Source organism: Serinus canaria, chromosome 21 (assembly GCF_022539315.1).
Source record: "Serinus canaria isolate serCan28SL12 chromosome 21, serCan2020, whole genome shotgun sequence".
Taxonomy (NCBI): Eukaryota; Metazoa; Chordata; class Aves; order Passeriformes; family Fringillidae; genus Serinus; species Serinus canaria.
In genome coordinates this window covers 4417496-4487761 of record NC_066334.1, presented here as the reverse complement: position 1 = coordinate 4487761, position 70266 = coordinate 4417496, and the positions used below count along the sequence as shown (strand labels likewise).

At 52.5% G+C, this 70266-nt stretch overlaps 1 protein-coding gene across 1 annotated transcript; it reads left to right on the top strand.

Moving 5' to 3' along the window:
- Positions 1 to 33951: 33951 nt before the first annotated feature.
- AJAP1 (adherens junctions associated protein 1) lies at positions 33952 to 68051 on the top strand. The gene is made up of 6 exons (XM_050982633.1): positions 33952 to 34044; positions 50415 to 51088; positions 58171 to 58258; positions 60996 to 61238; positions 62799 to 62929; positions 67499 to 68051. Exons 1-5 carry the CDS (start codon positions 34016 to 34018, stop codon positions 62869 to 62871), a joined length of 1107 nt encoding a protein of 368 aa, XP_050838590.1. The 5' UTR covers positions 33952 to 34015; the 3' UTR covers positions 62872 to 62929; positions 67499 to 68051.
- The last annotated feature ends 2215 nt before the right edge of the window (positions 68052 to 70266 follow it).

Here is a 70266-nt window from a genome sequence, read left to right as displayed (position 1 = left end):
AATTCCATTACCACAAGAAGCTGGTAGGAAACCAGTGGCTTGGGTAAAGCATTTGATCACACATGAAAAATTATCAAGTCAATGTTGAAAAAGCATTGAGAAACACGTGCTGGCTGCTCAGAACCCGCATCAGTCACTGCTGGGCAGAGCCAGGTCCTGGAGAGCTCACACTGGGGTGGTTGAAATTATCCAGAGACAGCTGTCCCAATGTTTCCCAGATTCCTTGCATGTGACTTCTGTATCCACTTTTCCACATGAACAATAACGCTGAGGCGAACGTCACTCATCAGACAGGCATAATTGGATTTGGAAAATGTGATATTGTGAATTAAGTTGACTGATGGGGAACTGTCAGTTTTATTAACAATCTTCCTTCAGATGATAATTTTATATCTATAAGGATGAATTACAAGAGTACTTGAAAGCATCAGTCTCAAACGATGAAGTCATTTTAATAAAGGCTGACTTTCTCTTTCATACACTTGTTTTTAAATATTTTATCTCCTTATGGGAAACTGTGTCCAATTCAGAGCCAAAACCGATGTAAGAAGTGCCATTTTCATCTTCACACAGAGAAACACCTTCACCCTCAGGCGAGCTCCCAGCTGGGTGCAGCCTGGCCTGACACCCCTTCTTGGGGTTTCAATGCAAATATGAACATTGAACAAATCTTCTTCCTTTCATGGTATTTTTCCAGAAGAAAGAGGTGGGAAATGCAGTAAGAGAAGGAGTAAGACAGAAAATCTGACACTTGGAAACGTCCCCGCCTCCCTTCAGCTGAAGAAAACTTGTCATTGGCTTTATCCACACCTTCCACAGCAAGGGGCTGGCTTTCCCCTCATCCTTCCAGCCATGGTACTGCTGGAACTGAAGGATTTGGGGTTTTACATCAGTGTTGTGGGGCAGGTCAGATGCAGGTCACCATTTCCATTTTCTACATCAGCTTACTCTGACTGAGAGTGCCTCACTAAATGTTTGATGTGCCTCCAGCTGCAGTGGACACTGGAGCTGTGTCCCTCATGGCCATAGGGCTGTGCAGAGCCTGTGGTTCCCTCTGACCCAGCCTCTGTCAAGGCAAACTGGCCACTTCATTATGTCCCTATTGATCAATTAAACACTTTGTGCCTTATTTATCCCGCAGCCAGGAAGGAGCATTGCAGGAGCAAAGAGCAATCTGGTTGGACTAAAATCTAAGGAAGAAAAATGAGCTGATAAAAGCCCTGTTGCACTCGGCTTCCCCTTCAGAGGAGTCTTGAGAGAGTCAGAGTGAGTTTTTTCCTGATGAAAAAAATTTAATAAAAACCCTTTTTGGCCAAAGTTTCGGTGTTTGCACATGTGAAGGAAGGGATGTCTGTGCTTCCAGGGGAGGGGAGCCTGAAACACAGCAGAGCTTTGTGGAGCTTTTTGTGCTCAGCCAGCCAGTCAACCCCTTGCACCCAGGCCCTGGGGATGGACTGATGGGCAGATGCCAGCCCTGGGATGAGGCAGGGCGGGGAGGCAGCACAGGCAGCGAGCACGGTGCCAGCCCTGCCTCGGGGAGCCCCTTCCCTGACACAGAACCCTGCTCCCACCAACCTGATGAGACAGGTGACCTATTTACTAATAGTTGAGAGATGAATGGAGGGAAGCAGCTGCTGGATTGCCCAATGCTGAGATGAAAGATACCTGCAGAACACCCGGGGAGGCCCACTCCGACAGAGCTGCTGCTGCAACTGTAGGGTCACAAACCCCTGCAGTGGTTTATGTCCTGACCCACTGCTAGAGAGGAGAAGATGCCATGTCAGGGTGTGATACGCCCACCATTTCCCCCTTGCAAAAGGAATCCCCAGTTTCAAAGTCAAATTCGAATTCTGGCTGGTTTTTGGCGAAGGTCTGAATCTGCCGAAGCGGTTTTGTGCTGCGATAGTTTGAAGTCAGATGCTGTAGCAGCACAGAGAGCGCGAGGCTGGATTTGCATGTGAAATGAATCATGCCCAATGTGATTAAAAATGCCATAAAGGATGAATTTAAGATTTTTTTCTTACTTACTATTAAAGTTTTTCAGTAATTTTCCACCCCCTCAGCTGAAAACCGTTCAGATGAACTGGAGAGAAACTTTCTCTGCGATTCATTACTGAGAGGTCTGAGGGGAATTCTCTGTATTTCAGTGAAAAAGCAAAGCTAAAAATAAAGGTTTTTCCATCAGCAAAGTATTTGTGTAGAAGCTGAGACTGTGGGGAGCATGAGGGCAGCAATGTATCTTCAGAGTGGTTGGTGGGGACTGACCAGGAAAGGGAGACAGAGCAGGCAGGGTGTGGTGTGGGATGGGCACAGCGAGCACCCGCTGTCCTTCAGCATGTGGAAATGCCCCAGAGCCATGGCTGGGAGGCAGCTTGGCACTGGCATTAACACTGACACAGTCTGACCTGGAAAACCCAGTGCAGAGTGATGGAGGAAGGACAATCTCCCTGCCCCAGGATGGTTCCACAGGTAGCTCAGCACGGTTGTACTGTGGAGATGTGCTGGGGAGCTGGGACCTGCCTTCAGTTTCTGCTAAATTTGGGGGCTGAGGGAGAGCAGAGGGTGCTCTGGCTCACAGAGGCCTTGTAGGGTTCAGGCACAGCAGGTCCAGCTTCGTGAGAAAAGAGGAGGCTGGACTGGGATTCCATTGCTCCATGTGCCAGCAGCTGAGCACTGCCAGTGTGACCACTGGAAAAAGGCACCACTGGGCTCAGCCTGGGGGTGAGGAGTGCCTGGGCATGAGGAGTGCCATGCTCTCTCCTGCCCATCTCTGGCACCAGCAGCACGAGGCTGTTGCCAGCCCCGGAGCTGAATGCAAACACCTGAAGTTTGCAGAGCACCAGTGCAGCTCTGCATAACCATCTGGCACAGAAGTGCCTCGAGGCCCAGGAGCAGCTGCTGACTGTATCCCCATCCCACCCACATCCCCGTCCCATTCAAACCCCCATCCCCATCCCACCTGCATCTCCATCCCACACACATTCCCACCCCTCCTGCATCCCCATCCCACCCACATCTCCTTCCCACCCACATCCCAGTGCCCACGGACACAGCAGTTAGTCCCTGAGGAAAGATTATTTGCATGATTAGAAAAAAGGGGGAGGAACACTGCAGGCAGCAAACCACGCTGCTTCTCCATGCTCTTATGAAACAGATGCATGTCAGCAGACGACTTAATGCAAGCATCTCAACCAGTGAGAGCAGAATCAGACTGTGGCTGGGGGAAGAAAGGAGATCCCTCTCTACTTCCAAATGCTGGCTGTAATCATATTTGTATGTAAATGCAGTTTCTGTAAATGCACACTAACTCACCAGTAGCTCCAGGAGCCATTGCGTATTCATGACAGAAGAGCTTTTTACCCGAACAGGAGTTTTCGAGGGTACTTTGCATGAATTTCTCCTTTTTCTCTGCATGTTGGAGTTTGACTAACACGTTGAAAATTAAAAAATAATTGAAACGGATCATATGCAGCTCAGCAGGGGCCTTATTTTCCGGTGAGTGGCAAGGGAATGGAGGAGCGGTAACGCTCGGCTTTTGTAGCCTTGTCACTTTGATGAATTCTTTAGGAACATCAGCGGCAGCACGGGGAGACTCTGGCTCAGCCAGAGCTGCAGCACAGGCTGGGTTGGAGGAGTCTTATCCCAGAGAAGAGCCTGTGTGTTTTCCCTTAATCTGCAATCTCCCGTTTCCTTGTGAGGGCAAACTGGAGATGGAACGCACCGATGGAGGAGCGCTGGTTCACGGCCGAGCCTCTCCCCAGAAATGGCCCCATCAGTGCTGGCAGAGGACAGGTCCCTCCTGGGTGCCCAGAGCCAAGTTCAGCTCAGGTGTTACACTACCTGGTGCTGATCATGTTCAGCTCAATGACAGTCACGCCCCCGGTGGCATCGGTTCCTGACCGTGCGCTGACAGCTGCCAACCTCCTACCGTGTCTGGCCATGCCATGCCCCAAACCAAACCCCATCCCTCCAAAGGAACAGAGCAGACAAACCTGGGGTCACAAGGAGTGGTCCTGGAGCCCCCTTACAGACTCGCAGTTCAGCCAGGGAGGGTCTGCCAAGGACGGCTTCCCAGGGAAAATCAAACCCAGTCATGGCTCGGAATAGTGTCTGCCTGCAAACATTTCCATGCCACATCTGCTGCTTTGAATTAGGACCTGAATATTCATCTCCAAAATGTATAATTTATACTTACAGCAGACAATTCATAATTTAAGTGTTATTGCTCTAAATTAAGTATTACATTTAAGCTGGCTGTGGACCAGATAAGTAAAACCAAGACACCACGAAGAGGAAACCCTCACTCTGGTGGTTCATACCATAAGGTCCTGACTGGATGTCAGCAGCCAGGCACACCCAGAGGGAGGATGCCCCATCTAGAGCAGGGCAGGACTCAGCCACTCCTATGCTCCCACCTGCCCCTCTCCCTCCTCCAACAGCAGTTGCAAAAGAAGGAGACCAAAAAATGCAGGAATGAAAAAGGAAAATTAAACATGAAAATTTAATTAAATCACCCTTTGATCACTCTCTGTGGAATGGACTTCATTCGGAAGATTATTTGTTGGAGAGCAATAACAGCTTCTAATTACGAGAGGATTCAATGTGGAACGAGGGGGTTATTATATTTTTTAAATCAACCCGGTTTCCCCTACACCAATCAACAAGACTGCCTGCACATTACCAGTTAACATTATTAAAGTTGTATTTTACAGCCTGGTTACTCGCCAGTGTTTATGAGTGTGAAATATCAGGTTTAAAGCTGACACAGAAATATCATCAAAGTGGTCCATGGAGAAAGAACTTGTGCTTTAATTGGAAAATGTGGGTGCTGGGTGCTGCTGTCTCCCATGGAAGGCAGGGTGGGAGATGACTGGTTTTCCCCACAGAGCCATCCACCACGGGTGCTGCTCTGCTGGTGGGCACAGCCACAGCCCCACCATGCCCAGGACCAGCCTTCCCAGCTGGGACAAAGAGCTGGAGATGTGTGGCAGAGGCCTGGTGAGGAGTGGGGACTCTGGGCATCAGTCACCCAGGCTTTATCTCCCGTTGAGTAAATCCCTTGGAAGAGCGGCGTGGCTGCCTCGGCTTTGTGAATGAGGCCCTTAAAGATTTGCATATATCATAATCCATGTGAGTCATAACCAGCCAGTGCTTCAAATGCTCTCCAAAAGAAAGAACCAAATATCCCCATTAGAGCTTTTATCCCCTGCTATTTCATATCACAATAAAATGTCAAAAGGAAAAGAGAAGCAGATTTCTGATATTATTACTTTGAACTTTTCTTGGCTATACTCCCCTGAAGCATGACATTTACTGAGGAGAGGGAGAAAAGAAGAGGCTGGAATATCTCCTTAATCATCTTTATTTCAGCACTGTGGCATTGAGCAGCTGGACTGTGTCTCCTGCCTGGATGGGAAAGATGATGGGTGGCACCACAGCCCTGAACCCTTCCTGTTCCCTGGCACCACTGAGGATTTGTATCCTCCTTGATGCTCTGCCCAGGCACAGCTGGAGAGAGGCAATGGGCAACATCCCCATCATCATTATCATCATCATCATCATCACCATTGACATTAAGATAAATTTAGCAACGCTTGGTGCGGTTTGGTAATATCATAATAACAACATGTAGCACTTTTGAAGGTGTCTGGTGGTCCATCCTGAGCTCTTCTGGCAGGAACAGCCTGAAGAGCCAGTCCCTGGACATCCTGGCACAGAATCCCGAGGGACCTGTCCTAACTGTGTCTCTGAGGTCTGGCTTTGCCACAGCATTTACACTGCAGTGTAAAGGTGTCTGCAGGGAATTACAAATGAGTCGGTTTGTAAAAAAAGTCCTAAGCCATTAAAAGTTCATAGTGAAAGGAAAAGTGGGAATAGATGTCATAAAAAAGTTAGAAGGATAAAGTGGTTCTTCCATCAAAAGCTTTTACAAGCCCATTTAAGAAATCCATTTTAACTGTATTTTAATTTCTTTTATGGACCTAGTAAAGCTGAATGGTGTCAGGGAGATTGAGAAAGGTGGGGCATTAACATTGTGCACCACTCTCACTTCTGAAAAATCCCACTTTTTCCATGGACTGAGCTTTCAGGGGCTATTTTGATGTACGGAAGCGAATCCAATTTAGCAGCTTCATCTCTCATGTTCAACTTCCACATGAACATGGCAGAGTTATACCCTGGAACAGCAAAGATCCAGGAACAGGAGGGGGAATTTCCAAAAGGCAGTACCTGGAGAAGGAGGTTCATGGAGCCATGCTTTTCCTTTGGGGTCAGGTCAGTTTTTGGGGCAGGGGAAAAAAATAATTTAAGCCCCCAGCAATGAAGAGCCTCACACTGTGGAGACAGTGATTGGGGCAGGGCTGGCAGGTGAAGATGTGGACCCGCTCCTGCCAAGGACATGCTGCCTGTGGAGCTCTGTGCCAGCAATGCCAGGGGCAGCTCAAATCCTCCAAAACTCAGAGCCAGGTCATAAATGACCATGTGGAAGCCTGGAAAGCATGGAATCTCAGCAGTGCCAGGGGTCCTGCCTGCAGCAGGGCCAATGTGTTTTTCGGGGAGTGGAGTTGCCATGCTCAGGATGGAGAGTTGTTATGGTAACAAATGACTCGTATTCTCCGAAGGAAGCACGATTTCAGCTTAATAGGGGGGAAAAGCAGGGAAGAAGAAAAGGGTAATATTTCAAAAAGCTTTAATGAGACGTGAATTGTGCACGCTCATCCTCTGGAGTGTGTAATGGTTCCGCGGGGAGGACGAGCGGTGTTTACAACCGGCCCCACATGCCCAGTGCAGCTGTGTCCTCGGAGCATCCAAATTTCAGGGTGCCCTCTCAGCTCCTCTGACACCAGCCAGAACACCAGAGTGTCACCATCATATTTTCTGAAAAATCCCTCTGCCAGGATTTCTTCTCCTGGGAAGGTGAGAAGCCTCAGAGAAAAAGGAAAAGAATATTATCTCGTTTGCTTCTCCCTGTTTTGCTGCTTTGGAACGTGGTTTGGAGATTGTTTATCCAACAGGTGAATTGTTTTGACTTATTGGCCAATCAGGGGCCAAGCTGTGTTGGGACTCTGGAGAGTCACGAGTTTTTCATTAGTATCTTGTTAAGCCTTCAGTAAGTATCCTTTCTGTATTCTTTAGTGTAGTTTAGTATAGCATTCTATAATATCATATATAAAATAATAAATTAGCCTTCTAAGAACATGGAGTCAGATTCATCATTTCCTTCCTGCCATGGAGCACCCCAGAAAATACCACACCAGGGAGACTCTGTTGGCTCCAAAGCCTCATTCCCTTCCAAAAGGTGCTGCCCGTGCAGTGGCACCGTGAGGAAGCCAGAGCTGAGGTGTCCTACATCAGAAAGGTAAAGGGGAGACTCCAGCAATGCTATGGAAGGAGGATGATGCCCATGGGGGGGAGGCAGAGCTTCCCTCACCCTGCCTGCCCACTCCTACAGCCCCCTGGTCTGGGGACATCCCTCCAGCTGTGCCCTTGCCTGTGATGATGCAGCCAACACCAACCTGGGCTGCCTGGGCTTCCCTCACGGAGCTCCACACTGGCTCCTGCCTTCACGTCCTCTCCCCAGAAGCCAAGGAAAAGCAGTGTTTTGATAAGAAATGCAATCATTAGGAATGTGCCAGAAACCAGGTATTAATAGAAGCACTATTAGAGGATTTATGGATGATTTAAGATGCAGCCCATTCCGCTCGTGAATGCCTCGTCTGTTTAAGAGCAGTAATTGCCTATTATCCAGCAGCTTCTAATGTGCTTGGCTCGTGCTGGCGTGACACACGAAGATGCAGCACATCTTTAAAACAGCCAATGCCAATTCCAAGGACCTGCTTGTAATTTTAAACACAAGAATCCAGTGAAACTCAGATGGCAGCTGAGAAGTGAAAAAGCCAACGGCACACGGCAGGCACGGAAGCAATGACCAGGGAAATGCTCATAGCTCAGAGGTGGGCACAGCTCTCAGCAGGTGACAGCTCTGCTTATCCTCCACTTGTGTTCTACCCCTCCTCCCCATGTGCCACTTGTTTTGGGCCCTGCAGCAGAGACAGTTTCATGAATCAAACAGAGTCAGGTAACAGCCAAAGGGAGGTGAAAAATGCCATGGTACCAAGCACAGCCGTGAGCCTCCTGGGCGTTTATCTGCCTGTGTGTCCTTTGCATTACACTGATTTGAATTTCTTTCACAGTATTTTGGAACATTTTCACCCTTTGAAGTGCACTAATCTACCAGAGAAGCCTTAATTTCTGAATCAGGTGTGAGATTCCCCCTTCATCCGCTCCTCTCTGTGCAGGAGTCCCTGGGATGAAATGCTTGGGGGAACATCAACAATCTCTGGAGCTCCACAGCAGAGCTGACTTGTGCACACCTGTTTATTGCCAGGAGAATGGACTAAAACCAGCCAGTGATGACACAGGAAGGAGACCAGTGCCACACTCACCCCACACAGCCCACACTGGGCCTCCCTCAGCAGCAGAGGCTTTTCATATCTGCTGAAAGAGATTTTCTGGTGGCAAAAGGCCTTCCTGGTGGTGGAGGGAAGATCCTGCTGTTCATCTCACAGGCTCTCGCTTGCTCTGCAAGGAAGAAAAGCCTTTTGAACACCAGCCACAGCAGCCAGGCAGCGCCTTCCACTGCCTCCTTGGCAGCTTTTAATTTACAGTGCCCACAATTTGACGTGTTGATCTTCCTGATTGCACAAGGAATTGAATTGGATTCAGTTTTATTTGTTCTAATTTGTGCCTCCTGTTACTTATCACCGCAGCATCGCCGGCTGCGGACGGGCTTTGCTCAGCCATCCCAATTAAAGCCTGAGAAGTGCAAATACACACAAGAGCAGCTGGAAATGCAATGAGCAGAGAGCAAACAGGCAAACAAGCCAGAGCCCACGGTGATTACAAACCCTGTCCTTTTGGTGCGAGTTTCACCAAGAGGAATTGCATTTCCAGTTGTTTCCCTGGAGTCTCTCCTGCTGCTCCACCTGGAAGGAATTGCTGCCAGGCTGCCCTGGCCACAGTCCCACTCAGGTCATGATACCCTGCCTCCCCCATGTCCCTGCCAGCCAGGTGATTTAGAGCCTAATTTTTGGACAGCTGAGCGCTGGCTTCAACCTGCTGGTCTCCCAGAAAGGGGACAGCAAGAGGGACCTGTGTGATCCAGTCCTTGGGGATCTGCTGATCCACAGCTGCACCCAGTAGGTCATGCTGGCATGACACATCAGGGATTAGGAATGAGGAGCCTGAGTAAAGATTAAAGGGCTCTGGGCTTTTTGATGGCTGAGCCTTCCTGGCTATAAGCAGCACCCACAGCCTCTTGTTCTGACCAGCGTCTTCCTTGCTTTCTGGCTGAGCCCTCCCTCCCAGTTCTCCACTGTCAGGAGAGCTGAAAGAGTGCTCCTCAGGCTGGGACTGCCCATCATTCCTCTCAGCATCACTAATAGCCTGCTGGTGCTATTGGAAGGAAAGGCCTTGCTTTTGAATTGGAGAGTCACATCCTTTGGGTCTCTTCATGCTCCCGTGTCCCTGGCAGCCCTGCAGGGCTGTGACTTCCATGCCAGGGGGCCAATTGTCCCTCCTGCTCTTTCTAATAAGCTCAACAGCCTGAGGTCTTTAATTCCTTTGGGGGAGAGATTTTTCCAGTCCTCAGCTCACCTTTGCCTGCCTCCTTTCTGCAGAGCATTTGCTCTGTTTCTGCTGCCATCAGATGGGATTTTCTTCTCTCCTTATTTAACCCCCCTGTGTTCTCCTCACAGGTGGCACTACAGCAACCCACACATAAACAGCAATAAAAAAACAAATGCTTTTGGCCAGGCATGCCATCATTTCTGCGTCTCCAGAGCTCAGAATTTTTTGGGGTCTGCACTCCCTACGAGGCAGCTCAGAGTACCAGGGAGCATCACAGCTCTGCCTGATCCTCCCAGGAAACACCAGCTCCCCACCTTGCTGGTTCCTGCCACAATGTCATCTCGCTCCCTCGGCCTCCTGTTGTGCCCCGGGAGTGACAATGACATGGCAATCAATGGCAATGATCTCCCAAGTAGCCTGGCTGATAAACATGCTCTCGAAGCTGCTACAAGCGTGTCTGAGCTGCTCATTCTGAATAAATTGGGGTTGATGTACACACTGTGATTCGTCTGTACTTCAAATTTATCCGCTCAGGTCCTGGTGCTTCCAAACCCTGGCTGCTGTGGGGATAATGGGGACACTGATGAGCTCCCTAAAGAGTGGCTGGTGGGATGAGAGGGAGCCAGCCAAGCACCCACCTCTGCAGCCACTCACTGCTGTGGCAGCTGTGGTTGTGCCTCCTCTCCCTGCAGAGCAGGGTCAAAGACCCGTGTGCTCCTTAGCTGGGCTGCCAGGCTGCTTGCCCAGAGAGCAAAGCTCTGATCCCAGGTGATCCACAGGCTGGGACAGCAGCCACTGTCCCAGAGTGAGAGAGGAGCTTTTGAAGAGGAATTGGAGTCAGGCTGTGACCCAGTGGGTGATGCTCAGGGCCAGGCATTGCAACACTTGATATGGATGTTTTGCAGTTTTCTTTATGTGTGTGTGGTTGGTGTGAGGCCTCCTGGTCCCCTCTGTCCTCGTCCTGTGCCTACTGCTGGCAGCTTTACATAAAAACATGGTGTTTGCACAAGCAAAACCCAGACACCCTGCCCCCTGTCCCCCAGGGCCTCCCAAGCAGGTATCCATCATTGCCTTTGTTTGGTTGCCTTAATTGAGCTGGCTATTTATAGCTGATTATTGGAACCAGGTCGAACTCATCTCGGTGTGGTTTCCATAAGGAGACAGCAGTGAGGAACTCTGAGTCCCTCTGCCCGTCCTGGGCATTGTGTTTGTGCTTGGTGATGGAAAATGGGGGGATGCATCAGGGGGGATACACACAAGGGATTGGACAAGGGGGGATGCACAAGGAGGGATGCATGAGTAGGGATGAAAACAGGGGGATGCACACAGGGGGATGCATCACAAAATGGATGTGATGGAAAATGGGGGGATGCACAAGGGGGGATGCACACCTGCACACCTGCAGGACCCCATTACTCCTCTGCTCAGCACCACCACTGCCTTGCACCTGCCAATGCCTCACAAGCCCCAGGCCAGCCTGGGATGTGGGGCTTCATTCTGCAGGAAATACCCACTTTGAGCCCCAAAGTGGCTGCTGAGAGGGATTGCTGTGAAGTCCTCGAGATGCAAATCCCAAGCTGCAAAACTGTGCTCCCAGTGAGATAACAAATGGCCACAGACAGCAGCTCTGGCTGGGCCTCCATGTACTTCAGCTGCCGTTTAACACAATCGTTTTCTTTACTGGCTATAAATATGTTGGAATACTGTGACCTCGTGAGCCAGCATTATTCTTGGAGGCAGAATTATTTCTTGCTCTGTGGCTCATCAGTTAGTGTTGGCCTTGAAGCTGCCTGGCCCTGTCAAGCACGTGAAGTCTGATTTTACACAGCAAATGAGACACTCACAGCAGGCCTTGGGGGAGGCAGGGCAGCAGGGTGGAGCACCCTTCCCATGCCAGCCCTCACCACTGCTCTCCAGGTGATTATCCAGGTGCTCACAGTGCTGCAGCCACAGTGTCCAAGTCCCAAAACCCTTGGAGCTCATCCTCCCACGTGCAGCACCCCTGACACCACGTGGACATTGCACATCCCTGTGTCCCCATGGAGGCTGGAGCATCTCTGCCCATGGGTGCAGCTCATCCAGGGCAGGTGACAGCCTCACATCCTCTGCCTGCTCCTGCCCACATCAGCACTGTGCTCTCCCTCCATCTGCAGCAATTTGCTTGCATGAATAATTAAGGCTGTATTCTCCCATGACTTGCTCCTTGTGTTCACTGCTAATCCCAGCATTTTGTCAAAAACCTGTTTCTTATTAATAGTCAGTTTTACAGTCCCTCTCAACTGGTCACTAGTTGGCAAACCCATTCCTGGTCTGCTGTTCTGCTGGCAGTGACCTTGGCCCTTCACTCCTCTCTGCTACTCTTCTCCACGAAATCCCACTGCTGGAGCAGTGCTAGAGCAGAAGGAATTTACTGGTTAAATAATTTATCTAGATTCAGTACAGAAAGTCTTTTCAGGAGATTCGTCAGCTAATAAAGAAAATTTACTCTGGAAGCCAAAGTCAATATGGGGTTAGAGAAATGCTGCCACTTGCCATGGGCTCCCCTCCAGAAGCCTCTGCTGCCACATCTGGCTCACTCTCCACACACCTCCTCAGCACTGCCACCTCTCCCAGCTTGGATCAGATCTGCCTGCCCACCCACCAACCCTCAAGAAGCCTTTTTTGAAGCCCTGTGCAAGCTGGCAGGCAAACACAACAAAATTAAGGAATGGAAGCATCCAGAAAACGCTCAGATTAGACCACAGAAAGTGAGGTGGGAGTCAGTGCTGGGCCTGGGATGTGCAGGATGAGACCTAGCACTTTTGGAGCAGCCCATGGAAGATGAAAAATAACCAAAGGAAAGCATGGGAGAGGTGAACTTGGCAGCAGCGTGTGCCCATATGGCTGCTTTGTACTTCGTGTGTGCCTGTCCATATGTTGCACAAACGTGTGTTTGCTCGCCCCCGAGCACTTTGCACGCCAGCAGCAGCCTCAGCCCCAGCAAAATCCTCTTGTAACAGACTGAGGAGCTTTAGGAATGCTCTCCTTCCCTCGGCTGCTCCTCAAAGCCGTTTATCCAAATGCCTGTGACCGCCGGGGACAATTCCAGCCATCTTTTCCCTGCCGTGGCCTTTGCCCTCTGTGAGCTCTCCCTCTGAAGCCTGGGCTGTGCAGAGCAGGCAGCACGAGGGGGGCTTGGTCAGTGGATTTGCCACGAGCTGGGTGAGGATTGCTGGGAAGGAGCTGCTCTCACTGCCTGCAGTGCCTCGGCTGGAGCCGTGTTCCAATCAATAATTCAGGTGCCCTCGCAGTGGCCACCAGCAGATCCCTCCCTGTCTGCTAAATGGGAAATCATTTTCGGGTGCTGAGCAGGCAGCTGTAACCCAGGGACATTCCTGGCATCCTCCCACAGCTGGGAAAGCCTGTGCTGCTCTGCTCCTCCAGCTGGGTGGGCAGCCAGGGGGCTCAGGGTGTGCCACCCTCTGATATCAACGAGACCAGACCCAAGGGTGAAGCTGACTGTGGAACTGGGAATGTCCAGGGAAAACTCCCATGGCATTGCAATCAATACAGCCAAATGGGCCCCTCCAGGTTCCAAGCCCACCCTCCAAGCATGATTTGAGCTGAAAATTCAGGCCCATTTCCTGGTACACATCATTCAAGCAAGGTGGAACAATCAATGGGAGATATCTGTGGCTCGCCTCTGCAGCCAAAAACGTCTCTTCTGTGAACACAAAGTCATTAGGAGTGTGATTAATGGGGTCTGAAGGCAGGAGCTGGAGTAGGGAGGCTGTCTGTGAGCTCTGCCCAGAGTGAGGGGTGCCCAGAGGCACAGCCACCTCTCCCAAATCCCAGTATGGAGGGGCCAGTGGAGGACTAATGAATCTGCACCTCATCAGCTGCCTCACAGTGATGGAAGGCCTTGGTTTCCCAGCAGCTTTTCCTTTGCTTCAGAGAGGGAAGGAATTTCCAGTCTCTGAAGCTGAGGGGAATACCCAGATCCCTCCATCAGCAGGATAAGTGACTCCAGACTTGAGGATAGAAACAATGACCAAAACCAGTCTAGAGGAGCAGGAGCACTTGTGGGAGAACACAAAGAGAGGAGAGTTGACCACAGTGACCAGGTGGCAGATGCAGGGCTCTGCCCAAGGTCCGGGCAGGAGCCAGAGGTTTCCCAGAGGTACAGGGAGGTCCATCCTCCACCTGCTGCCCTGGGGCTTGGTGGGACACAGCAGTGCTGAGCCACAAGAGCAGCCAGCAAGAATGGGCAAGGTCAGGCAGGATTAGGGAAGCAAAAAGCCGTGAAGATTTTAGGAAGATGGTTCAAAGAGTGAGGGAATTAATTCTGGAGGTGCCATGGAATTGATGGCCCATAAAGTTAATGAGATATTGCCAAAGAAAGGGTAAACAATTAGGACTATTAGCTCCAAAGATAAACCAAGACCTATTGCCCTCAGAAACACTGAAACTAATTAAATTGAAAATTACAACATGGGAGTACAAAAACAAAAGCAAATAAATTGAGAGAAAGAATTAACTGGCTTAATATCATGATGATAATATTATTAGCAATAGGAAGTGGGAATTGTATGATTAAAGCTGTTTATTCTCAGGCTCTTTGCCTGGAAGCAGGCAGCGAGGGACACGGGGCAGGCAGGAGGGTCACACTGCTCTGGGGGTGCCTGGGGGTCCTAACCCAGCACTGTGGCCCCTTGTGGAGGGGATTTGCTCATCCTGGTGCCCTCCCCAGTGCCGTGCCCATGCTGCTCCTGCTGTGCCAGGCGGGAGGTCAGGCTCATCTGCCCACAGACCTTCCCGTGCCCTGGTAAGGAGAGCCCTCCAGGAGTGTCATTATCACTCCAATTACTGGTTCTGTTTAAAGGGATTAGAGCCAAATTAACTTTGCAGTTTGCCACCCAGAAATAATCCTGTTTTAAGTGGACAGATTCTCTTGTAATGTCCAAGGAGATGATGAATGGGCAAAGTGCTGCTCCAGTGGATTCCCAGCAGCAAAGGGGTTGCTGGCCCTTCCTCGAGGGCACCTCCAGAGTGAACAAAACTCATTTGGCACCTCCAGAGTGAATAAAACTCATTTCCTCAGAGCTGGTGAGGTGGGGGCTGATGCACTGGCCACAGTTACAGCAGCATCCCAGCAGGAGTGACAGGCTCAGGAAGAAAATTGCAGGCTGGGAAGAATAGGAAGAGGCTTTGGGCAGGATTCTGTGCACCTTGGAGAAAAATAGGAAAAGAGAAAGCCACAGCCAGCCCTATCCCTGTTCAGATTGCTACAAGATTCCAGCTGATAAAACAGCCTTTATATATCTTTAGTGCTTTTGCCCATTTTGGTAAAGTAATCTGTCCTGCTGCATGCAAAACTGAGGCTTGGGTCTGTGTGTCTCCTCTAGAAAAGGGTGTCTCCTCTAGAAAAGGGTGTCTCCTAGAAAAGGATTCCTCCTCCCTCCCCAGGTTTGGGAGACTCAGAGCAGGCTTTAAAGCCACCCACAGGGCTGCTGAGCCCCTCACATGCTTTCGAAGCATGGAAATAAAGCCAAGAAAAGGCAGCCAAGACACTGGAAATTGGGAGAAAGCTGATAAGCTTGTGAAGGCAGAAAGGGGCAAGTTTATGGTGTGGTTCCATCCCAACCCTGCACGGGTACCCTGGAGCCACAGCGGTGTTGGCTGAGTCACTCGTGCCCCGCTGGGCTGGGTGCAACATCTCTGATATTTGTGATCCAGGGAGTAATTTCTGCCTAATTTCTTCTGCTGAAGCAATTTCCTTCTCCAGGAGGAAAGCAGCACCCCTTTCAGGCTGTTATTGCCATCCCCCCAGCCCTGCCACTGGTGGAATAGCAATTGGGATGGGATGTGGGAGCCAGCAGCTCAGGCTGCACTGGGACAGATAAGAGACTTGCAAAGGGGAAGATAACCAAATATTTACCGGAGGGGGGTTGTGTATCACACCAGAAGGACAGTCTGGTCAACAACAAGGGTTGATCAAACACACAGTGACCTCCAGGAAAAAACAAAAGTGATAGCATGTACTTGGGCTGGCATTTTCATGGTCTGTTTTCATCACCAACTTCTCTTCTTGTTGAGGAAACTGCAGCATTCTGCACTGTTTGACATCTTTTTATTATTTCTTACACCATCTCCAATTAATGAAAGGAATTAGCAGCAATACAAGTAATTTTCTATTTTCATAGGCTAAAAATGTTACTTCTTCATCCAGTTAAATGAATATGGGAGGAATTCCAGGATTTTTTTCTAGCCAGGCCCAGTCTGCACAGGTGTTGGAGGGGTCTGACTCCAAACCATCTGGCCCAATTCATTGTGATACAGCCATCAGAAAGGAGTTTGTTGGGAAGATCACCTGACTTAACAACACTTCCCCTCTAATTAAAGTAGAGTATCAAGGGTTATGGAGCTGGGATAGAAACTGTGAAGGCAAAGGAAGAGATTGCCTGGTTCTATATCAAAATACCACATGGGAAGGAGCTGGAAAGGTGCCAAGCAGGACCAGGACCCTGCAGCATCCATGGGAACACAGCCCAGTGAGGGCTGTGGAGCTGGCTGTGGCACCACAGTGAGAGCACCTCAGGGGAGGGTGATACCTTGGGAAGGCTGCCCTAGAACAGAGAGTAGACAGAGCTTAAGAATAAAGTCAGGATTTATTAAGAGGCCTCATTAGATCCGCCTTGGGCAGCATAACCCAAAATGGCCACAAAAATGGGCAATGGTCATGGAGTCTCACACTTTTATAAGTTCTGCTCCATTTGTATATTGGGGTTAATTGTCCAATTCCAGCTTTAGTCCATGCAGTCCCACCCTTCTTGTTTTCTCTCTTCAGCCCACATTGTTTATGCTTTTGGGCCTGAGATTTGGATTATTTGTCCTTTGTCCCTAGGTAGAGAAGGAATTGTTTTGTCTCCCTGCTCTGTGAAGAGAGGGCTCACCATCCCAGACTACGAAGCCCAGAATTACACACTAAAGCAGCACAGAATCTGAAATAGAGAAAAGGTTTCCCTGGATAGGGAGTGCCATCCCCCTATCTATAGGTGAGGTCTATCCTCCACCTGCTGCCCTGAGGCTTGGTGGGTCACAGCAGTGCTGAGGCATCAAGGTGACAGAGAAGTGATGGCTACTGTGGGCATGGCATTGGGCAGGGATTGTCCTGGCACTGCCTGCTGAGGGATGAAGGGAATTAAGTGTGGCTGGGGCAGTGATGACTCCCCTGGGCACCAAGCAGGGCATGGGCTGGGCTCACAAACAGGTAGTGGGATGGCCTTAAAGCTGGCATGTCACAGCAGCTCTCTGGGGAGCTGTGACATTGGCAGAGCCCAGCGCCACCGTGGAGGAGAACTCTGAGGACAGGAGGTGTGATAGATGCTGCCCATCAAGAGGCAGCCAGAGCTGAGCCCCGCTTGCCATCCAGTTGTCTGCTTTTAATGGATATAAATGGTTACCTTTAGCACTGAAAAAGCTGAATAGATACAAATATTACTGATAGCATGTGGGTGCACTGGGCCTCATTATCCTTGGGTAATCGAGGTTATGTGGAGCTCTTCTCCTGTATCTGTCACTGTCTCTCTCAGCAATGTGCTGAAGCAGGGAAACCTTGAGGACAAATTGCCCAGGGAGCTGGGGAAGGGCTGGGACCCAGATCCTCACTGGCCCCCCATTGTCCTGCCACACAGCCCCAGCAGGCAGCCTCTGCTGGTACATGGCTTCAATTAAACCCCTGCAAGCAGTCACAAATTTGGTGAGATTTGTTTCTCTTGGTCTTCATGGGTCGCTGGTGAGAAGCCAGTGATGTTATCAGACGGACCCACAGTCATTCCCAAATTTCTGCAGGAAGCATTGTGAACCACTCTGCATGCTTAGGGTTGGTGGCACACAGGAGAGATCCTTTTCCTCCCCCAGAACCCATGAGCTGCCCTCTGCTCCATGCAAGTGCCCCTCTGCAGAGCTACAGCAACATCCCTTCTGCAAACAAACCCAGCTCTGAGGCTGCCCTTGGCAGGGAGTTTTGAGGGGTTTCTCAGCCTGGAGAAGCTGGGGAATCCCAGAAGCCACATGCAGCTCTTCCCACTCTTGATGGGAGTTATCTCCTAGCACACGTTGTGTGTTTTACAGCAGAATCTGTAATACAGAATTTGCAAGCGCTGAGCACTGAGTGCTCACGCTGAGAGGTGCCTTCCTGCAGGTACTGCTACTAATGAAGCTGAGGCCGTAAAACATTCCTGGAAAGTGCTTACAGAAGGCTTTCAGATATGTCAAATGATGTTTTTCATGTTATCTCAAATTTGCCTTCTGTTTCTAAGGAATACTCAGACTCTCAGCTCCTCCCTGCTTTTCCCCCTGGTTCGGAAGAGGAGGAGGGAGGTGTGCTGTGTGCAGAGCTCCTTACCCAAATCACAGAGCTCCTTACCCAAACCTCTCAGAAAATATTCACAGAATCACAAGAGAAGAGACCTTCAAGATCATCGAGTCCAACCCAGCCCCAACACCTCAACTCAACCCTGGCACCCAGGACCACATCCAGGCTTTGTTAAACACACCCAGGGATGGGGACTGCACCACCTCCCTGGGCAGCCAGTCCAGAACTTCATCACCTTTCTGTGAAAAACTTTTTCCTAATATCCAACCTATATTTCCCTTGACATAGCTTGAGGCTGTGTCCTCTGATTCTGTCAGTGCTGCCTGGAGAAAGAGACAGAAAGAGACCAACCCCACCTGAGCACAGGCACCTTTCAGGGAGCTGGAGAAAGTGATAAGGTCACCTCTGAGTCTCCTTTTCTCCAGGATGAGCACCCCCAGCTCTCTCAGTTGTTCCTCACAGGGTTTGTGTTCCCAGCCCCTCTCCATCCTCATTGCCCCCTCTAGATGTGTTTAAACACCTCAACATCCTTCCCAAACTGAGGGGCCACAATTGGCCATACTGAACTGCATCTTGACACTCAAACACTCAGACTCGTAAAGCTCTGACTGTTTACTTCTTGATTATAAGGGGGGGAAAAAGACAAGTGTCAAATACTTCTCCTCCCATTGGCTCCTTGGCAGAGCACAGGAGCAGCTCACAGAGGCCACACCATGCCCCCACCTGCTGTGCCATCCCTGGCAGGACCCACCCATGCTGTGTGTGCCCAGACCATCGTTGACTCTTCTCCCATCACTCCCAGTCTGTTGCAATGATCACCATTGCAAGAAAAGCAATGCCATTGTGGAGATGATCCAAACCCATCTCCTTGACTCCCTTTCTACCATAGGCAGGAAACCCATTAATATGATGAAAACAACCTCAAATTGATATTGCTGGTTTATTTAATCTGGCCGGGCTCCTTTCAATGCTCAGCCACCATCAGCAAAGACAAATTGCCTGTCTGCTGTTTAAAGGTTTTGGGATGTAGGACAGCATTGATTTTGTGTGTCTGAAAAGGTGATGTTCCCTGGGCTTGCAGGGAGCGAGGGTTTGGTGACAGAGATCTGCTGGTGCTGATCCTCCCACTTGTCCCGTGTGTGTCACTGCCACACAGAGCCAGTGGCCAGTGGGCACTGTGGAAAACTCAGGGAACAGAGTGGGAAGAGGAGGTGAAGTGATGGGGAGGAAGAAAAGCATCATGTCCCTGGGCTCTGTGCTGTTGCCCACCTCGCTGCCTGCCGCCACATTTCTCTTCACAGAGAAAAGCAAGGCACAATTCTTCCCAAGAATATTTCTGGGTTTCACACTCTCTGAACCTCAGAGAAAGGAAAAACAATTCTTATCTCATTTTCTGTGCCTGTGTTTGTGCCAAAGTAGAATGCAACATGGAGATTGTTTGCCCACAGTGATGGTGTTTTGGTTCCTTGGCCTGTTGGGGCCAGGTTTGTGTGTGTGTGTGTGTGTGTGTCAGGACTGTCACTGACAGTCACAAGATTCAGAGCAACTGGAGTGCAGTGGTGTGCTTGGCAGATTCAGTTTAGATGTAATGTAATATAATGTAATGTAATATGGAATAACATAGTATAATAAAGTAATTAATTAGCCTTCTGGTAAGATGGAATCAGATGCATCCTTCTCTCCCCTCACTGGGGGCAAAAATATCATCATAGCTGCCCACCCTGCAGCTTTGCCAGGGGGTGGCTGGGACCCAGCGTGGCACTGTGGGGCCTCTCTGTGCCTGCTGCTCCTCCAGGCAGCCAAAAAGTCACCACTAAAATGTCACCAGTGACTCCTCCGGGATGTGCTGAGCAGATGGAGCACTTTGCCTCTCGCTGGGAAGTGTTATTGCCGGTCCTGGACTCCCAGGGATAAACATTCCCAGTTGCAGGCAGTCACTGAGCCTGGCATTCCTGTTCCAGGCAGTCATTGAGCCTGGCATTCCTGTTCCAGGCAGTCATTGAGCCTGGCATTCCTGGCTCCAGGCAGTCATTGAGCGTGGTATTCCTGGTTCCAGGCAGTCACTAAGCCTAGCATTCCTGGTTCCAGGCAGTCACTGAGCCTGGCATTCTTGATCTAGGCAGTCATTGAGCGTGGTATTCCTGTTCCAGGCAGTCACTGAGCCTGGCATTCCTGGTTCCAGGCAGTCACTGAGCCTGGAGGGCAGCTGGGTCCCCGGGCTGACACAGCATCCACCTCCTGCTCTCCCACTGCTGGGGCACTCCTGACTTGGATTCTTCCAGGTGGGAAAGTCTCCATCACTGCCAGGGAGTCACTGGGGCCACCAGCCCCCAGGAGAGCCAAAATTGCCCTCCAGGACTGCCTGTCCCCTCCAAGAGCCCCCAAGAATGGTCTTGTCACATTTACATTTTCTGAAAAATCCCTTTGCCCAGGATTTTTCTCCTGGGAAGCTGAGAAGCCTCAGAGAAAAAGGAAAACAAATTCTTACCTCATTTGCTTCTCCTGTGTTTTGCTGGTCTGGAATGTGTTTGGAGAGTGTTTACCCACAGGTGATGGTTTCATTTCATTCTGCTGTGAGTTGCTTTCACTCTTTGGCCAATTGGGGCCAACCTGTGTCAGGACTCTGGAAAAAGTCACAAGTTTCCCATATCATCTTTTTAGCCTTCTGTCTGTATCCTTTCTGTATTCTTTAGTATAGTTTAATACAGCATTCTTTAATATAAAACAGTATCATAAAATAACAAATTAGCCTTCTGAGAACATGGAGTCAGATTCATCATTCCTCCCTGCCATGGGGCGCCCTGCAAATACAACAGGGGCTGAGCACCCCGGCTGCCCCTCTGCAATCACATGCCTGTAAACCAGAGCAGTTCCACACCTGATATAGCCTACATGCAAAATAAAACTGATTCCTTGCTCCTGCTTCCTCCCACAAATTCCCAGGAACAGCCCTCCAAGGGGAAGCTCCAAAGAAAGGAGCGATTAATTCTCGGTGGCACATTTAAACACCGTTTTTATTACAATTCAGCCTTTCACGCTCTTTGCCCTTTTCCGATTCATTCTTGCTCTTTTGAGGTGGAACGAGGCTGATGTTTTGCAGCTCCTGTTTTCAAGGGGAGTTTTTTAACTCCTGGTTTGCTGTTGTGGCTGTGCCAGGGATGAGAGCCTTTCCCAGAGGATACACCTGGGGTGCTCCTGAGGTGCTGTGGGTGCTCTGTTCTCCCAGCACGAGGATGATGTGGGTGCAGTGGGATTCAGTGGGCACACTGGGGTGCAGAGGGGCTCAGTGGGGTGCAGAGGGGATCAGTGGGGCACACTGGGGTGCAGAGGGGATCAGTGGGGTGCAGTGGGGCACAGCCCAGCCTCCAGTCCCCCGATTCCACCACACAGTGCTCCGTTCTGTGGTGTTTTACAACACACGGCAACAAAACCTGAAATGTACTGGAAATAATTCTACTATCAAATGCATTCAGCTCTGTTTGTTTGCTTTTAAATTAACATTGGGGATGAAATGATTCACTGAACTACAAAGAGATCCCTCAACTTGACAAGAGTCGCAGGCAGGATTCCTTCCACTTTCAGTTATCACAGGAAAAAACATTTCAACATCTTGTCTGCTCAGTGCAAGAAAAATAGTTCTGTGCTCTGTGCCTGGGAAACAAGGAGCTTATCAAAACAATCTCCAGCATCAGAGGGACGAGATGGCAGAGCCTCCAGTGAGGCACCTTTTCCCTCACTGTGCACAGCCCTGGAGCTGCTGAAAGGAAGGACAGGGCTCTGAGCAGCCTAGGGCCACTTTCATGGACTGCTGGTGACAAAGGGATGGATCCCACAGGAACCAGAGCAGGAGGAGCAGCCACTCTAAAAGGATGCTACAGCCTGGACCCCAAGAAATGGGGAAAAGGGAATGTTTCTCAGTGATTTTCCCACAGAGGGAAGGAGGAAAGTGTCCCAGAGATACAGGGAGAGGATAAGCAGCAGGTTCTGTGCCCCCATCACCCCAGATCCTTTGGAGGTCACTCATCCCTCTGCACTGTGTCCATCCTCTCAGCCAGAGCATGGATGGATTCAATGATCCTAAGAGGTCTTTTCCAACTTAAATGTTTCTCTGGTTCCAAGTAAAGCTTCTCCCTGCTCCCTGCCTCCTGCCTGGATGAGGATCTTGCCTGCAACCACAGCAGGGCATTCCAGGCTCCTCCAGGAGCCACTTGAGGTAGAGATTAGGAGCCATGGCAGAGCAAGCATGGATGGATAAGCCGGACTAGTCAAAGAGCACTTAAGCTTGGAGTCATAATCAGACAGGTCTGATGGGGCCAGGGGGACAGGAGCCAAGACCTTGAAGGTATCAGGGAAAAGAACTGACAACAAGGAGGCAAAAGGGCTGCTTCACCTGCTCTGAAAAGTGATTTAAACTGCCTTGAACAACTTCATTGCCAAGAAGCTTTGGAGGATGTGCTGGCAAACACCAACAGTGGGCTGGCATCAAGGCCAGGCTCTGCTGCACCCACCCCCAGCACCCACCCCCCTCCTCAGGCTGCTCCTGCCACCAGCCAGGGATGGACACTCGGATCCCAAACAGCTCCTGAGAAGTCCCCATCGGCCTGCCAAGGGGCAGGAGCATCCAACAGCTCCCTTTGCAGGGCTGGCATCTGTGCAGCAAACATTTCTGGGTGGTTTAGGGCTGGGGAAAGATGTGTAACTCCAGGAGGAGACTGGGAAGGTTCTGCTCCTGGGAAAAGTAGATGGAAAGATGGATGTCAAGGAAATGCTGCAGGAAAGCATCATGTAAAAAGTCATACATTTCCAAATCATTTTAGTGAGCAAATTCCTTTAATTTTGGTGCCTTGAGACCAAACACAAAACAAAGAAGCCTAATATTTCTTTCCTTGGGTTGCCCTTCATGAAGGAAATTCCAGTGTCCAGGTCTCCAGCTATGCAAGGACTTCTAAAAGGAAATTCCAGTGTCCAGGTCTCCAGCTATGCAAGGACTTCTTGGCCCTGGTTTGCCAAGGCCTTTTTCCCACAACACCAACACTTCTGTGGGTGGGCTTTGGGGGAAAGCCAGAGTTTGGACAGATGCTGAGGCATGCAGAAGTGTAGACTTAGGCTAGGTTTTATTTCTTTTTTTAAAAAAGAGTGTTTTATTTCTTTTCAAGCTGGTTTGCTAATTCCAGTTTGAAAGCTTCCGACTTTTCCAGAGCCAACAAGGTCACCTGACAATCAAACTCCCTGGTTCCATCAAGGCCCTTCCACCCAGCTAATGAAAACAAATGCTGCTGGGACAAGGGCCATCCTTCTTTCTGTCCTCTGGGGCCCTGAGAACGGGCTGGCTTGAGGCTTCTCTTTATAGATGTTGTGTTAACAAATGATCCAAGTGATATTCTGGCTGCTCCCAGGTACATCCAATTCTCAAACCATAATGGAGCTGGTCCTGCTCCTGGGTCTCTAATGCTGACAGTGTCAGCCTCTGTGTCTGCTCCCTGGCACACAAAATTCATGTTCCTCTAATGAGTTGCAAAGTAAAACCCATCAGAAGCTGTTTCCCCCACCAGGGGCAGGAGAGGGGCTCAGCAGCCAATTAATGATGGCTAATTGCCTCTTGCCTCCTTGCCCAGGTCCGTGCCCTCAGAAGGAGGGAGCTGACACTGCCTGGGGATGGCTGAGCTGCTGAGGGAGGGGGTGACTTAATCCCCTTTTATGAAGTTTGAGACCCCAGCTTTGTTGTAAACCCAGTGTTTCAGGTGGTGAAACACCCTTTAAAAGCAGCATTAAACCTCCCCAGACAGCTCCTGACTGGGGGAAAAGCCCAGGGAAGGCAGGCAGCAGGACAGGACAGGATGTCTGTGCCATAAGCCAGCCCTGAGGGAAGGCAAACACGACCTCATGGGGATCTGATGGTTTGCAGCAGGACCTTGGCTGCAGCAGCTTCTATTTCCAGCAGCACTGAGCTTCCCTCACTTCTAAGGGCCTCCAGCCTGTAGGATGTCTTTTTTTCCCCTCAGTATTCAAGAGCTGGCACAGTCTCTGGCTGCTGGCCCTGCGGGTACCAGGGGATGAATGAGGGCAGTTGGAGCACAAGGGAAATAACAGCTTACTTTTATTGGGAGATAAAGAAATGGAGACAAGGCAGGAGTGGAGAAGGGCTTAAATAAAACTGTGCAGCTCAGGCTGGAGGCTGTGGAAAGCAGCAGGGAAGAGGCAGGAGACGCCGTGGGCATCTCCAGGCTGGTGAGCAGATCCTGCCCATCTGTCTGCCTGTCTGCCTGTCTGTCTGTCTGTCTGCAGGCTCAGCCCATGCTGGTCAGCACCTCACAGCCTCTGGCACAGACTCCAGAGCAAGTGGACATCCCTTTGGAGGCAAACCCTTACCCTGCCCTGTCCTCCCCACTGCTTCCCTCCCCTCACTGCTGCTCACCTGGAAAAAAGCTGCAGCTGTGGCACAGGAAAAAAAAGAAAAAAAAAAACAAAACCAATGTAAAAAAAAAAAGTGTTAAGTGCTTTGTTTGTGGAATAGCTCTAATATTTAGGCTTTTCTCCCAAATTCATTTCATCTGTTATTCTCCTGGGAGTGTTTCCTTCCTCCCTGCACTGAAACCAGCAGCAGGACCTGGGTGGATGAGAGGCAGGAGGACATGCAGAGATTTTCCCTGGCAGTTCTGGGGACAGCGAGCCAGGCTCCCCAGAGCTGTCACCTCTCCATCCACCCTGTGGCTGGAGGGGAAAAGGAGCCCAGGAGCCCCTGGGATGGCCAGGGTGCTGCTGGAACACCTGGTGCCTTGGTGTTTTACACCTCTCTCTCTGGGGAGAGCAGTGGGGGACTGAGGAGAAGCCCTGTCCTTCTGCCAGAGGACAGTGACCTGCCAAGGGACACCCCCCACTCTGAGAGCCAGGCAGGGCCACCCTCACCTCTGCTGGGAGCTGCAGCACCAGGGTTTTACCCTTGAGCTCTTGTTTTGCTGTTGTTCTCTGGAGCAAGACACCTTCTCTTCCCACAAACAAAGCCATAAATCCTGGAGCAAGCAGGCTTCACAGGGAGAAAAAGTGAAGCTGGGATGACAGCGCCAGGGAGTTGTGTGAGGAGGTAAATTACTTGAAATATTGCTGAAAACTTCCATGCCGTAAATATAGTTCTGATCCCAGCTAATCAATCACCACAATTATTCTATAAATAAGGGAAAGGTTGGCTGTGTGGTACGGGACTTTTTTCCACAGGCCTCTGAAGCAAATTTTTTAGCATCTTAAAATAAACTATTTGCTCCAGGTAGTTTGTTTGTTCTCTCCAGGCTGCATCATCCTCTCATTCATTTTTCATCACCTTTGGATTGGTCAATGGGAATCTTTTAGTGCTTTTTTTCCCTGCCCGGCTCTCACAAAGGGAGGCTGCAGGGAGCAGGTTTAAAAACCAGCCAGACAAAACACGTCCAGGTGGGTGTCAGCCCAGAGCTCTCCCCGCCAGCTCCTCCCAGTGCTCATGCTTAGGAAGCCTCTGTTTAATGTCTTTTCCACAGGGCTATAAACTCACAACAGGCCATTTTTTCCCCTTTTATAGATCAGCATTACTAATTTATTGGCAGTTTACTATTTGGAAATGTTCTCATATAAATTAATGGGAAGGTGATATTCCACCTGAGTCCCTGGGGGAGGAGAAAGCCAAACAAACACACGGTCCCGGTGCTCAAGGAATGGCAGCATGTTAAATCACCCCTTTGCTCTGCAGAACCTCTTGTTCCAAGGGCAGAGCTTGGGCTCTGGCTGTCCCAGGGCTCCCATCCTGAGGAGCCAGCCCAGTTCCAGGGCACACAGGTTGGCATCCTGTGCTCTCCACATAATCTGCTTCCCCCCACCTCCCAGCACCACCTGATTTTCCTTCCTAGCTGTGCTTTCCACAGTGCTTTCCAGGTGTGCAGGCATTCCCAGCCTCTTCACCCGGGATTTAATTACACGCCAGAGGAAGAAGGACCCGGCTCAGCCAGCTCCAGTCACTGCTGTGAAACGGCAGCATCCAGTGCAATTGTGTCAGTGAAATGGGATAAAACCAGCTAAACCCAGACAAGTCAGTACTGGGGAGGGGATGGGGAGCCGCCATACGTGAGAGGGGGAGGAGGAGGTGTTTTTATTAAATGCTGATCCTCCATTTCATGTGCTTCAGGAGAAAAAATTGAACTTTTCTGCCCCAATAATACATCTCCTGCTTGAAAGAAGTTTTCCCAGTCCCAGGTGCATCCCACAGCAAGCCTAAAGCTGGAGAAGAGCTGAGTTCTGTGGCTCTGGGGTGTCCTGCAGTGTCCCACACAGAGGGCAGGACACAAAGCCACTCAGCTGGAGGGGAACACTGTGTTCATTGACACGCTCCTTTTATTTTATCAAACCATTGCTATTTATGAGGGAAGCTTATTGAGTTAAATCACTTCTCCTGCAGTAATATAAAAATGCTGTGGCTCGGGAATGCTGACAGGCAGGAGAGCCGGGCTCACTTTTCTTGCTGAGCGGATGAGGAACAGGAATGATTATTTTGTATCGCTTTACGAAAGAGACCTTCTTGTAATATACCTGCTGTGCATTGATAAATAGCACCAGCAGATAATAAGGGCCTTGGGCAAGGAGCAAGGAAGAAAAAAGGCTTTCCAGCATGTGAACACAAATGCTTTAAATGTGAACTAAATTGGCCTGATCATTCCTCAGATTTGCAGAATTAAACCGTGCCCAATTGTCAACATCAGTGAGATTGATGAGACAAATACAGCCAAAGCAAAGGGAATCTGTTACAGCCCTGCCAGAGAGGCTCACAAGGTTTGAGAGCCACACACTGTTCATGAAACCCAGTGGTATAATTTCATCCCCCTCCGAGCCACCCCCCAGCAGTGGGGAGCTGGGAAAGTTCGTCAAACAGGAACGCAGGATGAGGACACTGCCGCAGGAGGTGGAGACAAGCCAAGCTTAGTGTCAGACCTCTGCTCTTACAAAAACCTCTTTGCATTTTGCAGGGCTCAGCCAGTGAGTGCTCTGCACCCCATCGAGGTGAAACCCCAAAATTCAGCACAGACAAAGGTCCTAGGAAGCAGAATAAGTTTCTTTATTTCACCCTCCGTAGCACACCAGGATGGGATTAGCTTTCCTTCCCCGTGAGGAGCCTGTGAGGGCTCCTCTCCTTCACAGGGCAAGGAGACCTTTGCTTCAGCTTCACTTCTCTGGTTGTTAATGTCTCCCAGCTGACAGCCACCGTGAAGGAGAGAAACCTCACTTCAGCTTGCAGCAGCTCAGTGCAAAACCTGGGGAAACCATGGCAATGCTGAGGCCAGTGTCACCCTTTCAATGCTGCCAAGGATTTCTCAGCAGAGGTAACAAAGGCAGGTACCTCTCCTGCTGGTGAAAGCACTGTTCCCAGGCTCCTGCAAGTGCTGTTGCTTAGGCATCTGCTTTTGAACCCAGCCAATGCTCCTGGTCTCTCCAACCCCTGTCTCATCCTCCTGGGCTCTCCAGACTCTGCTTGGCCCCGCCTGGGCTCTCAGCTCCCTGCCTGACAACCCTGGCTCTGCAGCCCCCGTGCCAGAGATGAATCCAGCACTGCCTGTGCCTCCATCAAACCAAAAGGTACCTGAGGACAGTGCTCAGGGTGGGCAGCTGGATTCCTGCTGCCTGTGCTGGAGGTGATTAAGATGCTCACTCATCTGTCCTCAGGGTCCTGCTTCAGTCAGGGCTTTGCAGCCTGGCCAGGGAAGCCAGTGAGTGACAGATGATTGATTTGAGCTCATTCCTATCAGCCCTCACTCTATCAGCCCTCACTCCTATCATCCATGCTGGAAGAGTGGCAGAGCCAGAGCAGTTTCATCAACACAGTCCTGGACCTATGTTCAGAACTCTTGTACCTGCAGATATCTCACATGAGGATTGTGTCCCCATCCCACCCCACACACAGGCATGCTGAGCATTGTGGTGTCCCACACTACCCTCAGCTCGACCAGAGGCTCATGAATTTCTTAAGCCAGAGCTGGAAAGAAGAGGTGTAGGAGAACCTCAGGGCTGCTCCTGAATACCAAGAAGAAGAGGAAGCACTGAGCTCCCTGCTCAGCTCCAAGGACAAAGCATTTCCCAGCTCCATCCCCATCCAGTCCGCAGTGTCCTGTGGGTGGCTCCTAAGGGATCTCCAGGCACTTTAGAGTGAGGACCAGAACCTGGGCAAGCTGAAGGGCTGTCAGGAATGGGGATTTGGGGGCTTTGGCTCACTCTGGGGGTGGAGGAGGGGTATGGAGGGGGCAGGCATGTTCCCTGCTTTCATTTAGATCCAAGGCTTTAGCACAGTTCTGCTGCCGGGCTGCTAAGTCAGGGTTTCACGCTTTCTAATTTTTTCTTTTGTCTTGCATACACACACAAGACAGATTTTGCTTCCACAAGGGATATTTATAGGACATATGTTGGAGCTTGAAGAAGCTGATTAGCCATGTTTAGCTTGGAAAAGGAAGAAACTGCATGAGAGCAGCCTGGCCAGACAAATACTCCAGAAGATGTGAGCAGCTCTGCGAGAGACTGAGATGTGGAAGGTTATGGACTCAAACAATGCACCATTTCCAAAGCATCAGGTGCCAGGTTTGCAGCCCATAGCTGAAGGGAAGAAAGGAAGGTTTTAGGGTGTGGTAGCTAAACTTCTGATTTGTGATGTTTTTGGGGTCCCCTGTCGTGGGGAGGAAAGATGAATTTGACCCCATGTTCTTAGAAGGTTAATTTATTATTTTATGATATTATATTAAAGAATACTATACTAAAACTATACTAAAGAGTAGAGAAAGGATGCAGACAGAAGGCTTAACAAGATGTTAATTAAAAACTCTGACTCTTTGTTCAGAGTCTGACACATCCTGACTGTGATTGGGCATTAAGTCAAAACAATTCATCTGTTGGATAAACAATCTCCAAGCCACATTCCAAAGCAGCAAAACACAGGAGAAGTAAATGAGATAATATTGTTTTCCTTTTTCTCTGAATCTTCTCAGCTTTTAAGGAGAAGAAATCCTGGCAAAGGGGATTTTTCCAGAAAATCTGACAGTGACACTGATTTGCATCAGAGCAGCCCAGGTTCAGAGGGGGTGAGCACCCACCTCTGGACACTGACCACACCAAACCCATTTTGTTTGGTAACAAGCTGGGTTTGGAGCCAGGTAAAGGAAAAGGCTGTTAAGAAGCAGATACAATGAGGTGGGATAATGATTTTTTATCAGGGCAGTGTCCTCCCTTGCACAACCAGCTCAGGTGTAGAACTCTGCCTCCCTGGGGAAGGAATCAGGACATTCACACATAGGCCTGAGGGGTTTCATCCCGGCTGAGAGGGCTTGAGAAGAAGCTGTCATGTCTTAAAAAGGGAAATAAATCATCAAAGACCCATAAGGTCCCTGCAGAATTATTCCTGGAGGCTTCCACTGGAGGACCCACAGTGTTGCAACACTCGGTGTAAAACTTCCATCAGGGGAGGTACCTGGGCATTCCCACCTGAACCTAAGCCTATAGTAACACACTGAACTCTGGGATTTGTAGGCTTTCCCCACCCCCAACAGATCAAGACTGAGACAGTCACTTGGAACAACAGACATCTAAATTGCAACAATTCAGTCTTGTCTCTGGATCCCCAGGTGCTGAGATCTTCCTCTTATCAACTTTTATCCCTTCTTTCTCTCTCTTTTGTTTCCTTATGTATTTTCTTAAGTCATAACTTTATACTTTTATATTGCTATATTTTTATTAATAACAACCAAAACAGCTTCATATCCCCTTTCCATTGCAACCAAATTGTTTTAAAATAAACCTCTCATACATATATACACATAAAAACACTGGTCAATTAGTGTCATTTCACTGATTTGCCACAAAGGGCCTGTTAACAAGAACCTCAGCTCATTTTCAGCTCCCTCCCTCCCTCCCTGGGAGTGTCTGAGACCACTGGGCTCCTGGAGCTGGGATGTGAGGTGGGCTCTGCCTCCCCTCCTTGGGGAAGGACTGCAGGGACAGAGGCAGCACACCTCCCTGGAAAAGTGAGCTGTGGCTGCAAAGCTGGCTGACCCCTCCAGGCAGGCAGGCAATCCCCACAGCTGGGAGGCTCTGGGGGTTTGGATGACTCTTCTGGGCTTGCAGAATGGACCCACAAAATCACATCCAGCTTTTCCCCACCTCAGCCCTCCCACTCTCCTGCCTTGTGCCAGGCTGGAGCTGTGCCTTGCTAAACAATCTTGCTTAGACCATTAGAGGAGTTTGGGGCTGTGGGGGATGCTTTCTGAAGGGAATGCAAGTCTCAAGAGAGTTGCTCAGTGTATAAAATCCCCGGGGTGCTTTCCAGAATCCTATTCCCTGTCAGCACTGGTCTGAAAAACGAAAGGACGACACTACAAGGAGGCAGAAATTGCATTATACTCCTCTGTGCTTCACAAGCTCCAAGTAACACTTCTGCTTCTCCCGTATGAAAAGGAAAATGGGTAATGACAACCTACTTCTACTGAAGAGACAATTTTCACTCCTTCTTGGCAAGTGTAGCTGGGACAGTGTCTTTCTCTCCACTCAGAGGCAAATTAACAGATTTTGCCTCAGAACACGGTGGGTGAAGTGCAGCTGGCAGCATTTCCCTGCTGTGGTTCACAGCACCCTTGGGGTGCCCAGCTCACAGTGGGTGAACACACAGGGGCTGTAATGGACAATCTGGGAAGTGCAGACCCCATTGAAGGGGAAAAACCCTTTTTTCTCCCCAAACACAGGCTTGCATGAGCCTCTGTGCACTACAGCCCAGCAGCCAGCCCCAGCCAGCGCCTGCAGCTTTGCACCAGCATCAGGAACTTTACTCTCTCGGCGCGATGACTCTGAGAAGAACAAGTTAGACAAATGAATTCGCTAATGACTTCCTTCCCTCCTCCTTAAATGGGGGGATAATTCATGGTTCCTGCTCCCGCAGCGGGGCTGCTCCATCGCCTGCCCGCGGCAGGCTGAGAAGATGAGTGAGACAAAGGGGGCCAAGATTGCCGGGTGGCACCGCCCGCCTTTTCAACCACCACAAAAACGCTGTGCTGGCTGCTTTAGGGAGGCACGGAGTGAGTGCTGCACGTGTGGCTGGGCCGGTGACAGGCAGGGCTCTCCAGAGGGCAGCAAGGATGCACACACTCTGCCCAGGTATCTCCTTACCCGTGAGGTTTCTGCTCCAAGCATCCCAAACTAGCCCTGAACCCAAACAACTGCCTGCATAGAAAAGCTTTGCCTGCCCACCTGCTTTGGTATTGTCAAAAACCTCAGCTTTCCTTTGATCTCTTTTGTTTCTGGAAGCTTCTGGCTGGTGATGATGTAATGTGGAATTGAGGCCAGAAGCCTGAGAAGAGGTTCAGGGCCAGAGGAAGGCTGATGATGAGGGCATGGGGCCTTTCCATGCTTGCAGTCACTTGCCTGATCAAAGCGTATAGATTATGACAGATATTTATAGCAAAAAATTCAGAACCTCAACCCTGGCACTGCCAGGCCCCAGATCCCCAGCATGGTCCTCCCTGCAATTGCCCCTTAGCTCCACACACTCGGCACAAATGGGGAAATAATATTTTTTTAAGTGAGGCTCAGTTAAGAGGATTTGTTTGAGATACAAGATAGCTCCCATTAACGTTTGCTTGTTTGGGTTTATTTAAGCCTTAATTGAGTGTCTTTTACTTAACTGCGTTCCAGTATCTCTCTCAGCCTCTTAAAAAACAATCACATGCTCTTTCCTTCTTCCCTCTGAAGATTTTTCATGTTAGTGAGCTGGGTTTAAAGGCTGATAAAGTCCACGGGCTTGCAATAAAGCTGAGCTTTCTTTCAAGTCCCTGCACACGCAGCCCCAGGAACGTGTGCCCAGGTGAACCCTGGGTTTTGTTACCTCCCTGTGCCAAAGCTGCCTTAATCAGCAGCTGCGAGCATTGTGAGCATTGTGATCATGGGATTTTTTTGTCATGAACACCTTGGGGCTTGAGGCTCCTTCCCTCCCAGAGGCAGATTTGACAGAGCCACAGCCAGTTTGAAACTGACCTTGCCCCAGGAAGTGAGGAGGGGACAGTGGCACCACCAAGGGTGGGATCCACTGGTGGCTGTGAAGGAACCAAGCCCTAACCACCCCAACAGACAAGATTCGTGCTCAGTGAAAACCAAGCACAGCCTGGCCATTATTTAGGTACTTTTGCAGCATTGGTTCTGTCTGGGCTGGGATGGGAGATGTCTTTTCCCCAGGCAGCTGCCACCTCCCAGCATAAGCTGGTCCACAGGTCAGCCCATGACATTTCATCCTTCCCACATGAGGTTCCTTCTGACCTAGAGCCCAGCTCCAAGGAAGGAACGTGGGGGTTTGGATGCTGAACTACAGCAGCTCTAGCAGCAGCTGGAGCCCATCCAGTGGGAGCACACGTGAGCAGCAGGGGCTGGCAAGGTGTCCAAGGGACAGTGCTGACCTTCCATCCAGCTGCCCAGCTCACAGGAAGATTTTCTCTCTGAGGAATAAGTTTCTCTGGAGGCAAAAAAGAAACCCAATGAGTCAGAAAGGCAGCAGAGATTCATATTTACACAAGCCCTGCTTTCTGCTGTGACTGCTCAGAGCCGAGCAAGCCATGGTCACTGGTGTGCCCCTTCCTTGCAGGTGGTTTGTCCCTGAAGGGACACCCCGGCAGTGCTGGCTCTGTGCACCACAGTTCTGCTCCTCTCTCATAGCCAGGAGCAGCTTTGAAGAATCCATCCCCAAATGCATACAAAAACTCATTTTATTGCAGCAGCTGAACAGAAAAGCAGCTTTGCTTTTGAGAGACACACTTTTCTTACAGTACAGCAGGAATAATGTGGCTCCTTACTGGCAGCACCCCCGGAAAGAGAGAAAACGCATCAGGCTCTGATGAAACACCTCCCAAAATAACCAGCGCCTCTCCCCGCACGCTCCCCTTTGTGCTCGGCTGTCTTCGGGCGAGCACGGAGCACGAAAGGCACTTCCAACCGAAGGGAATTCGGTGGTGGTTGCGTACCTCTCGGTGCGGGGGCCCGAGGCGGCGGTGGCGGATCCGCGCTCCCGCTGGCCCGATATTGTACCTGCGGGCCAGCTGTGCAGATCGGGATGGAAACTCTCCCAGGGTTGGCTCGGGAGCGGGATGCCCGCTTCTGGAGCAGGATGCCCGCTCTGCCGGCTGGTGGAGCCCGCTACAGAAACAGCCGGGCCCGCTCCACCGGGCAGCGGGCCGGGGCTCCCCGGGGCTGCCGAACTGCGGGGGACCCCTAACCCTGCCCGCAAAGCACGGACTGAACCCGCACCCCCCTGCTGCCCGCGGGGCGGGGACGGGCTGTACGGGACAACGGGGCTCCGCGCGGCGACACCGCGGTCCCGGAGTGCGGAGCCGCTGGGCCACTGCCCACCGGCGGAGCGGGGGCTCCGCTCCTCGGGGCCGCCGGCGGGCGGCTGCGAGGGGGGTCCGGGGAAAGAAGCTCTCCAGCGGGGAAAACGGCTGCTGGAGCCGGCATCCCGGGGAGGGACGGGCCGATCTCCGGCGGGGTCCCGGCACTGCCCGGCGGTCCCCAACGGAGACAGAGTCGCAAGCGGGTCTGAGTGCGGGTGCCGAGCCGGGTCCACCCCCACTCGGCCGCGGCGCGGAGGGGCCGCGCTCCGCCCCCGCCTCCGCCCCGCGCAACTTCCCCGCGCCGCGGCCCCCCGCCCCCGCCCCGCGGGTGCGCGCAGAGACGCGCGCGCGCCCAGCCCCGCCGCGCCGAGCCGAGCCGAGCCGAGCCGAGCCGAGCCCCGGTGAACCGCACCGCGCCGCGCCGAGCTGCACCGAGACGCGCATGGGGCGCGCAGCCTCCGCGGGCGCGCAGCTGCCCCGCCGGCGCTGAGGGGCCGGAGCACCGGAGCACAGACCCCCGTCCTCGCCGCCGCCGCCGGGCATGCCCGCCCCGCCGGCCGCCGCCTGCCCCGCCGCTGAGCGCCGCCGCGGGCGCGGGGCGGCGCGCCCGGATGGAGCGCTGAGGCGCTGAGCCCCGCCGGGCCGGGCCGGGCCGGGCCGAGACGTGACGATGTGGATGCGACGGCTCCCGGGAAGCAGGTAGGACCGGGGAGCGATGGCCCCGCGGGCCAGCGCTTAGGGCATCCCGCCGCCGGGCGCGCTCGGGGAGCGGCGGAGTTAAACCATTAACTTGGAGTGGGGAGTGCGGAGAGGGCTGGGGAGCGGAGCGGGGTGCGGGATGGAGAGCGGTGTGTGAAGCGGAGTGGGAAGCGCACGGTGCAGCCGGCAGCAGCCGGCGCCCGGGGAGGCGGCCAGTCCGCGCTCCGCGCGGTGCCGGGCTCCCCCCACCCGGTTCCCCCGCCCCGCTCGCCCGCCGTGCCCAGGAGATGGATCCACGGTCAGCGTCCCCTCGCCGGCTGCTCGCTGCCCTCTGGCCGCTCCGGAGGGGGCCGCACGGGGGAAGGGGCTGGGGAGACGTCCGTGGTGCGGGCAGGTGGATGGATTGACGGATGGATGGATGGTTGGATAGACGGATAGATGGATGGATGTGTTTGGGAGATTAATCGAGAATTGCAAAGCAGAGGAGACGGAGGCAAAGTGTTACGTAACACATTTTCATTACCGCTGCGAAGTCATCTGAGCCGAAATCTTGTTATTTCCATGGTGCTGTGGCTGGAAAGCCCTGGCCCCGGCCCCTGTCTGTGTGCGGCCCCGGAGCCCCAGTAGTACCTGGGTTTTGGTGCTTTGAGCCCATCTCAGTGGCATCGAGTGAAAGCAGCATCGGGTTAAACAAGTGAGACCCTAAGGAAAAGTGAAATCCACGATCTGTGTTGTTCTCCCCAGCACGGTGTTTTATTTTGAAAGCCCTGGGTTTGAGCGACTGTGCTGGGCAGGGGTCAAACCCCAAACCTCCCTCCACCGAGCGGGTCGGTGGATCCGACACATCACCTGCTGCTGGGGAGAGGGGTCCCAAGGCGAGCAGTCCCGAGCGGCCACCCCACTCCCGCAGCTCGCACCGGGCCCTGTGGCTGCTCCCTGGGGAGCAGGACTGTGTGGGCAGGGGAGCTGCGGGGTGAGCGGATGGTGGTTGTAGCACCCACCCCTCGCAGCACCTCGGGGAGCCCATCAGCCCGCGCCGCCCCCCGCGCCCCTGCGCTCTGGCAGAACGTGGCTGTAGCTTGGGGGCACGGAGGGAGGCAGGCAGGGCCCCCCGAACGCACGGACTGCGAGTGGTGATGCGAGAAGCCTTTGTCCGCCACCCGTGGGAATCGCTGGGGGCTTTGTCCCTCTGTCCGGGCTGTGGATGGAGTCCTGGAGGGTGAAACCTGAACTGAGGTTTTGTCTGTGCTGAGTAGCTGGGGGAGGCCCTTGGCCTCTCTCTTACACTCCCGTGCCGCGCCGCATATTCCAGAGGCACGTGGCGAGCTGGCTGCCAATGCCCCCCTTCTTTATCCCGTGCCTCTGGCTGGTGCACCCCGACAGCCCGGGCACACGAGCACCTTCACGCTGCCGCTGGAGATGTCTGTCTGTCCGTCCGTCAGCCGAGGATGCGCTGCTGCGTGTGGGAAGGACAGAGTCTGTGGTGATGTAGTGACCTTAGGAATTCCTCCCGGCGAAAGCACCCGAGGGTTTTCTCAGGGTGCCACGCGTTTGGATTTATTTCGTGTCAGGTGAAAGCCCAGTGGAGCTGGAGGGCCGTTTCCCAAGGCTGGCGCGGCAGAAAGCTGTAATCCTGGGAACAGAGGACGCCCTCTGCTTTGTTATTTTTGAGGAGAGTTTAGCAATGGAAACAGGAGCCCTCTGCTTGCTTCCCTCCTCGATTCATTCGCCTTGCGAATTTCTGTGCTGTGCATCCTGGATCCCCAGCACCAGACTGTCCTTTCTGCCACCTCATCAGCTTCCAGTCCCTCCGTGTTTTATTTTTAATAAGAGATAACTTTACTGCTAACCTTGCCTGCTGCTCTCCCTTCTCTCTTACTCTAATTGCTTCTGGCTTTATTTCTGACATTTCCCATGTCATTTCTCCTCATTTTCTCGAAGACTACTAGAAAAATAGCTTCAGGAGAAACAGTGGAGCTTTGCAGCGCCCGTTTCACCCCGCGCAGCCGGTGCCTGGAGCGGCTGCCTGCGGCGGGGAGATGGTACCGTTCTGCTCCTTTCAAGTCGGATCCCTTTCGCCCGGGGCGGTGGCAGCGCCTGACCCCGCGGTGAGCTGCTCTCCTCTGCCGGGGAGGGCAGGACCTGTGCAACTGTATTCTCAGAATTATTCGGTGAAGGGGAGCTGCCGCTCCCCGGTTCAGAGCGGGGCTGAGCGAGCAGCGCTGCCCTGAAAGCCCCTGCGAGGTCCCAGCGATGCTCCAGCCCCGCTCCGCTCTTGGCAGGTGTGGGTGTTGCGGGGCAAAATCTGTTCTTTTTGGGAGGTGGCAGTGGCTCTGTCACTCCCTGAGTGTGCACAGACATACGTGTGCGTGCACATGCCTGCGTCAGTGCCTGCGCCCGCCTGCGAGGGCATGGCAGCTTTCTGCAGCGTGCCAGGCTTCCAGCACTGCCGAGGACTTCCCCTCCATCGCTATGAATATAATGTTTTAAACAATATGCCACGGTTTTTACAGCGTTGAGCTCTGGAGTGATTTGCAGTAGGAGTAAAACCACCGTTTGCAATTTCTCGGCAATTGTATAAAGCAACTCATTAAAAGCATACATCCCTGCACATTGGCTCCGTGGAAACTTTATGGGCCTTGTAGTTCCTGCCAAAGCAAACATTTTCCATGAATTTTACTCATCAGGTTCACACTGTCAAATGTAGATTCAGCCGCTTGTCAAAGATGCAAGCCTTGCAGTCTAGGAAGTAATGAGAGCAGTAAGCAGTGGGAGTTAATGGCCTCCACTGAGGAGTCCTTACTCATCCTGCATCCACACAGGGGCTGAGCTTGCTGCTCCCGGGTGGATTGATTGCCACAGAAATTCATCTGGTGTCACTGGCTATGATACTTAACAGGCACAATAATGCTTGAATAAACTGCACTTTTATGCAGCAGTTTGTACCTCCGTGCTGGCAGCAATTTCCCAGATGAGGCGAGGGGAGCGGCACAGGGCTCTGGCAGCCGCTCCCCAGGGCGTGAATAATTGTTCTAATAACACCAGAGCCACTGCCTTGTCGTTGTGGTGTCTCCAGTGGGGTGGTAGGTGAGAGTTGTCATGGTGCTGCTGCTTGCCCGGGGTGTTTGGGGGCTGCCCCATGTGGCAGCTGCTGTGCCAGCCTTGGGCAGACGGGACACAGGACAGGCAAGCTGCCGGCCCAGCTGCTCTGGGGCTGGAGCACCACGGCTTGGCTCTGCTGTACATAATGGTCATCTGCTGGAAAGAAGGAGTTGGTAGTGTTCCTTCAGAGCCCAGACTGAAACAGGAAAGGGCATCCAGGCAGAGGACACAGATATCCAACCACGTTCCCACCTTCCCTCACCCAATCTGATCCTCAGGCTGTCCCAGCATGCCTTATTTACCTCAGTGTCTGTAGGTATGGATGGATACAGGCTCCCAAGGGCAGCTCCATAGGGTGTGAATAAGCAACAGAACTTCCAGCAGGTCTGAGGTTTATTATGAAAATGTATGCATGCCTAAGCTTTTAAATATAGCTAATGGGAGAAGGACTGGGAGGAAAGATTACCAAGTTTACTGGAACCTCAGTGTGCTGAGCAGGAGGAGCAGGAGCTGCTCTGCTCTGGGTTGTGGTGACTGTTGTGCTCCTGGAGGGCTGGTGGTGACCAAGTGGGCAACAGCAGCTCAAGCCCAACAGAGTTTGGGCTTGATAGCAACAGTCTTCTAGCAGGATAATTCCTGGAAGCTGAGTGTGTTGCGTGGATCAGTGGATGGTGTGACATTGTTGGTGCTGTCACCCCCTCCTTTAAAACTAAGAGGTTTTACTTCTGTTCTTCCTTCTATCTTTCCTCCCTTCCATCTTCCTTCCCTCCCACATTGGGTGGTGCTGCTGGGAGGGGGTTCCTGGCCTGGGCCAGCATCCCAGCAGTCACTGGGGTTATTTGGGGCTGTTCCCAAATCTGCTGCTTGGCCCTTCCTTGCCTTGGCTCATTGTTTTCATCAAAGTGATTTTTTCACTAAAAGAATGTTAAACTCTGGACCTGAAGTGAGTCCTTAAAAATGGAATTTGAGTTGATATGAATATTTCCTGTGGCTCTTCTTTACTGGGACTTGCACCTACAGACTTTGATAGCTTATATAATTTCCTGTGATGGAGATGTACTTCATCTAATTTCACTTGGAGATGCATTGATTAAATCAGAACTGCTGAGAGATTTCAACTGAGTCTCAGTGGCCTGAACTTAACCGTGGGAGGTTTACCTGCCTTCATCCTTCAACATTAATTTGGTTTTATGAGGATTCCTTGTGAAATGAGGTTTTGTCTGCTGCTGAATCTCTTCTGCTTTCTGGATTTATCAGTTACTTTCTCTGGCCTCGGCAGCTCTGCAAGGCGAAGCTGCACTAAAACCTCTATTCAGTGCAGCACTGAGCTCCTTCACTGGGAACACAGGGGGGACCGGTGGGCATTTTGGCTCCAACACCCCCCAGTGCTCCCAAAATTCTGCCCAAGCTGGAGGCAGAGCACCCACACTGCCTGTAGTGTGGTGGCAGGGCTGGGTGCTGTGCAGTGGTTGCTCACATAGGGCTTGGGGTGCCTGGTGTGATGCTCTAGGAGCAGGGTGGAGACCTGCCCCAGGTGCAGCTGTGTGGGAGTGTCCTCCCATCAGTGCTGAGAGATTTGGCATTTACGGTCCCAAGCAACACCGAGAAAAGAAGGAACAACCCAGCTTGGTTGGAGGTGGATGAGGAGCTCCATGGAGATGAGCAGGGGTGGGGTCAGCAGGCACTGGGTGCCTGGGGCAGGGGGCCAAACACCCACTGGGACTCGCCTGAGGACTTAGAGAAATAAATAAAGACAGTCATTCACAAAGTGCTCATTTCCAACTCTGATCTGCAAAATGTCTCCTTGTGACTTGGAAATGATGTGTAGGCAGGAGATACGCTTTGACATGCGATGATTTTTGTTGAAGTTTGCTCTGAAGGTCTTTCTCAGCAGCTCCACTTTCCTGGCAGTGCTGGAGCATCCCAGGGGCACTGTGTCCCCGCTGCCAGTGACTACTGTGTCCCAAAGAGCCAGAGCCATTGGAAGCAGAAGCTGTTCCCTGGCTGAGCATCTCTGTGGGTATGGAAAGGACTCTTCAGCTCCTGCTGCAGAAGCTGGCAGGGAGGAAAAGCAGCGCCTTGGCTGCAGAGCTGCTATGGACCCTGGCTGAAGCATCCATGGGATGAGGCTTAGCTGTGGCGAGGCAGGAGCAGTGAAGCTTTTCTGGCCTGGCTGTGATGCCAGCACTTCCAGCTCCACTGACTTCCAAAAAAAGGCTGAGCAGAAGCTGCTTCAAAAACAACACATAGCCTGGAAGCGGCGAGGCGCTTCCTCCAAGAGGCAAGTCTGGATGATTGAGGTGGAAAAAACTGGAGCTCACCAGAGGGCACGTGCTCTAGCACAAGAGAAACATGGAGATGGGGACGTGCTGGCACAGGGGTGACCGTGTGCCGCAGGACAATGGCAGCATAGCACACACCACATGTGGGACCACGCTGTGCCACACAGGAGAGCAGATTTGTGACTTTCTCACCAAGCTACAACTTGGTGAGAATTGATGGCTCCTGTCCATGGGGGTTTTGACCATGCCTCTTCTGCAGCATCCTGGGATAGTCAGGAGAAACTCCAGCTATGTTTTAGAGCCCTTTAGATGGGGGATGTGGCTGCGAGATGCCAGCTGAGGAGCTGTGTAGAGCTGCTGTGCTCAGCATGGGAAGGCTGGGGACTCGCTGCTCAGCAGCAGCGTTTGAGGTGCTGGTGAGAGCAAATGCCGCTAATTGATGTTGCCACTTGACTGCACGCCATTCAGGTTGAAGATGTGACAAGGTCGAGGGCAGCCCAGGTTGTCCCCCCTGGGAATTGCCTGCCTAGCAAGCACAAGCACACGTGGCTTCCTCAGGGACTCATTCCGTAATTGCCTGAGTCCCGTGCGTGACCCAGCCCTGCTCCCGGCGCCTGCGATAGCATCTCTGCTCCCTTTGCAGGACTCCAGTAATGAAGCATCAGTTAATTGACATGGACGAGGACATCCACTTAAGGACCCACCGGAACGTGGGTGATGAATGCCAGGAGATGAAGCCACACATCCCGCCGGGAGCGTGGTTGGCTCTGCCTCTTCCTGGCCAGAGCCAAAGCTTGGCTGAGTCCGCAGCGGCGGGGCGTTTATGTAGGGAAAGTGTGACCGCTCCGGATGCTGGCAAGTGTTATTTTAGAAAGAACTCCCAAAATGAATCAACCTTTTTTCTACAAGTATCTGTCATTCATGGGTTTTCTTTTTCAAAGTTTTTCATGGAAAGGATAAGGATGAGTTATTCATCTTCTTGTTTCTTGTCTTTGTAAGAGGCTCTTCCTCAGCATCATCTGATGTGACACACTCAGGACTTACTCTGGGTTCCTGTCAAAGTGACATATTCTCTGGCAAAATCAATTTTGCTAATTTTGATGGATGAGGATGGAAGTAAAGCTGCTGGCACAGGTGTCTTTGAAGGAAGCTGAGATACTGAGGAATGCAGGAGGTCATCCCCTGCTGCCAGCCCATTGGAGATAATGCTGAAAAAGTTTAATCTCTCTCGCAAAGGGGATTATTGGTTTTTTTTAATGAGATGCAGAGCACAGTGATCCCTGACACACTGGCAGTTGGACTTCGAGGGGCTGTGCCCCCAACGGCACAGTGTTCTTGAGGTGCTGGAGGCAAATCCTCATTGCCACTTTGATCCATCAGGATTTTGCCATGGCTGCAGTGGGAGAGCCTGTGAGCTGCCTGGTTGCTGTATGCACAGTGAGATGGCCATGGCAGGGAGAATGGCTCTTCTCCATGGAAAAGAAATTGCTTGGTGCTAAAAGGGATTTAGAACTTTCTGTGACAGGATCAAGAGTCTTTGCCCCGGAGTTCATTCCCGCTGCCTTTGCTTTCTATTTTAGCTTAGCTTTTTCATCATCTTTTTGGGCTGTTCTTTCTCCATGCTGCGTGTCACTCTGACCCTTCTCTGGCAGCAGGATGTCCCTGTGGTGGTGCTGGGCAGAGCCAGTGCTGTCTCAGGAGCCCAGGGGGGCCAGGAGCTCCCCAGGACCACCAGCCAGAGCCTCAGCTGGGCAATGCAGTGCCCTGCACTGAGCTCCCAGCTTCTGAGCCTTGGCTTTCTCCAGGCTTCCCTACTGACGTTTCACACCTTCAAAGAGAGCTCTGCTGCTCCATTTTTTCCTATTGTATTTCTTGCTCCATAAAAGCCATCTGTTCCTCTTTCTGCTTTCAGAGTCTTCATTCCTCTCATCTTCTCCATTTCTGTTAGAGTTTATGGAGCTTTTGAAATTATTGACGTGTTCCCTGTGTTCATTCCTGAGGATGGCTGCTGAGGTTTCCGGGCTGGCTGTGCATCTCTGGGCTGCCAGGGACTTCCCAGGAGAAAGACAGGTTTAAATTTCAGTCACTGCAGGACGAATTGAGAGCAGCTCCATTCAGAGACCATGGTGCTGGAGTGAAGATCTGAATTACATGGACTTCTCTGTGTGGACATCCAGCCTCTGCCATGGGGAAGGGTTGGCTGGGCCCTGTGCTGGTCGTCCAGATGCTTCCAGGGGGTCAAGGCTTGCCATTGCTCCTGGGAAAGCGGAGCACTTTGTGAGGTCATCATTAAAAATCCCATGATGAGGTATTTTCTCCCTGGATGTGTTCCATGGTTAGAGGCATTTCCCATTGATACGGATACCACACTGGGCTCTGATGCGCAGCTCCTGCGAAGACACATTGTGTTAAAAGACACCACAGACCTCTTCTAATTGTTTTGCTTTAAAGCTTGTTAAGCTGCTACTTTAGCTGTATTGAGCCAACTTATTTTTTTTAGATCAAAGCGTTCCCTGCTTTCATTGTAATGACATGCTTGAGCACATTCATTTAGAAAATACGATCAGCGCTGGGTTATTTATCTGGAAAGCGCTGGGGTTGAAGGGCAGCATAAGCCATAGATTTGTGCCATGGTTTTCCTCACTGTAGGTCCTTCAGAGCTGAGGGCTGGGTTGACTCAGTTGCTATCTTTTGGAATCACTTTGTGGATATGTATTCAGAGGAACAAAACCCTTCATAAGGCTCCAGCTCCAATCTGGGATCTGGCAGGACTATTGCCATCCCGGTGGGAAGAGCCTAGCTTCTGCCCTCCCATCCCATCCCATCCCATCCCATCCCATCCCATCCCATCCCATCCCATCCCATCCCATCCCATCCCATCCCATCCCATCCCATCCCATCCCATCCCATCCCATCCCATCCAACAGCTCCAGGCTTGGACACACCAATGCAGTCCTTTCATCCAAGGGGGAGGCCTGGTCATCCTGCAGTTTATTGTACAGGAGGCAGATGTGTGGCAATGGAAGAAAATTCACGAGCAAAGCAGGGAAAGCAGAAATTCCTTGGATGGTGGCTGTGGGGATGCTCACTGTCCTGCCTGTGCCTGTGTCCACAGCAGGGAGCTACTCAGCTCAGCCTCTGGCCTTATTTACTGTGGGCAGCATTAACTTACACCGGGGATGATCTCTAAGCTCTGGTTTTAACGTGCTCCGACGTATGTTGCAGTCCTGTTCCCTCAGCAGATGATTTTGGTACATAGGGGAGTGTTTTCCTTTGCTGTGATGGGGATGGGAGAAGGCAGCCCTGTCTCGTGTGCCAGGTCACCAACAGCTTGTTATGTCTGGGCAGCAATTCTGTGGTGGCATGAGGAGCTGGAACACACAAGGAGGCTTAGGGAGAAGCTAAAATGAGGGGGAAAGCCCTGATTTCCTTAGGTTTGTGGACTGTTTTTAATATCAGCAAGAGAAGAGCTTGAGACTGCGGCTCTTTGAGGAGATTTTGGTGGGTCTGGAAATCTGAAACTTCCCAGCAAGTTGTGTCTGAGCTGGAGCTCGTGCTGCTGCCTGGTCCCCAGTGCTGCTGCAGAACTTGAGGGGGGGACGAGTGGGGTAAGTTGGCGACAGGTGCCAGTTTGGGCTGGAAAGCCAGTGCTCACAAACCCCCTTTATCCAGGAGGGACAAAAGCCGAGTGTTATCGCTGCTGGGTTGATGAAACACCCCACTGTCCAGCCCTGCCACACTAAATGCACGCAGTGTTTGCTGCCTGGGGCGGCCGGGCGGCAGTGGGGGGAGCGACAGCCGTGCTGAGGGGGATGCTCCAGCAGTGCCATCACTGTGTGTGCTGGGAGGGATGCTCCAGCAGTGCCATCACTGTGTGTGCTGGGAGGGATGCTCCAGCAGTGCCATCACTGTGTGTGCTGGGAGGGATACTCCAGCAGTGCCATCACTGTGTGTGCTGGGAGGGATGATCCAGCAGTGCCATGTGTGCTGGGAGGGATGCTTTGGTGGTCCCCACCCCATGTTTGCTGGGAGGGATGCTCCAGTGATACCCACATTGTGTGTGCTGAGGGAGATGCTCCAGTGGTGGTCACACTGTGTGTGCTGAGGGAGGTGCTCAGTGGGCTGTGCCCACTGAGGGGGATGCTCTGGTGGTACCCAGGCTGTGCTCAGTGAGGGGAATGCTCTGGTGGTACCCAGGCTGTGCCTATTACAGGGTATGCTCTGGTGGTATCCAATCTGTGCCCGCTGTGGGGGATGCTCTGGTGGTACCCAGGCTGTGCTGCTGGGGGTAGATATTTCAGTGGTACTTGCCCCATGCCCACTGTGGGGGAAGCTCCAGGAGCACCCACACTCTGCCTTGCCAGGAAGGATGCTCCAGCAGTACCCTGGGATGCAGGGGCTGAGCTTGCCACTGTGTTGACCCCCTTAGGGAGCACTTCAGGCAGTTTATCCCCTGGCTTGGCTGGGACCTGTCTCGCCACACTGGCAGATGAACCTGCAGCACTCTGAGTCTTCCCAGGGGAGCCAGACTAGGCTCAGAGCTGCAGCTGCCAGAGTGGTGGCAGGTAAATTACCAAGCACTGGTCTTGCACGGAAATTTTTGAGACATGTTTTTGTCTGAATATGCATGCAAACTTCTGGGCTTCCCACCCTGGCGCTTTTCAAATCCTGTCGGAAATAATCCCTGAAGACCAGAGAAAACTCTCTCAAGCAGATATCCTGCCCTCTCTAGAGCAAGCTAAGCCAGGCTGACCATAATGGATGGTGTTGGCCAGCTCACTGTGTTAGCTCTCACACTCCTCTTCAGGCTGGCTGGAGGCACTGGGCCTTTTGTCCTGTCAGTGTCTTTTAAAATATTTGAAAGTGGGAACTGAATTTTAAACTCAGGGTTAAAGGTCAGCTCAGCTTTGGCAGCAACTGGGCACAGCTCTCTGCCCACTCCTTTTTACTCTTCCCCACATTGCTCTGCCAGATCCTGCCTCTTCCCATGGTGTGGGTGTGGGATGCACCAGAGAGGTCCTGCACTGGCAGGCTCCAGCACCTGCCCCAGGTGGCTGCACCGGGGCTTTGCCCTTCCTCTGCCTCTGGCGAAGGATGGGCCTGGAGGCGAGAGCAGCCGGGGCCGGCGCGGCGGAGCCAAAGCTGCGCGCTGACGGCGCTGGCAGGGGCTGCACCTCCCGCATCAGCACATTGGCTGATGGTACCGCTGGGTATTAATTATGCCTTCCGCACTCGCGGCTATTCAAATGGTAAAATTGTTTATTTGCAGCTGGGTGAGCTCAAGGCAGAGGCAGAAGAGCGAGTGGCTCCCCCCGCCACGGCCGCCTGCTGCCCCCCTCTCACGACTACCCAAGCACAGCCAGGGATGGATCCAGCTGCCTCCATCCTGGCATTGCCATCCTGGGGGGACCCGTGGCTTCCCAGCCCCACCCAACCTCTTCCTGCCCCATTTTCCCAGGGAGGTGGGTGTTTGCTGTCTGCCTGGCCACAGCAGCGTGGCAGGGAGGATTCAACCTATTTCACCCTCTGTTGATTTCCCTCCATGATAAATCCCATCCCCTCCACTGCAGGGAGCGGCGTCAGTTTAATTACTTGTGGGGAGAAGGGGGCAGCGGAGGAACTTAGGACTTGTTTTAAATATCACTTTTATTAGTAGGTAATCCTGAAGCTCAGGACTGTAATATAGATAGGTAGTGATGTGGCACATTTAATTTACTTAGGTGCTACTGTGTGTCAGCCTTTGTGCCTTAAGTCCCAGTCCTGGCTTTAAGAAGCTTGGCAGCCATATTTTCACAAATTTGTAATTATCTGGGAAGAGATTGGGGCTACAGATGGCACAGTGTGTTGTATGTTCCCAGTTCCCATTGGGTCTGGGATCAGAAAAACTCATCCCGTAGCAGAACATGGCTCAGAAGAGAGGTCTCCGTGGTGCTGCTGATGCCTGGGACGTGGGGTGGGATATGGTGGATGCCATGTGGGAATGGTCCACAAGGTCACCTGCTGATCCTGTGTCATAACTTGCCACATGCCTTTTGGCACTCATCCATGGGATAGTGCATCTCCCCTCCTCCCAGCCCTGCAGAGAGTCCCGGCCCAGCCCAGAGTGCAGAGTGGCAATGCTCCATTTCCATGGTGATGGTTGGTAGTGTGACAACAAAGGACAGTCTCTGCACTGCAGGGATCATCACACAGGACAGCGGGATGGAGAGGAGAGCAGCTGCGGCGGTGGCTGCAGTCCCCACCTCAGCGAGGACACACAGTCACGGGCCAAGTATCTGCCACTGAAGTTTTCCCCTCTTCTTCCTGCTCCAGTGTGAAAGTCACCCACTGGGATGCAGCGGCCTCGTTCTATTCTGTATGGAGCCTCTGAGTTCCTGCATGTACTCTCATAACCTGCCCTGCTCCCAATGCCTTTGTAGGACACACAGCCGCGCTGCCAAGGATGCTTTTCCTAAAGCGTGGTGCCTGCTTTCCTGCCTTGTCTTGCCTGGGTCAAGGAAACATCACCCCAACTCTCTGACCACGGCTCCTGCTCCTGCTCCAGGCATTCACAGGAATATTTCTGTCCCTGCCTCGCTTGGTGTTTGGAGATATGAAATGCTCAGAGTTCGTAAATCACCCCAACAAGGACATAACCTTGATTCCCTGTGCAATACCGATAGATTACCTAACAGGAGGCATGAAATGGAAGAATGGCTCCATTTGTATAATTCTGCATTAAAAATCAGCCTATTCTACAGTTAATGCTCCTGTGAAGTGTCTCCACAGGCTTGGGAGAAAAGGGGCTGATGCTGGAGAGCAAAAAAGGACCTTATGAAAGGGACTGCACTCAAGTGAGCCTTTGAGGCTTTGGGGAAGTGGGTTAGTGCTGACGGGTGGCGTTTTGATGTTTGTCAGAGCCGTGATCCCAGCTAATTTTCAGACACATTACCAGAGCCGGGAGGGTTCTGGGAGAACAGCGGGTGCACTGGATTAATCCATGTCCTGTCTGCAGTATCAGGGTTGCCTGAGGTGCTGCCACCCCTGAGGGTTCTCAGGTTTGGGGCAGGGGTTGTTCTGTCCCACTCCATGCTGGATGCTCCTGCTTTCCCTCCCTGCATGTGGAGGTTGGTAGCAAGTGCACAGAAGTGACAAGTTCCACGACAGCCTCTTCCCCACTGCTGAGGACCACGGTGCGCTCACACCCTCCAGCATCCTTGAAATTAATCTCTTTCACATCAAGTGCCAACTGTCCTCCTCTTCAAAGCACACGCTGCACCTGGAAAGATTCAGGAAGGAGGTTCATACAGGGGAGGACTCTGAAAGGTGCATTGGGTGGGGAGGCTGTGGTGGCTCCAGTGGAACATTCACTGTTCCATCACCTTTCGATTGGCTCAGGAAATAGTCCTGGTATGACTGATCCGTGTCATTAGCCCAGCAGTTTCCTTCAAATCTGCTCTCATGCTTGTTGCAGGTAAATATTTGTAGGATTTCCATTTCCTGTGTGTGAGTGTGGCCACCTCACCATCCATGGAGCCAGGAAAGCGGATTTGTGGCTGGTGGGAGCCAAGGCCGCGGATGAGGAGATCAAGGACAGGATTTCATTTCCTCAAATATATCCGCTCTGTGTTTCTTTATCTAACCCAGTTTCAGAGTTTTATTGAGTTTTTCCTGGAGTTTGAACAGTATTTTGGGATAACATTCCCATTCACCTCCAAGATGGGAAAAGAAGTAATGTGAAAATTGCCCACGCTCCTCAAATTTCTTTGCAAAATGGGTTGTGTGTGCTTGTAGGGGAGTGAGGAAAGCCCTGATTCCTGCATGAGGAGCGTAACCACAGCCCTGCTCCATACATCCCTCTGGCCCACACATCCCTCCAGCCAGGGCTGGCTCCGTGCCCCCAAACCAACCCAGATGGATGCTATGTGTGGGTCTGGATGATGTGTTCCCTTCCCTATGCCAGAACCCCTCTCTGGGTGCAGTTAGGGAGCTATCCCGTGCACTGGGAGCAGCTCAGGGTCCTCTGCCTCTGCTCTGCTGTCCCTGAGGAGCAGCTCGTGCCATTGAAGAGGTGTTTGAGCTGTTTGATGTCTCGGCAAAGCAGGAACGCCCTCCCGGCCTCCGAGCAGCGGTGACTTTGTGCCGGCGCTCCCGAGAGGCGAGCGATGCTCTCCTGCCTGTTCGGGCGACAGAGAGGCGGAGGCGCGGGGACTCCCGGGGCGCTGTGCCGGGCCGGGCCGTGCTGTGCCAGCCGCAGCGGGCTCTCCTGGGACAGCCCAGGTTTTTCTGGGGCAAGGACAAGGTGGCAGGAGATCCGGGCGAGATGTATCCTCGCTCCGATGTGTGCTCCTCGTGGTGCGTATCCTCGCTCCGCGGTGTGACCGTGGGTGTCCTTCGGGACGTGTCGCTCCCGCTGCCGGCCTTGGCAGGGTGCTGGCGTGGGGCGGGGGTGGGGGAGGCAGGGGAGGGCCGGGTGGTCCTGCCTCTGGCCGCGGCACACGCTGCCGCATCCATCCCCGCCGCCGCCGCGCCGGGCACATCACGCTGCGTTGCCAGGACAACGGCAACTCCTACACGCTGCTATTTATTCTGAAGGACACTTGCTCTTATCTGTTGTTGCAAAGCCCTCAGAAGATCGCATGCCACGCAAAATTCTTCCGAGGTAACTGGACTGGCTGTTTCTGTCCCTGAAGCCATCTCCTGGGGACATGCCAGCTGGTGTGGTGCTAGGAGGACACTCCTGGGGTCACAGCCCCTTGGGTGGCATTGCTTGATGGGATGTTGTTGGGAGGGTGACCCAAGCTGTCCTCGGGACAGAGTGAGATCTGCCCCATCTGGGTGTCCCTTACTGTGTCCATCCCCATGCCAGAGCCTCTGACCTGGGCAGCAGTGGCAGCAGTGAGGGACACTGGTGTCCTGGGTGTCACCAGCGCTGCCTGGCCATGCTGGGACACAAATTTCCAGCATGGCCCAGGGCAAGACAAGGGTTGGATGTTGCCTCTGCCCGCACATCCTCCTGATGCTGCTATGAATGATGCAACTGTGCTGGGCAGGTTCTGCAGGAGCAAGCCCCTGCAAGTTCATGCTGCCATTGCTGCAGCCTGAAATGTCACAAGGAGATGGAAGCAGGGGGAATATCTGCTTTTCCTGTGAGCTGCCAATCCCAAGCACCAAGGACTGGCATTTTGTCTTTCAGAAGTTTCCAGGCAGTGGCAGCGAGCACCAAGTTTGGGCTGGGCACATCTTCCCTGGCTCTGTTGAGCAGCTGTTCATAAAAGTTCTGAGTGTGAGCAACACAGAGAGCTGGGAAGGGGATGAGATCTGGGGGTGGGCACAGATGGTGTGAGAGGTGGCACCTGAGGTGAGTGACACGTCAGGAGGTGCCCAGCACCTTTCCTTCCTTGCAAGGAAACATTTCAGGTGATGTCGGGGAATTGGGCAGAGGCTGAAATCAAGCCTGACATGCTACAGGAGTGATCCTGAGCATTGCAAAGGTGAGTCTGTGCTTGATGATCCTGCTGGAGCATGAGCTTTTGGCTCCTCACCAGTGGAAGCACGGCATTTGCTACAGCACGTGGGGGACACTCTTCGTGCTGCCACCACTCTGTCGGCCTCTAAAAAAACCCACCACCACCACCACGGTTTGGGTGGTTTGTGGTTTTTTTGAAGCCTTGAAATCCTTCCTCCCCCAGCCTGAACTATTTTGGTTTCTGTTGTCTGTTTCTGGCTCTTCCCTTTCTCCTTCTGCGCTCTTTCCTTGCGTTGCCTTCTCCCTCCCCAAAATAAATGTTGTTACGCTTTGAAAAAATACCCAATTAGGAAAAAAGCAGAGATCCTCTGAGCAGAAAAAGCCTGTGCCTGGGAGTATCCAGGTCAGCTCCTTTAGCTTCGCTTGCTCACGCACAGAGGGAGTGTACAAATGCTTCTGTCAACCAGATGCACATTCTGTCGTGCTCCCAAGGACTGTGCGGGCGCTGCTGCAGAGGATTAGCCCGTTTAGCCATGTAAAGCTCTCATTAACTCCTGCTGAGTTCGACAAAAGTCTTTCTCCTGTAAAAGCTAAGTAAAATGGAGTAAAGATTTTTGGGTTTTGGCCTAATGATTTTTTTTTTCCGGGGGGTAGGGAGGGAGAAGGCAACAGAAATTTGCCTAGTAGAGATTTTCTTGCTGCTTTACATGAGGGGAGCAGAGCCTTGGTGTGGTGTCACTTGGGAAGGGAGAGGCTGTGACATGACATGATGTGACGGTGACATGAAAGCAAGATTCTAGCTGCTGAAGCTGCCATCAGCTCGGGGGTGTTCCAGCTGCTCTGTGGCAGAAAGGGCAGCAAAAGGGGCTGCTCCTCCTGCCCTCCCTGTGCTGTAGGGTAATGTTCAGCTCGGGTGCTCCACGCTGTGGGAGGGGATGTGCCGTGCTCCGTGGGAGGATGTTCCTGCTGCGGTGTGGGTGACTGCCATGGTGGGAGATGGGCTACACGTGCAAGCGCCAGAGCCCACGGACTCGTCTGCTCCAGCCCTTTGAGGGATTCATCATGCTGCCTGTGGGCTTGGGAAGCAAGGGATGGGCTCTCTGGTACCTCTGCCTCTCAGTGTCCCTGGAGTGAAAGCTTGTGCTGCTGGAGCTCCGCTTGCCCATCTGCTTCGGATAATTCACCCAAAAAGGCTGAGTTTGGGCAAAGCAGGCACTGGCTGCTCCTCCAGGGTGTTTCCTGGTAGAACCCATCCTCAGGTCATTCCCATCATTCCCAGACCGACTGAAAAGTTACAGTTATGAATGGGGATCCTCAGCCTGCCATGTTGGTGGTGATAGTTTTCTGGGGAAGGGGGTGCAGCATCCCTATGATGCTGTTTTGGGGGACTCTGGCTGGAGAACCAGGGAGGACAACAATACCTGTGGACCTGGGAGATATTTTGGGTAGCTGGGCTCAGAGATCTAGGGTGTGCCATACTGAGGGGGAGAGCAGGGTTGCCCCGCTGTCCTTCTAACACAATCCCTATCTGTCCACAGGTCAGGTTGCCCGCTCGGAAGCCATGCTTGGATTTTAATAGCCATGTTCCACCTAGCCATGGACCTTGCCAGCTGCCAGCCCCCAGCCACCGGCACCGGGGGGAAGCTCTCACCACGGCCGGCGCTCCGGCACAGACTGTCCCGTGGCTCGCTGTGGGGCACGGCGAGCGGGGAGGAGCTGCAACGCCCCGGCCCCCCCTGGACCTGCGCCCCCGCGCCCCCTCTGCAGAGACCCCGCTCCCGCCGGCCGCCCCCCGCCGCCCCCCTGCCCGCCGGCCGCCCCCTGCGCCGGCCGCGCTCCCGGAGGGGCCGGCGGCACCTGCGCGGCCGCGGCTTCGCCCCACGGGACGGGAGACCCACGGCGCTGCCCGAGGTCATCGTCTGGGGCCCCACGGGCGAGGAGGACTCCCTGGAGAGCAGCACGCTGCCCAGCGCCTTCGCCACCACTACCACCACCACCGCCGCCACCACCTCCGCCACTACTGCCGCCGCCGCTGTCACTTCTGCCACGGCCGCCACGCCGCCCCGGGTGCCTCCCAGCACCGCGGCTCCCGCGCCCGGCGGGGACGGAACCCGCAGCAGCCCCGGCCGCACCAGCACCGCCGAGCCGGCCGCCGGGCACAGCAGCGGAGGCAAGGATGCTCGCCCGCCGCGTGGGCTGGGAGACAGCACAGGTAGGGTCTGCCGGGCGACAGCGAGGTGGCGGGGACATCAGGAGAGCTGGCGGGTCCGCCGCGGCACGAATGTCCCGGTGGCAGCCCTGCCTGGGATAGGAGTTACTGTGACATTAAACAGGCGCTCGGAGGACAACGGTGGCGCTGATTATCGCTTTTATCCGAGGCGTTTTCCAGCCACTTGCTGTGTTTTCCCATTACGGTCTCCATCCACAGCCCATCTCCCGTAATCGCGCTGAGTGAGCATCACGCTCGGCACAGCAATGCCTTCCCCCAGCGCCGGCTGCTGCGTGGACATGGATGGGAAAGCTGCTTCCCATTTATTGCAAATTATATTTGTTATTGCTGATATTAAACCGTGGGATACCGGTGGATAGTTTACAGAATTTACTCACTGTGCATCGACTGCTTTGAGCCCACTGCGATTTTCTAGTTGAAATGAAAAGGAATTTTACGGCCTAATCTTAATCCAAATTAATTTATCCAGCCTGCCCTGCTTGGCAAAAAGAGACGATGCAACCAGGATGTTGTTCCTGAATTAAAGGGGTTATTTATAGCCGAAAAATAACTCCCAGCCTACACACCTTTTACAAAATGCTGAAATGGGCTGGATAGATCAGCGAGGGAGTATTGATAAGGGCTGAGGCTTTTGCTGCTCGCTGCATGATGAGAGCATCAGCCTGGTCTCTCCCCACTGGGGTCAGTGCCTCTGGCCTCAGTGGCATCATCCAGTCCAGGAGGGTGGGGTCCAGTGCACTTGTTGCCATCACCCAGCTGCAGGAGCCCCTCTGCCTACACCAGCTGTGGGAGGATGGCTCCTGGCATGTGCTGGGGCTCTGGAACTTACTGGAGTGGGCTGCCTTCTTTAGGTGAAGTTGAGCTGACAGTGATGCCACCCACCTGCCAGTGCCACCACTGCTGTCCTGCGTGGCCACAGAACAACAGGAGCTGCAGCCCCAGCAGCTCCCAGGGGGCCAACTGCTTTAATCTGCAGGCTTTAGCTCTCATTAGGGGCTTTCTCCATGATCGGAGTTTTTTCTAATTAACTTCTCTTCAAGCAGTGAATGCGATGAACTTCTTCCCGGGTCTAAAGGCCCTGTTTGATCCCAGCTCATCCACACTCAGTTGAAAAGCTCCTGAGGTCCAGATCTGTTTTTCCTTCCAGTGCTGGGGCTGAGCACCCCAGCAAGTTCTCAGTATGCTCCCAGTGGGAGCTCCATGCCCCTGCCGTGCTTCGGGACAGCGTTTTGGGAGCGAGCAGCCGGCTCTGTCTCAAAGCAGGGTCCGTGCCAGTTTTGCTGGTGCGGCGCCTGTGCGAAGCCGTGCAGCTTCCCAGCCCTGCTCCACTCTGTTATATAAGCTGTAGCGGCTGGAAGTGTTTGTTCTCTGCTGGGAAAAACATATGGCTACAAATGAGGATGAGGTAACTCGCCTGTACGGTTTATTTGCCTCAGCGAGCATTGCCAGTCCCTGTCCGGTGAGGTGCCTTGACAGGAGCCCGCAGTGGGTGTGGTGCTCCTCTCGCTCCCTGTGGTCCCTCAGCTGTCCTCAGCACATGCCTGGGGGGTCAGGGTGGAACCACCTGTGTGTGGCACCCACAGGAGCTGGCAGAGCTGTCCCAGGCCCTCGATTCCATCAGAGCAGGTGGCTGCTGTTGTGCTGCTGCCCCCATATCCCTCCTGTGCTGTGTCCTTGTATCCCTCTGTGCTTTGCCTCTGGGTCTCTGGTGGTTGTGCAGGACCATGGGGCCCTTGGGGTGCACACAGGGTGGTAAAAAGACCCATTTCACTTCAGCAGAGGCAGCAGTGCTCGCTGAGATGAGCAATGGGAGCAGCTCTGTTCTGTCAGATCATCCTCTCGCCCCCCTTCCTCCTCGCTGAGGAGCGAGAGAAAAAAGCCAGAAACAATGCCTCCGTGAGTTGCTGACAGCAAAAACAAGCTTAAAAAAATTCCCCTGGAATAGGAATCACTCATCTCATAGGCAGGAGAGGCAGCAGAGGAGTGATGGCAAGTAATGCTCAGGATGAGAGCAGAGGCTGGCGCATGCACTGGCCCAGTGGGTGCTGCTGTGGGGGTTCAGGTGACCTGTGGCTCAGGTGTTCCTGTCCCCATGCCACCCCTGCTGCACCGCACAGCGCTGCTGGCATCAGCTGGGCGTTGCAAGATGTTCACCCAGGCGTAGTTTATGTTTGTGCTTTTCAAAAATGTGCTTCCTTCTTCAGGGCTGTCATAATCATTTTACTCTGGAGCAGGGAAAGAGAGGAATAATTAAAATTCCAGCAGGCTGCAAGTGGGAAGGGCTGTGAGGAGCGTTCACCGGGCACTCTCCACGTGGGCTGGGCTCCTCCAGCAAGGCAGAGCATCCCCAGGTCCCGCAGCCTCAGCCAAAGCAGAGAAGAGTGGAATGAATCAGAGCTGTCAGTGCGAGGCAGGAATTGCACTCGCTGGTTTGTCTGAGCCTCCTTTCAGGAGCTTTAGGATAAAGCCGTCTTTAATTAAACCTTTAAGTGCTTTATAAGGCAGAAAACTCCATGTGCTGTCTGCTGCTCTTAGTGGTATTTGATGACCGGTCGCGGCGCATTTGGCACCGCAGTCTGTGAGCTTGTGGCAGAGCTGGTGCTCAGGGACAACCCTTCACCAGGGCTGGGGTTCTCCTGGGGGAAAGTGGGGGCCATGTGGGCGTTGGCAGCTGGATCTGAGCTGGTGGTGGCCCCAGATCACCCCTCCCCACCTCCAGCCGGCAGTGTGTCAGGAATAAATAATAACAGAGGCGCTGCTTCCTGCTGGTGATGACCCTGCTTCCAAAAAGAGGGTGCAGTAGGGGGTTGCTGGAGGCGAGGAGATAGTAGATGCAAAAAGCTTCAAAGGAATTAATTAAAGATAAAATGTGTTTAAAAGAAAACTCTGGGCAGTGAGGATGGAGCTGCCTCTTTGATCCGCTGTGCCAAGGCGTGGGGTGGTGCTGCAGCTCAGGGACAGAGAGGAGGTGAAGGAGCTGGATGGTGTCTCCTGGGCTGGCACCACGGTTACCCTTCCTGGGAGCTTCCCAAAGGATCCCTTGTAGGGCTGAGCATCAGCTGCAGTTCTCCTGAAGGGTGGAGGATGTCGGTGGAAGCCAGAAAGGAGCGTGGCCATCAGCTGAGCTCCCTACGAGGGAGTCGGGACACTCCCCGGGATGCGCGGATGGCGAACGTGCCTGTGCACATCCTCCCACATGCCTCTCAGTGAGCCAGAAACTCTCCTCTGCTGCTCTCCAAGTATTTATTGCTCGGTGATATTTGCTGTAACACCTGAGAAGATAAGTCCCAGTGTCTTTAGCATAAACCTCCAGGATTTTCCTTCTTGGCAAAAACATTTTGCAGCAGCAGCGGGAAGATATTTTCTCTCTTTCATCAGTCCAGCTCAAAATTCCAGGAAGTTGCCAGCAGCCTTGGTGGGTTTTTTGCTGAAAAGCTGCGTTTTCACCTCAGGATGACTAACACTCCCTGGGCTGGGTTTCAGAGAGATCACTGATTTACCAGATGAAAAACCAAGCAGCTTTGCTGACCTCAGCTTTGCCAGCAAGAAGGTGTTGGGAAGAGCAGAGCCAAGGCTGTTTGTGGTGTGGTGAACTGGGCAGCAGAGGAACTGGCAGTGTAGTGTAAAAAGGCTTTTCAAGAAGATTTCTGCTGTGTCTCCTCCCCTGTATCAAACCCTTGTGGCTTTTGTAAATTATTTTCCTTACAAGCTATTAACCAGCAGTAGGTTCATGTCACGGCCAAATCTGGCTGATCCCTCCTGGGAAAGGCCGGCGGTGGCAGCAGGGAGGCCACACCACGCTCCTGATTGAATTGTTCTGTCCACAAGCAGCTTTATCAGGGGATGAGGTTTTTGGGGCTCAGATGTGATTTGTGATGTCTGGGGAAGCTGTAAAGCCTCTTGAGTCCAGCAGCTTTGTCCCAGCTTCTCCACAATGCTCGGGAGGAGGCATTGGCATCCTGGTGCTCAGGGCATGTGAGAACAGAGGAAGGGGACTTATGGCAGGACTGAGGATGGGATGCTGAGGAGAGGGAGATCCACACAGCATGTGTGTGGGAAGAGACTGGGGGTAGCAATATCTGGCCTGTAAGAGTAACTCCAGTTTTCTCCCTTCCAAATGAAATAGAGCTGTTTTCTCCTTTTTCTAATTTTATGCAGCTTCAAGGCCTTGACGAGGGTCTTCAAAGAGTTGCAGCTCGTAGCTGTTTTTATTGGGAAAATGAAAAATACAGGCTCCCTAACCAGAGCTGTTGAAATAAAGGCCTTGGGGGATAGAGGTTCTCTTTGTTTTTAATTAAGAGCTTATATCTCCTGTTCGCTGCCATGGCGCGCTCCTGCAGTAGCAAGACATTAGTCTCGAATGGATTTTCTCATGGAATTAATTCCATTGATGCAGAGCTGTCCGGGAGCCGTTTCAAAAGGTGGCCAGAAAGGCCAAACCTCAGCACTTTCATCTCAGCAGCAAATATATGGTCTTTAAAATAACAGATAAAAAAAAAAAAAAGCCCTGGCATTGGCTTGCTCTGAGAAGATTGAGGTTTTGCCCAGGATGTGGGGAATCGGGAGCTGGGTTGTGCTGCCCTGCTGGGATTCTGTGGCCCCTCTCCCCCCACCTTGGGGATCTAGAGGCCCCAGTGAGCGAGGAGTGCACACGGACGGCACGAGAGTGGAAAAACCCAGAGATATTTCAGCATTTCCGAGGGTTCAGAGAGCGCCTTTGAAGAGCTTTCCCTCCTGGCAGGCGGCATGCGGAATTCTGCTGCACTAGCAGAAGCGCAGAGGCTTGGACACACTTTCGGCTCCATTAAATACTTCTCCTGTAATTACCCTCCAGTTAAATGGTCACTGCGTCAAATTGCCTGGTAAAAGCCTTGGCAGGGGGAGCCCTCGCAGGGCTGAGGCTCTCGCAGGTGAGAGGGGCCAGGGCAGGGTGTCCCTCCCCGCGCTCCCGCCGCTGCCCTCCCTGCAGCTCCCTGCAGCTCCCTGTTTCCACGGTTAATAACGTGTAATTACATGGCCACCGGGTTCCATGACCCGCTGGGATCGGAGCTTTTGCCAAGGAGATGAGCAAATAAAACCCAGGCGCTGTAATCCCTGCTCCCAGGGTCTCTCTCTGGGGGCACAGGCTCTCATGGGGAGTTATGCCTGTGCCAAGCAGCTTCTTACACTGGAGGAGGAGGATTTTGCCCTATGAGCTATTGATTTTATCTTCCAAGTCCCCTTCCTCCATCCAGTTGGGCTTTGCGGGCTGTGTTTAAAATACTGCTTTGCCCTTGGCATCATCTCTGTCCACCTCACTTCACCCGCCAGGGTTCTTATGTCCCTTACAGGACATTCCCCTCTCAGAGGGTGCCCCACACCTTAACCCCCACCCCTCACAGACTGGATATTTGCTTGATCTTGCTCTATATGGCCCTACATTCTTTGAGGGCCTAATGGAAAGGATTTATTTGTAAATTTAGAATAAAGACCTGGTAGTGTTTATTGCAGCAGGTATTGCTATAGGGCTTCCCAGGGAGCCATCACAGGCAACCTGTTGGATCCTTTCCCTCTGTCCATCACCAGCATTGAGACAAAGGTCTTCTGTCCCCTTGAAATCCCCCTGGCTTCTGCAGAATTTATACATGATGCAAAGGAACTTTGCTGTGCCGGTACATATGGCAACTTATGTGTGTGATGGAGTCTAAAATTATCCAGCCTTTCTTAAAATCCATGTGTCCTGCTCCAAGGAGCTGCCATCCTTCCCAGTGCTCAGCCACCTGCAATCTGTTCTGCCTGTGCCTTTCCCATTACGTAAATGCAAGGATTAATTGCATCGTTAGGTTCTCCCGCGGCCCTGCCACCACTGCCTCAGCTCCCAGTGTTGCAGAAGGTCTCGTCCCCGACTCCGCTTCTGTTTTTCAAAGGAATCGGGCACTGGGCTGGTTTGATTTTATTTTTAGAGTCTTTCCTTTTATCTTTTTCAGCAGTGTCCCACTGGGAGCTGCTCCAAGGCTGCCGTGCAGGATGCGGCCGGGCTGGCTGCTGCCAGGGTGGGCGTCACTCCTGACCTGCCACACGTGGGCACGAGCTGCCACCACCCTCCTCGGGCCCGTGGGGACATGCTCCCATTGTCACCACCCTCTGGGAACTCAGGAGTCTTTCTCTGGGCCTCACCTTCAGGAGGTGGGGTGCCAGTGGGTGGTGGGGAGCCTCCCAGTGTGGCATTTTCCTTGTGAATTCCCCTGGGAGGTGAAACCCAGAGGTGGAGCAGCCAAGGAGTGAGCTGGAATTGGCTGTTGCCCACCCTGCCAACACGGGGGCCACTAGTGAATCCTTCTCCAGGAGCAGTGACTGCCCCAGTGCTGCCCAGTGGCCCCCAGGCACCCCCAGCTCCAGCTGAGCCAAGGCCCTGGCACTGACGCTGTCCTTGCCACAGACACATACGGATATATATATAAAACTGCTTATTTTCCTGTCATTCTAAGACTTATTTATTTATTAAAACTACCATCCATCAGGAGCTGCAACATCTGTTTGTGAAAAATAGCACATCCTTGGGCTGCAGCCAGGAAAAATCATTTCATTATGAAATTGCAACTGTAAGGCAGCACAAAATCACAAACATAGTGTACAGCGAGCTGCTTTTGTTTCCAAACTGCTCATTAGGAATGATCCACGAGCCAAAATGATACCCCGTGGAAGGTGAAGAGGGGGAAGTGAGCCCACCCGACCTGCAAGGCGAGCAGCCGCCAGTGCTGTAATTATTCTCCCTGGTGAATCCCGCACCCGGTGCAAGGCTGTGCTCGTCTCCCTTTCCGTCCCAGAGGGGAGACGTCTTCACTTCTCTTCCGTTCTTCGTGCCTAATTCGGGCTGACAAGGAACATACTTGAGAGGATAGGAAATGAGGAGCCTGGCTTACAGATTATTTTGTGTAAGGCAGGAGAGAGGATTGCGGCACCGCTGCCGGGGGCTGTGCGTGGCCTCGCGCTGGGAGGGGGTGGTGGGGGGCTGTGTGGGGAGGGGGTGCTCTGCCAGGGTCCCCTCAGTTCCCATCCCCACTGTTTTTTTCTTCTGTCTGCAGGTCTGGCTGTTCATCAGATAATCACTATTACCGTGTCCCTCATCATGGTTATAGCTGCGCTGATAACAACTCTTGTCTTAAAAAATTGGTAAGGCCCCTCCTGCTCTGCTTGGCTTGGGGGTGGCGTGGGATGGGGACAGGATGGGGATGGAGGTGCCCGTCCCGCTGCAGGTGCCAAAGCCTGTGGCACCTGCCAGGATTGCAGGAGAAAATGGGGGGTTTACAGCAAAACCTCCAAAGGAGGTTGGTGCATCCGGGTTTGGCTGGGCCTCCACAGCTTCCCCACCTCACACCACCTGGCCAGTGGCTTTGGGGACCAGCATGTGCCCAGGCTGGGTGGACAAGTCTCACAGGGCACGTGTGCATTGCTGTTCTGGGGCTGAGTGCCTCAGCACAGTGCCACCTGGAGAGGTCAGAGCCGTGTGTTGGGCCACAGCAGGTGCTCCCAGGATCTGCCCAGTGCCAGCAGCTCCTCCACTGCCTTCCCTAAGGAGGTTTGATGCTGCTGCTAAAATCCCCAGCCTGGCTTGACAAGAAGCAGCTGCACCTCCTGCCCTTCCCTGTGACCCCAGGGACAGAAGGGCACCTTCGACGCCCCTCAGGTGCCATGGTTTGAAGCATGCCCCAACCCCCAGGGCACTGCTGTGCTTCTCCAGCTTCATTTGCTCTGGTTTGTTCTCTCAGTGTGGCTTGGGCGTATGGCAAAATAGGTTAGCTTTCGCTCCAGGCACTCCTCACTTTACCTATTTTCCCAGGGAAACTGGCCTACTTTGAGGTCAGCGTTGCTGGCGTAGAGACACGGCTGCAGCACGGGGCTGGGGGGAGCGTGGCTGGTGGCTCTCCCCTCCAGCCTGGCCGAGCTCTGCGTGGGTGCTGCAGCAAATCAACTTCTGCAGCCAGGAGGCAATTACAACACCGGGTTGATGAGGAGCCTGCTGGCTCTCTGGGATGAGAGGAGAAGCCCTTTGCAGGGCTATGGAGGCATCTTCATCTTGGCAAAGCCCTAATGCTGAGCAGCTGCCGACTGAAAGCACCAAGGTTCTGTCCCCACAGCTGAACTTGCTTTGGGGAGTAGCCAGTGAGGCTCCCCCTCCTTTATCTCGAGTGGGATTTAATTCACAGCACTACCCTGGTTGCCGCAGTGTTTCAGTGAAGGAGCAGGGAGAATAGTTTATAAAACACTTGTGGGATTTGTCTCCAGTCGCAGCAGTGAGCGGTGCGAGTCATTGATCCGGCTGACCACAGCTTGGCAGAACAGCTCAGTAACTGCTGCTGAAGCCAAAAAGGGGGAAAAAATAAATCCAGTGATCAGTGTAGAATAGAAATGCTTTACAGTAAGTGAAATTGAGAAATCACCAGAGAAAATCCTCAGCAGGAGAGTGTGGGCAGCACCCAGGTGTGTCCAGGGTGAAGAAACAGTACCTGGGAGTTTGCTCAACTCTACCCACACTGCCTCGGTTCATTGGGTGACCCCAGGCCTCATTCAGGTGCTCCTTGGCAGGGCTGACCCACACCACACACGCTGGCCCTGTCCCCAGCAGGGACACGGTCGCTGTCCCCGTCCTTTGGCTGGCATTTGTCCCCCTCAAGCAGGACGGGTGAGCGATGGCTGCGTGCCAAGCCAGCGTCCTCCTTGTCACTGCTCCTCCTGCACATGTGCCATGGGGAGACAGCAGTTGGTTTAGGGCTGTCTCTTTCATTTGCATCAAGCAGAGCAGAGCCAGCAGCCAGATGCTGTCACCCTGGCCAGCACTGCTCCTGGCAGACCCCCACGCTCCTGTCCCCAGGGGTGCCCCTCCACAGACAGTGCAGGCATCCCCAGCTCCCACCGCCCTCGGAGCTGCCACCTCCCAAAGCTCCAGCATTCTGCAAGGCGCTGTCAATCCCATCTGGAAAAAGTGGCATCTTAATTAAATCAGTGTCTAGACCCTGAAATAGGACCAGGCTGATTGAGGGCGGCTCCTGCTAGCTGGGGTTCTCCTCGTCTCTGATGTACTGAGGCAGAAGTGTTGTGCAGCCACGAGATCCTTATGAAGCCTCCAGAGCTGGAGGAGCCTCTGGAGAGCAGGGCTGCCCTGCCAGCCATCCCTCTGCTGTGTCACACCAGGTCCTGAGCTCATTTATCCTGAGAAGTTCCAACCTGTTGGTGTCTCCCAAATGGAAAGGGTTTCACTTCATTGTTCTCACCTACATATTTTCACTTAAGAAAAGGCTTTTGCTTCCTGCAGGTACAAAAGTGTGACTCATTAAGTCATTCCTCTGATGGGAAAAAGCTTGTGTCTAAAATGTAAATTTGGTTCTTATAAAAAAGCACCGAGCCAAATGACTGCTTGTGGCTGATCTTTCCAATTCGGAATTGGAATTGCAATTTCTGAATTCTAATATAATATGGAACAATCTGTAATGACTGGTCAATCAGGTGAGTTCCCTTGCCAAGTTTCAGGGATACGGTGCCTGCCATCCCTTCTGCTTTGGCCTTTCAGGCCATAACAGACTCATAAAAATGTTGGAGGGAAACTTTTCACACAGACAGACAGTGGAATGAGACAAGGGGAGTGGTTTTCAACTAAAGGGAAGATTTAGATTAGATCTTAGGGGAAATTTCTTCCCTGTGAGGGTGGCGAGGCCATAGCACAGGCTGCCCAGAGAAGCTGTGACTGCCCCATCCCTGGAAGAGTCCAAGGCCAGTTGAACAGGGCTTGCAACAACCCAATCTAGTGGAAGGCATCTCTGCCCATGGCAGGGGGATGGAACTGAAGGGTTTTTAAGGTCCCTTCCAACCCAGCCCATCCCATGACTGTCTGATTCTCTCTCCCCCCGCCCAGCTGTGCGCAGAGCGGACGCCCCCGGCGCAACAGCCACCAACGCAAGCTGGACCAGCAGGAGGAGAGCTGCCAGAACCTGACTGACTTCGCCCCCGCCCGTGTGCCCAGCGCCCTCGACATCTTCACCGCCTACAACGAGACGCTGCAGTGCTCCCACGAGTGCGTGCGGACGCCCGTGCCCGTCTACGCCGAGGACACGTTGCACTCGCCCGGGGATTACAAAACCACCTTCAATGGAAACAGGTGAGGCTGACGCCGTGGTTTTCTGGCGTGGGGGCAGCACCATCCTGCTGGGGTGATGGGGCTCTGGTGCTCAGGGCTTGTCGCTGACATATTTTCTGAAAAATCCCTTTGCCAGGATTTTTTCTCCTGAGAAGCTGAGAGGCCTCAAAAACGAAATGTAAACAATAATTATCTGATTGCTTCCAATGTGGTTTGGAGGTTGCTTACCAACAGGTGCATCTTTGATTGGTCTCATGCAGATTGTTTTTACTTAATGACCAATCACAGGTCCAGCTGTGTCGATACTCTGGTCATTCACAAGATTTTATTATCATTCTTGTCTAGCCTTCTATCTGTACCCTTTCTCTATTTCTTTTAGTATAGCATTTTTCATATAATATGTATCATAAAATAACAAATCAGCCTCTGAAACATGGAGTCAAGATTCTCATCTCTTCCCTTGTCGAGGTTGCCTGCAAATTCCCCAAGGGGTGAAGTTCCAGGAACATTTGGCAGAGCCTCCTACCTCTTGGGTGCTCACCCGCTCATAGTTCAGTGTGGGATTGGCCCCCTGACCCCCAGTTCTGGCGGTGAGGCTGGGTGGGTGCCTCAGCAGGCCCTAGCCCTGCAGGGCTGAGCGAGCTCAGCACCACACATGGTGTTCATTTCCCAGCTGCTGCTGCTCCTGCCAGCACATAAAATGCCACTGGATCCATTTTTCCAGCGCCTGTGCTGTCTCCTCAGTGGCATCGGCAAAGCTGCTGGGCTGCAAACAAGCAGGTGATTAATGGAGGAGCAGGCAGTGAGAGCCAAATGAACCGTTTGGCTGCTGCAAAACAACGGCACAGCACTAACAAGGAGTGTCATTTGCAGCCAAGGGATGTGGCCGTGCTCTGCCAGCCCCTTGCCTGCCTGGGGGGGAATCAGGAGCAGTGGGGTTAGGAGCGATGTTTCCCACACCACAGGCTGTCTCCAGAGTGCTTTCACTGGGTGCTGGTGTGGTTTCACCATATGGTAAATGTGTGTCCCTATCAAAGGCAGAGGGGAAGCCAGGCTGAGAGTTTTGAGGGAGAAAATGAGCAGCTGATGCTCCAGACAGCCTTGAGGAACCACGACATGTGTGGCAGCCACAGCCCAGATCTGCCTGCCCCAAGGACAGGCCTGGAGCCAGCAATTTGATGCCTTTCAGCCAGCATTGATGCCTTTTCAATCAGCATATCTTGCGTGTGTGCAGCGTTCTGCTCATCTGCATTTTCCAGGGTTTCTTCACATCTTGGGAGGTAGAGAACTGGCAGGGAGTGTCACACCATTTTCTTGGGTGTCCACAAGCCTTGGTTTGATATGAACTCCAGCCAGGTGACAGAGTGCCTGTGTTATGGCTAGCAGAGATCATGGCTTTTTCACCATCCAGGGATGCTTTCTGGGACCCTCTATCCCACAGCACTTCCAGGCAGCCCCGTGAACCCACTCAAAGCATCACTCTAGAGAGATGAAAAACAGCAGACTGCAGCAGGCCACCCTGGCTTGCACCGTGTGTGTTACGTACCAGCGTGTACAAGCCCCTCTTTCTGCTCACTGCAGACCCTCTTCTTCTGACCGGCATCTTATTCCCGTGGCCTTTGTGTCTGAGAAATGGTTTGAAATCTCCTGCTGACTGGCCGAAGCCTGTTTGACTTCTGGGGGCAGGGCAGACGCCAGCGGGCTGTTTCCTGGTACGTACCGCGCTCCCCGCATCCATCCCGCACCCATCCTGTGCCCCCGCTGTGCCCTTCGTACCCTGCCTGGTGCCATCCTCCCTCCTGCACTTCCTTCAGTGTGACTGGACATATTCCATGCCATGGATGGGGCACTGGGAGCCAAACAAGGCTCCCTTTTCCAGGGAGGTTAATTGCAGACAGGCCAACTCTAACAGGGAGGGACTGGGATGGACAAGGACTCAAAAGCAAAGGGTTCCTGGGGCAGCCTTGAAGTTCAGCCTGATCCCATGGTTCCAGCCCACCTCTGAAACCTCAGCAAGCCACATTAATTTCCATGCTGGGAAATGGCCTGATCTGTAATTAACCTCTGGTGGCATGATGGACAGCCCGCCTCGTTGGAGCATGCACGCTCCACCAAGCATCTGAAAGCTCATTTGGTGATGTTTGCTGTCATGAACACTTCCATGCTCACTGCAAGGGTGCTGGGGTCCTCCTCCTCCTCCTCCTCCTCCTCCTCCTCCTCCTTCTCCTCCTTCTCCTGCTTCTCTGCAAGGCCAACCCTTAGAGCACAGTCCCCAGCAGCCAGTCAGACCTGGGGTGTTGCTGAAGGAGTACAGTGATGATCTGGTTGCAACGGTACAATTTTGGGGATTTCCTTCTTTTTTGTTGAGTTGGCCTGAGCTGTTTTCACCTCCTTGTGTCACTTTTGAAGATGGCAGAGCTGATAGCAATGGCAGGAAAAGTCTGTGTGTGCCAGCTCGCCCTGGGCAGCGGTGCCCGCTTGAGCCACGTGCTCAGGTGAATTAATTGCTCTGTCCCAAGTCTCTGCTGTAATGAATCATATATTCAGTGTAAATGAAATTTCCAGCCTTCCCTGGCTGCAGCTCACTTGGAATAGCCTGTTTAACATTATGCACAGCTATTGAACACAGAAATATAATTAGATTAGAATGAAAGGGAATAAAAAGTTAATGATCTTGGCCGTGCTGGGGCTGTGGTGTCTAGACAGGGCAGGTGAGGTGTGTGCCAGCACAGTGGGGCAGAGAGCAGGGATTCACCTGGCATGGCCCCACTGCCCCCCCCAGAGCCTCTTCTGGCTGCAGCAGCTTCACTGGTGAAGGTGAGAGGCTCTCACTCCCCATCCACTGACATGCTCATGTTTTTTCTCTGACTCTGTTGTTATGGCCATTGTCTCAGGGGACAGAGGGCAAAGGAACCCAGGTAGGAGCTGGTGCCAGAAGAGACGGCAGCAGGAGAGGGAGCATGGAGAATCTGCAGGGAGCACCTCAGGAATAACCACTGGGCCTCTTCCACCCTCAGTTTTGTAGTTTGGGATGTCTTTCCATGGGCTTAAAGTGAATTAAAAAGAAATAACACATAAAGCAAGCCAGCTACATTCAATGCCATCTACAGCTCTCCATGGTAGAGGGAAGGAAGGAGCAGCTTGAAGCACTGTAGAAATCCTGTGTGGATCCCACTGCTCCTGCTCCAGGTCCTGTGAAACCCCAGGCGAAAGACTGTGGCCTGGTCACCTCCATAGATTTCTTTAAATAGCCTGAAGCCATTCCATTACGCCTTATTAAATCCTTGAAATTCTCATTGATCCATTTTCATGGAATCCATAAAACGCACATTGACGCGCTCTGGAAAAATCTATCGGGCTCGTACCTGGAGCATTAGCTCTGTAATGGCACTTCAATTACAGATGCAATTCTGGAAGCTGCTGTTTGGTTTCATTAGGGATAACAAAATGAGATTGATCCCGAACCTGTCCTACCTGTTCTCTGCATGTTTACTCTGCACAGGTGTGTTTGCACCAGGGTGTTTCTGGGACGTGCTTGCATAAGTGGTGTGTCCCAGCTGAAACCAGGTGCTGGTGGGAAATCCCTCAGGTGAAGTGAGCATTCCAAGTTTCATGTGTCACTGTGTGAGGTGCAGATGGCATGGAGATGAGCTCCCTGCTAGGCTGTCCCTGCCAGGCTGTCCCTGCCACCGTGGTTGCCTTGTGCTGTCACCAGCTGCCAAGTGCCAGAGGAGCAGTGGGATAGAGGGAAGCAGAGGAGTGGAGGCATGGAGGATGCCTCTCCAGCTCTTGTTACTAGGGGAGAGGCTGGTGGAAAAGGAGATGCAGCTGCCTGGGCTGCACCGCTTCCGGGGGAATGAGCATTTCCTGGCTGGCATCCACAGCTGCAGCAAGGTCACCTGAAGGGGACAGTTGCTGTTGACCCACTGCACCACATCAGAGGAGAAGGAGAATCTGGAGCATGTGCAGCTTTTTGGCTGGAGGGGCCACATGCAGCTTTCTCCTCACAGCCCCTTTCTCCTAGTGTTTTACAGATTTTAGTTGACAGCACTTCACAGCTCTGTCTCATGTGCACATTAGTGCTCCTGATGGTGTGGGGCCAGAGCTGGAGGCACAAGGCTGGTGGCATGTCCCAGGACAGGGATGGCAGGACAGAGGTGCTGCAGATGTTTTGTTGAGATGACCACTGGGAGCCAAGTTGGAATTTAATGTGAACTTCACATCTGACAGTCTGTCAAACTGGTGTGAGGACTGACCAGCTGGCACCCCGGCCTTGGGTGATGCCAACAGCCCCATCAGGCTGGGCTGAGCAGTTGAGGCAGCAGATATAAGGGACAGCACTGCTGAGCATCTCCAGCCCAGAGAGCTGCAAGCAGTGTCATGGTTGTGTCAGAAAACATAGTAAAACTCATCCAGGTACACAGGGAGCAGATGTTGAAGCTATTTCCTGGGGTCAGATTCCTCCTGTGCCAGCAGGAGCCATGGGTAGGGTTCCTGTACTGCAGGCATGGTCCCTGCCAGGGCACCGTCCCTCCCCACAGCAGGCAATGCTGCCCATGGCAAGCAGCTGGTGGAGCTTTCCAGCAGATTGCCTGTGCTGGCTTCTGGGCCCCACTGGAGCACCAGCTCCTTGGTAGATGTCACACCTCAGTGGATGTCACACCTCAGCAGCAGCTGCCAGCAGCTGCTCCTGCAGGCAGAGAAGTCTGTCTGCAGCAGCCTGGTGTGCCAGTGCAGCCTCAGTGTGGCCCTGGGCTGGCTAGGTGAGGAGAGCAGCAGTCAGTGGAAGCTCCCAGGAGTTACCTGAAGGGAGGGGTGAAAAGGAAATCTCTTGCCTGGTGCCAGTGGTGCTGGAGGAGCACCCAGACAGAGGCAGGAGCACCACCACTCTGCAGACCAGCACACGTGCCAAAGGCTTGAGTGGCTTTGTCCAGGCACCACAGCACAGGATGGTTGGTTTGGCTTGATTTCATCCTGGCTTTGGGGCTTTCTGAAATGAAGTTTGAGATTCCACATTATTCTTGTCCTTAATCCCGCTCTCTTTGACTGAAAAACCCCATGGAATGAGATTATACAAAAATCTGTAAGGTTGATCAAGCGCTGACCTACTTTGCACAAAGAGGCTATTTGGGATACAATACCGATTGTACACCCTGCTGTTGTGCATTAACCAGTGCCCACCAGGAGCCACAGGACACCTCTGGCAGGGAGGGGACAGTTTGGGGCCAGCAGCTGTGCTGGTTTGGTGACACCAGCCTGACCCTGCCCTGGCACAAGGCGGTGAGAGCTGACAGTGCTGTGTGTTAAAGCCACGCTCGAACACGGCAGCAGCTGCTGCTGGCCCCGTTCTGCCTAACAACAGCAAATGGTTTGTGTTAACATTACCAGATAATGAGTCATCATAAAAGATCCCAGCTTGTCTTTGGAGGAGTAGCAGCAGTCCCAGCACAGCCCCAGCACAGGAGATTAAGGACTCTGGAAAATCTGTCTCGCTAATTAAGACTTCAGGGTTGTTCTTGGAGATGGTGAATTGGGCATCCTGCTTAAAAATAGTGGGATTTTAGAGAAAGAATCCTGGAACAAAAAGCACAGCACATTCTGGATGCTGATCCCAGCCAGGCAGAGGGCACAGGTAAGGGATGTGTGGGTTAGGAATGTGTGTCTTGAGCATGGCTGTACAGGGTGTAGGTACCTGCTGGGAGCTGTCTTTGGCACACCCAGCTGTGCTACAGCTCATTAACTGTCACAGACATGTAGAGCAAGTGGCCACATGCCAGTGATGGGGAGTGATTGTCTTCACATTGAGGGTCCAAGATTGCACAGGAAGACATCTTCCAGTAGATGGTAAATAAATAGCTTAAAGACTTTGATAGGATCTCTGGTTTGGTGCTTAACCAATTCCCTATTGATTCTTTAGATTTAACTTTAGAAAATCTTGTTAGTGCTTGTCATCATCTGCTCGTCTGCCAGAGCACTCACTGCTCAAGGCCCGAGTGTGAGAAGCTGCAGAATGCAGGGATGATCTGGAGTAAATCCCACTCTGGAAAAAGCCCTGAGGAGAGAGAAGTAGTGGTCCCAATCCCCAGCACAGACCAGAAGCTGCAGAGGAGGAGGAGGAGGTCACTGATACCCTGCTCCCTCAGGAATCCCACAGCTCCACAGCCAAGAGGGAAGGAGGAGGAAACCTCTAGGCTGTGAGAGATTATCCAAGCAAAGATGCAAGACTTGGTGCAAATTCCCTGTCGTGACTTAATCTTTCTTTTTCTTCTCGTCCTCAACAGGATTCCATTGGTGAACCTGTAAAAAATATAAAAAAATAATGGGTTACCTGTACCTACCATTTCTGTTTACCAGTAGGAGACTCAAAGAGCAGCGTTCTATGGGCCAAATATATTTTTATAAAAATGAACACGCCTATAGGTAACTGCGTTGTCAAGGAGCACGTTTTTGGGAGGAGAGAAAGGAAAGTGTGCGAGTTAAGAATCCCGTGGAGGAGGAGGAGGAGGAGGAGGAGGAGGAGGAACCAGCAAGGGATGGAAAGGGAAGGATGAGCGCCTGGAGCCCGGCCATGGACGGTGACTCTGAACCTGTGCCAATAATTACCATTATGTGCCATGAACTGATGCAAAGACTTTGCAAAGAGCTGAGACAATAACGCCTGGAAATGTTGTGGAGGACAAGTGGGGCATCTCTTCTGGTGGGGTCATCCATTCCGGTCCATACGCGTACATACATACGGTATATGTAGAGAGAAAATATATATATATACACACACAAACACTTTTTGTACTGTAGCAATTTTTGAAGATCTTAAATACTCATTTTTAAAGAAGATGTCATGGGCTAAAAGTCTCATTTCTTTAACACGCATCATGCAAACTGGGTGATCTGATGTTTTCTACTTTGGCAGCTTGCCTGTCAACCTATATGTGTATATATAGGTAGACATATATACATATATATACGTGTGTGTGTGTATGTATAGACATATATATGTATGTATACATATATATATATAATTTTGGTTCTTTTTGGAAATGCTTTTCCAGCAATGTGACCGTGGTAGGAGACAGCTGGGGCTGTGCTGCCGGAGGGAAGCCGAGGAAAAGCTTCCCAAAACCATCCAGAGCACAGCTCAAGGCAGTGCTGAAGGTATTTCCAGGCTTCTGTATCCCGATACACCATCAAGATCAATGGGAAGAAGCTGGAAATCCTGGGCCTGCCCCGTTTCCACAGTGCTGTGATTTCTGCCGTGCTAGGCATGACACCTCGGGGCTGGACGGGGCAGATTTTAGGGGTGGACTTCCAAAAGATGGGCCTCTCTTGGCACAGAAGAAAAATTTTAGGAATGGGGTGTGGGAAGGTTTTTGGAAAATGGCTTCTGAATTGGCCACAGCACCAAAGTTTACTCAGCCCTGTGTGAGAAACCAGAGGAAGGAGCTCATGTCCTCCTCCCCCAGCCTGGGGCTGTGGGATTGAGAGAGCCTCTTCCTTTGTTCTCCTGGTCTTGGCTGACTCTGCTGCAGCAGGAGAAGACACAGCCGGCTGTCCACAATCCTGGAGATCTCTTAATAGTGTTTAAAGGGAATTTTTGCCAGGGAAGCACGATTCTGCAGGCTCCAGTTTGGTGTGTTGCTCTAGAAACACGTCCACGCCCATCCGGCTCCTGCTGGGGTGGGTGGTGTTCATGGGTGCTGACCCTAAACCCTCTGTCCAAGTCTTTCCATGGAGTCAGGTGCTGCCATGCTGTGCTGCACATCAGACACTGGGATGGGTCTCACTTGGGTCCCTTCAATGTTAAAAGGGTGGAAACGACAGCAGAGATCAGACCAAAGTCCTCCAGTTCTTTTTGTAAACTGCCCTTGGTAAATACTAGTGGTTTTTTAGAATTGTCCAGATCCACGTTTCTACTCCCCCACTGATTACTCAGCTCCTTTTCTTTATGATAATGAACGTGCAGTTTAAAAACAAAAAAAAAAAAAAGTAGAACCCTGTGGTGTTGCGCATAGCCACGCGTGCGGTCTCTTGTTCCCGTGTCCTTTTCTGTCCTTTTCCCATGCAATTGCACAGTCTGGATTATTTGTCCTGAATTTTTGGACGCTGCCTCAGACAGAAGTCTTCCTTGCCAGCCCTGACAATTACCTGCGGACTTGAGCCAACCATCCCCTGGGCAGAGCAGTGTCTCCTGGGTGGCTCATGTCCTGCTCTCCAGAGCATTGGATGCCTCCAGGGAGAAGAGGAGACAGTGTCTTGCTAGAGCAGTGGCCCCCAAAGCTTTAGCTGTCCCTGGGGAACGTGGGGGGTGTCTGTCCTTGGGAAGTGTGGAGTCTGAGCAACTGCTCCAGGGTCATCTCAGTGTCCTGGGGCTTTCCTGTGACGCTGGTGTCAGTGGTGCAGCCCCTGCCCACAGGTTCTCCTCCCTCTGTGACTTAATGGGAATCCATCCACGCCAGCTTTGAGCTGTGTTCCTTGTGCTTCTCCCCTTAATCTTCCTATTTATTTCATTCCCACAGGTATTCCAGTGTAATCATGGTAGCAGTATGACAGAAATATATCTCAGCTCCTTCATTGCAGGGCATCTGAAGCAGCATCCTGTGTTTCTGCATGGATGGAACCTGCTGCCCGCAGGGAAGTTGTCAGGCAGAGCTGGGAGATGCCAGGGCAGCACGGGCAGCACTGGTGAAAGCAGTGGTGATGATGGCAGTGGTCATGGAGAGGCACCTGGCTCACAGGAAATTTCCTGTGGAGCTGGGGAAGAGGAAGGGAAAACGTGTGTGTATGTGTGTATGTGTGTGTGAGAGAGAGAGAGAGAGAGGGGAGGTGAATCACTGCAACCCTGAGGATGGGCACAGGTTTCAGAGGGCAGGACTTGCATGAGCTTCCCCCCAAGTCTGCACAGGACATGTCCTGGTCTCCCCAGAGCTGAGCAGTGAACCAGGGAACAAAAGTAGATGCACAATCTTCCCTTATTTATAAGGACCAACAGCACTTGCACTTTATCAGAGGAAGCCTCCCCCCATCCATGCTGGGCCACTGCAGTGGAGGGAGA

Bases quoted from the DNA above. Each gene is read 5' to 3' on its own strand.
- AJAP1 (XM_050982633.1), top strand. From the start codon at position 34,016: ATGTGGATGCGACGGCTCCCGGGAAGCAG. The intron at 34,045-50,414 runs GTAGGACCGGGG...ATCTGTCCACAG, and splicing joins CGACGGCTCCCGGGAAGCAG to GTCAGGTTGCCCGCTCGGAA. The intron at 58,259-60,995 runs GTAAGGCCCCTC...CCCCCCGCCCAG, and splicing joins ACTCTTGTCTTAAAAAATTG to CTGTGCGCAGAGCGGACGCC.